General features: G+C 53.0%; 5 protein-coding genes across 6 annotated transcripts; 3 read left to right on the top strand and 2 right to left on the bottom strand.

The window, feature by feature from the left end:
- Window positions 1-1,951: 1,951 nt before the first annotated feature.
- On the top strand, window positions 1,952-8,725 carry PLIN1 (perilipin 1). 2 transcript variants are annotated; one of them, XM_068410687.1, is made up of 9 exons: window positions 1,952-2,008; window positions 2,736-2,794; window positions 4,123-4,321; window positions 4,472-4,554; window positions 4,925-5,177; window positions 5,370-5,578; window positions 6,111-6,257; window positions 6,923-7,156; window positions 7,666-8,725. In XM_068410687.1, exons 2-9 carry the CDS (start codon window positions 2,750-2,752, stop codon window positions 8,035-8,037), a joined length of 1,542 nt encoding a protein of 513 aa, XP_068266788.1. In that variant the 5' UTR covers window positions 1,952-2,008; window positions 2,736-2,749; the 3' UTR covers window positions 8,038-8,725. The 2 variants fall into 2 exon arrangements, with proteins under 2 accessions (XP_068266788.1, XP_068266787.1); XM_068410686.1 differs by having other exon boundaries at window positions 1,954-2,065.
- A 1,159-nt stretch (window positions 8,726-9,884) lies between these two features.
- Window positions 9,885-12,050, bottom strand: LOC137668981 (ras-related and estrogen-regulated growth inhibitor-like protein). The gene is made up of 4 exons (XM_068410809.1): window positions 11,978-12,050; window positions 11,490-11,543; window positions 10,953-11,029; window positions 9,885-10,386 (listed from the first exon to the last, which is right to left on the bottom strand). The coding sequence occupies exons 1-4, from the start codon at window positions 12,048-12,050 to the stop codon at window positions 9,961-9,963; spliced, it is 630 nt and encodes a 209-aa protein (XP_068266910.1). The 3' UTR covers window positions 9,885-9,960.
- A 1,206-nt stretch (window positions 12,051-13,256) lies between these two features.
- Window positions 13,257-24,128, top strand: KIF7 (kinesin family member 7). Its single transcript, XM_068410150.1, has 18 exons — window positions 13,257-13,557; window positions 15,141-15,341; window positions 15,600-16,011; window positions 16,773-17,304; window positions 17,617-17,754; window positions 17,896-18,123; window positions 18,537-18,739; window positions 19,020-19,126; window positions 19,433-19,588; window positions 19,925-20,127; window positions 20,242-20,439; window positions 20,686-20,811; window positions 21,307-21,483; window positions 21,694-21,909; window positions 22,129-22,335; window positions 22,720-22,918; window positions 23,011-23,160; window positions 23,371-24,128. Exons 1-18 carry the CDS (start codon window positions 13,257-13,259, stop codon window positions 23,754-23,756), a joined length of 4,140 nt encoding a protein of 1,379 aa, XP_068266251.1. The 3' UTR covers window positions 23,757-24,128.
- A 1,936-nt stretch (window positions 24,129-26,064) lies between these two features.
- Window positions 26,065-43,694, bottom strand: TICRR (TOPBP1 interacting checkpoint and replication regulator). The gene is made up of 22 exons (XM_068410596.1): window positions 43,038-43,694; window positions 42,311-42,596; window positions 41,490-41,731; window positions 41,008-41,251; window positions 40,340-40,472; window positions 39,453-39,595; window positions 38,500-38,712; window positions 37,770-37,918; window positions 36,912-37,006; window positions 36,460-36,553; window positions 36,224-36,303; window positions 35,660-35,902; window positions 34,964-35,060; window positions 34,637-34,709; window positions 33,781-33,921; window positions 33,184-33,274; window positions 32,612-32,673; window positions 31,628-31,783; window positions 30,747-30,904; window positions 28,249-30,544; window positions 26,744-26,857; window positions 26,065-26,391 (listed from the first exon to the last, which is right to left on the bottom strand). Exons 1-22 carry the CDS (start codon window positions 43,692-43,694, stop codon window positions 26,273-26,275), a joined length of 5,886 nt encoding a protein of 1,961 aa, XP_068266697.1. The 3' UTR covers window positions 26,065-26,272.
- A 6,209-nt stretch (window positions 43,695-49,903) lies between these two features.
- Window positions 49,904-56,804, top strand: RHCG (Rh family C glycoprotein). The gene is made up of 10 exons (XM_068410577.1): window positions 49,904-50,114; window positions 52,158-52,344; window positions 52,460-52,610; window positions 53,362-53,509; window positions 53,901-54,067; window positions 54,769-54,906; window positions 55,263-55,399; window positions 55,943-56,067; window positions 56,438-56,511; window positions 56,739-56,804. The coding sequence occupies exons 1-10, from the start codon at window positions 49,904-49,906 to the stop codon at window positions 56,802-56,804; spliced, it is 1,404 nt and encodes a 467-aa protein (XP_068266678.1).
- Window positions 56,805-67,632: the final 10,828 nt, after the last annotated feature.

Below are 67,632 nucleotides of genomic sequence, written 5' to 3' on the forward strand. Positions count from 1 at the left end.
GGATGAGCAAAGGCGTTAGTAGGGCAGAGGCTGTGTTGTCTGTTGATCCCAACTCCAGACAAGGCAGGGAGAAGGTTGGCATGCCCCCTGCGCTCTTAGCGAGGCCAGCGGGGCTGGAAAATGTCTGGGTGCCAAGAGAGCAAACTTTTGAGCAGGCTCCTGCCCTTTGTCCTGCTGTCTGGAGAGCAGTGACCCTGGCGCCGAGCTGGAGCCAGCCCAGCACACCCATGTGCCTCTGTGCCCAGCTGGCAAGGCAGGCCTGTGAGCTTTGCAGAGCCCCGGGCTGGAAGCGATCTCCAGGCTCTTTGGGAGGAAAGGGGGTATTTTCCTCCTGTGCGTGGTTTTCCCACGTCCCTGGGAAGTCTCCCACCCCCACGTACAAGCAGCGCAGCCAGGAGCAGGGAGCTGTGGAGCCGTGTTGGGTGCACACCTCCGTGTCCTGCACGGGGATGCTGGGCAGCCGCACGGCAAGGGTCTCCCTGCCTTGTGCCGGGTGGTCCAGGATGCACAGCAGCCTTGTGTCAGCAGGCTGCCTGGATCTCCCATCTGCACTGATCCCCTTGGGCTATTGCTTTGTCCTCTGGCATTTGTACTCTTTCCACCATGCTGTCCTCATCTCTTCAGTGTGGCTCGTCCTTGAACTCCATAATCAATAACAAAACCTATCAAAGCTTCATACAGGTGGTGTCTTCTTTCTTTTCCATCAATACCGCAAATGGATTTGTTAATTATGATGTGAGTTGGCAGAGTGCCTCCCACGTGGCAAGGCAGGCTGGCCACAAAAGAGCAGCGGTAGCAAGAGCATCACTGGTGGGTCAAGGGGAGCAGTTGTTCCTCTCCATGCAATACTTGTGAGGCTACATTTGGGGAACTGTGTCCTGTTTTGGCCCCACCAGCACAGGAGAGATCTTGACGATCTGTAGAGAGTCTAGCAGAGGATCATTAGGAGGGTAAGATGTTCAGGGGCATGGAGCACATGCCGTACCAGCACAGACTGGAGCACGAACTCTGCTCAGAGGTGCACAGAGCAAGGATAAGAGGTGGCAGGCAGAAATTGCAACAGAGGAAATCCCAGTTGGACGTAAGGAAAAAATGGTTTATCGTGAGCATGGTTAGCACTGGAGCTGGGCCCCAGAGAGATGGGAGTCTTATCCTTGGAGATTTTTGAGGCTTGGCTGGATGAGACCTTGAGCAGCCTGATCTAGCTTTGAGGGCAGCCCTGCTTTGAGCAAGAGCTGGATGAGGTGACTTCCAGAGATCACTTCCAACCTGATTTTTTCCTCCATTTCTGTCTACTCCAAATACCTAGAGCTTTCCTAATGCAATGTCTGCCCTGGCCCTCAGCTAAAAGCCTCCTCACCAAAATCCTCAGTGGATTCTTTTAGAAACTGCAGTCCTGGCGAAACTAGATTGTTTTGTGCAGGATGTGTCCCCCATGTCTGTCTTCTGCTCCTTGTGCTTGGTAAACTCTCGTGGGGAGAAACAATGTTCTTGGTCTGTGTTGTGTTTCCCAACAGGGTAGGATCCTGGTCCACCACAGGGGACAACAGGGGCTACAGAAATACAGGAAGGTTTTAATCTCTTCTGCACTCATCATCCCCCCATTGTCTGTAACAAACCCTGCCTGACTCTTCCCCTTCTCCCTGGCTGCTCATCATCTGTTGCTTTTGAGGTGGTGAGGTCCAAGGGTGACTTCTTTTCATCTTCTCTTGGTGGAGTGGCATTAAACCCTGGTGCATCCCAGCTTGTGCTGCAGCTTCTGGGCTCTGCAGGGAAGAGGACGAAGGGGCTTTTCTGCCATCATCTGTTCCCAGTTACAGTGGCTTCAGGGAGCTCTTTGGCCAGTTTCCACCACAACCCGCCAGCTCCCAAGCCCACGCAACTGGGAGGTGGGGCCTCGTGGTGGTAGTGGCCGGGGCACCGTGCATCACTCTCAGAGGACCTGGGTGAAGGGACGGCGCAGCCACCACCCTCTGCTCCTGCTGTGCCGGGGACGGGCTGCCCCTCCGTGAGTAGCCTGTCCTCACCGGGTGCTCCGGGGACAGCGTCAGCGGGACCGGGAGGGGTAAGAGCAGGGACCACCCACACGCCCTAAATCTCCTGAATTTCATCTGCTGCTTGAGAAAAGGGGGTCAGTGCCGGGAGGGAGCTGGGGGTGTGCTGCCGGGTGTCACCCACCCAGGAGCAGTGGAGATGGGTGTTTTGTGGTGCTTTTGCCCCCTGCGTTGAGCTGGGGCTGCGCAGGGCTGGGCGCTGGGGGGGGCACACGTGTGGGAGGGGAACACTGATCACAGCTCGGCCACATCCCTGCCCGTAGCTCCTCTCTCTGCTCCTCTCCTGCCTTCTTACCCCTTCTCAGCCGGCATCGCTCACCCTGGCCCTCGTGCACATCTGTTACTATCCTGGTTACTCCGAGTTTGCTTTACAGCTCTGACAGTGCCCTTTAGCCTGCCTTGCACTGCAGCTCCTCCTAACTAGATGCCTCTCAACTAATTCTTTGCATCTTTGGGTATTAAGACACACTAGCGGGGGAGGGCTGTGTGGAGTCATTGGTGGAGCTTAACTAGTAACAAGTCAAGCATTAGGCAATGGCACATCCATCGCACCCGTGGGAGGTGCGTGTCTCAGCCCAGCTCCTGGCCCCGCCACCCTCGGGTGGTTCAGGAGTGAGGGGGGAGCCCAAGCCCAGCCCTGCCTTCACAGCGGGGTCTGCAGCTCCCAATTTGGCTTTGCAGGTGGACAAGTCGCGATGACGGCGAAGACGAATCAGGCTCTGGAGAATGGAAGTGCCAAGGTGGGTGCGGGAAGAGGGAGGGAGGGGAGGGCAGAGGGGTGCTGAGGGCACCAGGTAGTGTGTACCGGCTCTGCCAGGTGTCCCACATGTCCCCTGTTATCTTTATATGGACCTTTACCTGCAATAATGTAGAGCATCATCAAAGGGAAAGGGGATAACCTTTCGCTTGCTTGAAATGAAATAGTTCAGAATCAAGAAAGTTAACCCTGACGTGATGGGAGCCCTCAGTGATACCTGCCATCAGGGCCTGTCCTTCACCCGTGTCCCCACTGGGGACCCCAGACAGCCATGCTGCTGTGGGTGCAGCACTGCTCTGACCAGCTAGAGCCCCCGGGACTGCTGAACTGCAGGATTTGTGAGAGGGCTGGCTCCGCGTCAAGCCAAAATTAGCACAACAGAGCACAGAACAATATAGTTTTTATCAAACATGCGGATTCACAGTCCAGTCGCGGTCACAAGTGGGACATGAAGCCAAACTCGGGGGAAAGCTCAATTCTTTCTTCTGCTCTGACCCAAAGAGCGCTTGCCTCATGGCTGCTGTGATGAGCCGACGTTCGCCCCGGTCCTCCCTTGGGGCTGCAATGTCTCTCGGTTGTCTCACCTCACCAGGTGGGCGCTGGGCAAGAGCAGGAGCAGAGGGTTGGAGCTGCAGGTTTATCCTGCTCACCCAGCTTTGAGGGACCCACCTCCAGTCGTGCTCTGGCACTAGCAGCACACACAGGTGTTGGCTCTGCTGGTATATACTGGCATCCCACGTCACCCATGCTGGCAGGGTGTGGAGACGCGGTGCCTTGCTGCCTCAGAGAACTCTGGTGCCCTGTTCTTCAACGGCTCCTACCAAAGCCCTTTGTGCCATCAAGGATGGACCCACTCCTCTGCCCCTCTCCTTTTTGAGGTCCGTATCCTTTACTTGTCACAGTGGTGACAGGACAGAGGTGTCACATAGGCAAAATGGACTTTGCTGGTCCAAGGACAGGAGCAAGGGCTGGGTCAGATGGAAGAAGCATCAGGACAGGGTGGAAAGCCAGAGAGAACACCTGGACAGTCGGGCTTGAGAGGTGAGGGGAGTGGGGACCGTCACCCCTCTGACACTGCCTGTGGTGTTCCTGCTCCTTCGGTGGCAGCAGCCAGCCTGGCTGTCCGTGGCTGTGCTGTATGCAACATAGCTCGGAGACCCTCACAGGGGTTTGAGAAATGTCCTCCTGCTCCAGTGTGAGCTGAGGTCCTCTGCAGTCACTGCAGCACACCAAATGCTACCAGCATGCAGACAATCAGGCATTCCTTGGGGAAGGGCTGTTGGCTAACCAATGCCCATCTGCCATGCACAGGAGAACGTGCTGCAGAGGGTCCTACAGCTGCCGGTGGTGAGCTCGACCTGCGAAAGCCTCCAGCGGACCTATGCCAGCACCAAGGAGGCCCACCCGCTCATGGCCTCCGTGTGCGAGGTCTATGAGCGGGGCGTGCAGGGCGCCAGCGCCTTGGCCTTGTGGAGCATGGAGCCTGTGGTGCGCAGGCTGGAGCCTCAGTGTGAGTCCAACCACCGGGGGGGACACGGCAGGGGGGACCCCACCACAGCCTCCTGTGGTGGGACAGCGCTGGCACTAGCATGTGAGACCCCCTAGCACAACCCGTGAGCTTTTCTTACCACCCTACCCCCATGCTTTTTGCCCAAGGCAGTCGCTGTGGCTAACGACCTGGCCTGCCGGGGCTTGGACCACCTGGAGGAGAAGATCCCTGCCCTCCAGTACCCCGTCGACAAGGTAAGTCACAGGTGGGACAGTCTGGGACCCCCCAGCCCCTCTGCAGACCCCACAGCACGTCTCCTCTGGTCTTGTTTCTGGATGGTGATGGGCTGCTGGCGGGGGGGAAACAAGGCAGCACCTCCAAGCAAGGACTCCTCCAGGGGCTCCTGCAGCCCAGGGGATGGTTGGGGCGCTCCCAAATATAGGTCAACAGTGTCCTATGTCCCATCCCTGCCAGGTACCTTCAGCCCAGGCTGGAGAGATCTCTTATGCCCCTCTTGGGGCTGTCTGCTAGCATGGCCATGGCTGGGGTCCCCATGGTCCCTCCAGATGCTCCATGCCACCCCAAGCACACTGGCAGGGCTGTTCACTATCTCTCCACCCGTAGCTTGCGTCCGAATTGAAGGGCACCATCTCCTCCCCCCTCCAAAGTGCCAAAAGCACCATTGGCAACTCCGTGGATAAGATCATGGAGCTGGCAGCAGAAGGCTACGAGGCCACCAAGAACACCGTGGAAACAACGGCAAGGTACACGAGGAGGAACTCAGTGAGCCAGATGGCAGCCGCGGGGGTCGACACGGCCCTGGGAGGGCTGGAGAAGCTGATGGAGTACCTGCTGCCAGAGGAGGACGAAGAAGCAGGTAGTCCTGATGCCCAAATCCCATCTGAAGGTGTCTGGGGAGGGCTGGCAGCGTGTGGGGTGGCACCTCACTCACGGGGTGCATGTGGCAGGAGGCAGCCCCTGGATTTTGGTGTAGGGCTGCCTAGGAGGGCTGTCCCACAGGGATGTAACCCCTCCCACTGATCTTCTGCCTCTGCTCTTCTGCCTTTAGATCAGAAGCCCAAACAGACACGTGGGTCAGCAGTGAAGGTCTCCCAGCAGCAGCCCAGCACTCCCAGCACTCCCAATGCTCCCAGCACCCTGGGCCGGATCGGTGCCTTGGTTAGCACCGCCTCCCACCGCGCTTACCAGCAAACCACCCAAAGCCTCCAGCATGCCAAAGCCAAGGGGCAGGAGCTGGCCATCTGGATCCCCATCGTGGTGAGTGCCAAAACCCACCCGTTGGGTTCCTGCTCCCCCACACCTTCTTTTGGGCTGATTTTGCTTTCAGATGAGATACTTCAGGCTCCTTGGAGCATGTCCAAGAGCAGAGTGGTGGGCACTGCTGGTTCCCCCACCCCCCAGAGAGATGAGCCAGGGCCAGCATGGCATGTTCACACATAATCTTGTACCGTGTTAGCAGGATGAGTTATTTTTAGCCGGCTCCCAATGTATATTGTTGATTTATGGCCTTGCCATAACATCCTTCCTAAAGTAAAAAGCCTCCGGAGAGGATGGGGAGAAGCAGGCACCTCTCCTCTCCCACCCAGTGCTGCAGTGGGAACCCCTTCCCTGGCCTGCGCCAAAATCCCAGAGCTCCTGGCTGCCCTCAGGATTTCTTCCCACGTGCATCACACAACCCCTCTGCTCCCTGCGCACCCCAGGGCCCCCCTGAAATCCTCAGGCTAAGCAGGATGGGGTGGATGGGACCTGCCAGCTTCCCCCAAGCGGTGGCTTTTTGCTCCCCTTCCAGGGCAGCCTGGCCAAGCCGAGCACACCCGAGGCACCACAAGTCCATGGTGATGGGCAGAGCAGCGGCTGGCTGAGCCGGCGGCAGAGCAAGGTGCCGGAGCAGAAGCAGGAGAAGGCAGGGAAGAAAGACACCAACCACATCAAGGAGGTATGGAGAAAAGGAGGGCAGTGAGCCAGGGGTTCCCCAAAGCATCCTCCTGCCCATGGACCATGACAGCATGGGGGATGTCCCCCCCATACCCTTCAGGACCAGGCCCCCCCATCCCTGCTGAGCCCCGGTTGGAACTGTGGCTTGGAGGAGGTGAGGAAGGGTTGGGAGGGGACCCTGTCCCCCCAAATCTGGGGGCTGGGGGCAGCCTCTGCGCCTGGCAGGGTCACCACGGCTTGTATATCAAGGCTCCTTTGCTGCTGTGGGCTGTCAGCACCGAGCACCCCACCGAGCCCCTGAACACCCCCAAAAAACACCCCCCCATGGTCCCAGCAGCGAGGGGCGGTGTGAGCCGGCGAGGCTGGGAATGGTGCCCAGCGTTGGCCCCGCTGGGACAGGGGACGGGAAGCGGCAGGTCGGGGTCGCTGCCCTTCGCCTCTGCCTGCAGCGGAAACGCGGGCCAGGACAGGGGGTCCCTGGGGGCCTGGGAGCAGGGGACAGGCAGCAACCCTGCTGCACAGGGCTGCGGTGGCTTCTGCACGCAGTGAGCAGAACGTGCTCGGGCTTTGAGGTGCGGAGGGGATGGGGAGCCCAGGGCCACCCCTGTCCTGCTCGGGGGGGCTGGCGGGGACGGGGCCAGTGGCTGAGCTGGTTTCTCTCGGCAGGCGGGGGACAGCCCCGGGCTGGTGGGCAGCGTGGCACACAACCTTCAGACCGCCTGCGCCTCCGGCATCTCCAGCGTGAAGAAGGTCCCAGCCGTGGCCTGGGACGCGGCGGAGGGGTTGATCCTCTTCACCCCACGCAGGCTGTCCAAGGCCTTGGAGACGGTGGATGCTCTTGGGGGGACCCTCGTCAGTGCCCCCAAGCATCTGCTGGGCACCCTGTACAGCTATGTGCCGGTGAGTTTGTCCCCAGCCAGGTCCCGTCCATCTCCAGCAAACCCCAGTTTGCCCAACCTCCTCCCATGAGCACCCCATAGTGCCAGGCAGTGCCAGGAGGTACCAGAGCGAGGAGATGGGGTGCTTTTGGGACACCTCAGTCTCACCCTTCTCCTGAGCATCCTCCAAGCCTTGCCAGTGAGTCCCCCCACAGAGCTGGCAAGTCACCTATGGTGGCACCTTCACATGGTTCATGGTCGAGCCAGGGTGTGACCACAAATTCCTGGGAAGGTGAAAGTTCAGGCTGAGACTGTGTCCCCTCTCCTTGCCCCATCCCACTGCCCCCCTGGACCATTTCTCCACCGCAGCTGCTTGGGGGCTGCAGTCGCCCAATCCCCTCTGCTGGGGCTCTCTCTGGGGCAAACTGGCCTATCCTGAGGTCCCCCTAGTTTTGGGGGGGCTGTGTAGCACAGGGAGAGCAGGGCTGGCAGGCGGGTACAGCCTGGCTGGGTGCTCACCCCATCTCTCAGCTCCGCAGGCAGTCGGTGAAGGAAGAGGAGGCAGCCGGGGGCAGCAAGCCCAGCCCGGAGACGGAGCAGAAGGAGGAGGACGCCAAGCCTGCCGCCCCCTCCGCCGAGGAGAAATCCCAGCTGAGGGGCGACTGGCGGCTGTACCGTGGCCATCACCCCCTCTCCTTCCTGGGGCTTGAGGACCCGCTGTTCCTGCGGCACAACCTCTACCGCAGCCCTGCCTTCGAGCCCGAGTGCCCCCTCCCGCGGAAATCCGCCTTCGCCCCCTACAACAGGCGGGTGAGCGAGGGCTCCTACCGCTTTGGCCCCGAGGCCACGTACAGCCGGGCTTACTACGCCAACCTCTACAGCCCTACCTTCAAGAAGGACTGAGACAGGGGGGAGGACAAGCATGTCCCGGCCCCCCTCTGATCTCCCCCTAGCATGCTTTGCTCAGGGTCCTGCCAGCCACCCACACGCACCCCTGTACTGGGACAGGAGCTCAAAGTGGTAGACATGCCATGGGATGTCATCTTCTGGAGCGCATCAGGGCCAGGATGGGGGAATAAAGGCACCCAAAAGCCCTGTTGGTGGAAGGAGAAGGTAGAGGGGGGTGGGACCAGAGAGGCAAAGGAGATGCAGAAAAAGCATTGAGACCAGAAAAGAGAGAAAGGGGCCAGCCAGGCCTGGCACTGGGCTACCCTGGTCCCTGTTGAGCAGATAGTGTGGACTTAGATGGGCTACACATTGAGAACAGTGCTGAGACAGAGCAGGGAGGACAGCAAAGCCATCAAACATCACCCTTGCAAGCCTGGTTCCCCATCCTTCCTCCCTCCGTCCCACCTCGCAGGGCCCATCCCTGGCCACAGATTGCTTCTCCACGGAGGAGCTGAAGGTCCTCACTGACCAGCAGGACTCATGAGTTGGAAAGCCCTGGGCACCCACCCCCAGCTGATAGTGGGACGGATGGTGGGGTCAGGAAGAAGACCGGTGAGAACAGGTGGAGCTCCTGGAGCCCCTCTCTCCCGCAGGACCACCTGGCTTCCCGCAACACCTTGTTGTATCCACTGCAATAATAAACCTTCCCGACCTGCTGCTCGCCCCATTTCCTTGGCTGCTTTACGAGAACGAGCCATGAAAATGCGGGAGCAGAGTGGGGCGAGACACCCAACCCAGGGCTGAGGGAGCAGGTATGGGAAACATCCTCGGCTCACTGCTGCAGGGACAGTGGGGACTCCTGCCCAGCACAGTACGTGTCTCTTCCCATGCCCCGAGTACAAATCCACAGCTGCGAGGAGCCGGGGGCCTCCTGCCAAACATGATTTATTGCATTTCCAGAAGAGAGCAGAGCAATCCCTGTCCGTACTGCGCACACACACCCTCTCCCAACACGCTGCTTTCCCAGGCACACCGGGGAAGGGGCTGGGGAGAGGCAGGGGAAAAAAATACCCAGCGGCGGAAGGGTTCGTCGATGAGCCCAGCGACCCCTCTCCTCACCTCCCTTCCTCCCCGGGGACAGGCAGCCTCACAGAAGGGGTGGCTTGGGAAGGCGCACGGCGCGATTCCCCACCCTGGGAACGAGCCCGCGCCTGGTTTTCCCAGGCACAGCCCGTACGGTGCTTGCACGAGGGAAACGGCTACAGTCGCTGAAAGGCTGTGGGAGAGAGGACCAGGAGCAGGATGGCAGGTGGGATGGGGACCTCACCAAGGTCCTCAAGGGCCAGCTGGTGCCGCAGGCTCTCGGGCACAGTGATGTGCACATGGGAACTGACAGTGGCTCCTCAGTGGAGAAACCCCCACATTGCCAGCTCACGGGCGCTCCAGGGTTACCAGAAGGGACCCAGATGAGCATTAACAGGACTAAGGATCCCAGGGTAGGAGGGGGTGACATTGAGCTGGGTGGCCATGAAGAAGCAGCGTGTCCTCCCTGCTCACTGACAGTCCAGGCAGCTCCCGCTGAAGGAGCTGGGGATGATGCTGCCTGGAGCGGCAGCAAGATCACCTGGTGGTTTCCAGCATTGGAGGATGGAAGGAGAAAGCGTGAGGCACCCAAAAATCTGGTACAGCAAAGAGCAGAGACTTTGCCCCACCACCTGTCCCACCACAGAGCCAAGAGCTCTACAGGAGGGAGTAGAGGAAGGCACTACAGTCCTCAGCTGCACTGGCCATGTATGGCAGGAGACCCAGCCCCTGAGGTTAGGAAGGCAGCAAGGAACCCACCATACTTATGGAAGCACACAACATCTCCGTGGGCACGCAGGGAGGAGGCTCAGTCCAGCTGGGCAGTGTGGAGAGAAGCAACACCCAGGCTGTATCTCAGAGGGAGTCCGTTCGCTTACGGGCAAACACAGCCGACATGGTCTTGACAATGCCACGGATCCTTGTACCCTTTTTCAGTGCCAGTTTGCTGTCAGGGATGCGCTCGGCCAGTCCATGGAAGACCATGAGGGCCCCATGATAAGCTTCAGCTGCAGAGACCTCATAGAAACCACAGTCTAAAGAGAGGGCCAGGAGCCGTCCCTCCTCGCTGGACACGACCCGTTGGTGGTGCAGGTCACGTTTGTTGCCCACAATGACGATGGGCACCTTCTCCTGGCTCTGCCCCTCCTTGGCCGCCTTGATGAACTGGATTTTGAGGGGCAGGATGTTGAAGCTGGCGCGGTCACAGATGCTGTAGACCAGGACAAAGCTGTCTGCCCACTGGATTCGCTTCTCCTCTGAGGAGCCCTCCTCTGCCTGCTCCTGGGGAAACAGAAAACAAAGGTTTCTTTACCCGTCTCCCTCCCTCCACGCCTGCTTGCTAGCACAGGGCACAGTGATCCTGAGCCCATCAGGACCGGGGCAGCTCGTGAACAGCAGCAGAAGGGCAGAGAGAAAGAGGATTACTGAGGAAGACAGAGCAGGACCTGGCAGACCTCACCAAGAGGATATGATTTGGGCTTCAGCATCGCTGTTCTCACTCCATCACCCAGCTGCCAAACACCACAAGCCGTAGGTAATAACAGTGTGGGGACCTCAGAGCAGCACTTCCACTCTGTCAGCACAGTCCTGTGCTCAGTCTGGGCTGGTAACACTAGTGCTTCAGCCCCAACGTCCTCCATCAGAGGACCACGGGCTATGGTGACTACTGCTACCCTGCCAGCAATGCTGCTGCCCTGTGCTCTGCAGGCAAGAAGGGTTTAGTTGCCTACAAACCATCTGACACAAGAGTTTTGCCTATGCCTATGGTTCCCCTCATGTAACTTCTAGTAGAGGGGTTTTTTTCTCCCCTGGGGTAAAAAGAGGCGATGGGAGAGGAGCCCTCTCACCTGGGAATTGGGGACATCCCAGATGTGGAAGAGAATCTCTCGGCCGTCCACAGTCAGGTTGTGGCTGTAGATGAATTCTGCCAAAAAATGAGAATGAAAATTGTCATCTTCACAGACCCAACAGATAGCTCCCTCAGCTCAGGTCTTTTCCTCCTGGGGACAAACCTGTCACGTCCACCCTGGGAGACAGTGCTCTACAAGGCAAGGTCCAGGGGCTCTTTTCACAGAGCAACCACCCCGCAGGGCATGGTGGCCTCCAGGGCTGTGACCACCCCAGCCTGCCTCCGCCCCAGCGTGCAGTCCAGGCACACTGGTGCCACCAGCTGCTACCCAGAACCGTTTGCACACAGAGAAGCAGTTCTGGAGCGAGGAGATGGGTCACTGAACAAATACAACCATCGAGCCCCCGGGAGCAGGCAAAGGCTCTGGAGAAAGGCAGGAGAGGGTGGGAAGCAACAAAATCCCGCGGGCAGAAGCAGGCTCACCTCCTGACCCCAGTCCCTAACGGAACCAGCCTGGCCCTGGCCTGGCACTCACCCATGTCTCCGTACTCCCCGATAAAGCGGCGGGTGAGGAAACGCACAGTCAGAGCTGCAGAGGGGAGAAATGAGGATCATGAGAACAACCCTAAACCTGAAGGATTTTCCTTTTTAACTCTGAGCAGAGTCAGGCACCATCCGCCTGTAAACTCCCACCAGGAACAACCTCCGGTTTTCTCCCAGCGCTCAGCCGGTCTGCGAGCAGAGCAGAGGCACAGCACAAAGCGGAGCATCAGCAAACCACAGCTCAGCGGAAAATACCTTCCCTCGTCGCTCACCTGCTGCCTACAAGGTTGTGCTCAGCTTCCCAACCACGAATCACCACCACACCTGAATGCTCAGCCCCATCTCACCAGCTTGCTCCACAGGGTTCCTCTCTGCAGCTTGTTCTCCAAACGCTGCTGCAGTTTTCAGCCTTTTTTTGGGAGGAGAAACGGGTCTCCCTGCCTGGGAACCCCCTGCTCGCAGCTCGTGGTCGGTTCTTACCCGATTTCCCGACATTATCCGCTCCCATAATGAGGACGTTTGCTTCCACCTTCAGGGCGGTGGGGCCAGGCATCTCCATGAGGGCGGGGTGGTCGGGGCTGAAGCTGGCGCTCCGGCGCAGCGGCAGCCGGAGCCCCATGCCGAGCACAGCCCTGCCTCGTCGGTGGTCCCAGCAGCGTCTGCGACTCCTCTCCGCGCAGCCGAGGAGCCAGAGCTTCCCACGGCACCCAGGGGACCCGCGGGGGCCATACCCCTCCCCGCGGCCGCAGGGGCGGTGCAGCGGGAGCTGCAGGCGGCCACATGAAGAACTTTATTATCGCTCGGATCGTCCCGAACGTACATCAGTGCCCAGAGCCGGCCCTGCCAGCCCTCAGCGCGGCAGGCGGCCGGGAAGCACTGGCTGTCCGCACCGGCTGCTCCACAAACTGCGTCCCAGGAGGCTGCCCACGCCTGCACCTCAAGCATTGTCCCTTCACAGGGCCACGTAGACCCTGGTCCCTTCCCCACAGTGATCGTGGGAATGCCTGTGAGGAGTGGTGGAGTGTCTCATGAGCGATGGAGTTTCTCATGAGCAATGGAGTGTCTCATGAGTGATGGAGCACCTCACGAGTGATGGAATGTCTCATGAGTGATGGAGCGTTGTCTCACAAGCGATGGAACATCTCACAAGTGATAGAGCATCATCTCACAAGTGATAGAGCATCATCTCACAAGTGATGAAGCATTTCACGAAAGATGGAATCTCTTGTGAGTGATGGAGCATCGCCCGAGCAGTGGAGCATCTCCCGAGTGGTGGAGCATTGTCTCACAAGTGAGGGAGCATCTCATGAGTGACAGAGCGTCACAAGTAGTGGAGCATTGTTTCACAAATTATGGATCATCTCACGAGTGACGGAGTGTTGTTTCACCAGTACTGAAGCATCTCAGAAGCGGTGGAGCATTGTCTGACGAGCAATGGAGCATCCCACGAGCGCTGGAGTCTCTTGTGAGCGATGGAGCCCGAGCCCCCCCGAGTCACGGAGCCCCCCCGGAGCCTCCCACCCGCACGGCTGCCGCAGCCCACCCGTGTCCCTGCCCACGCCACCCCGGCCCCGCCGCCCGCTCCCCGCGGGCTGTTGCCCTCCCTCCGCCCGGCCGCGCCCCCAACCCCAGCCCGGGCCCGGCGGGGCCGCTCCCCCTGCGCGGCGCCGGGCGGAGCCGCCTGACGCCATCGCGCCGCGCCGTGCTGTGCCGTGCTGTGCCGTACCGGGCCGGGCCGGGCCCAGCGCGCTGCCCCGCCATGGCGGCGGAGGGGGCGGCGGTGCGGGTGGCGGTGCGGGTGCGGCCGCTGCTGCCCCGGGAGGCGCTGCGGGGACACCGGCCGTGCCTGCGGGCCGACGCGGCCGCCGGGGAGGTGGCGCTGGGCCGCCGCCGGTTCCGCTTCGCCGCCGTGCTGCCCGAGGCGGCGGGGCAGGCCGCCGTGTACCGGGCCTGCGTCCAGCCGCTGCTCCGGGCCTTCTTCCGCGGCTTCAACGCCACCGTCTTCGCCTACGGGCAGACCGGCTCCGGCAAGACCTACACCATCGGGGAGGCCAGCGTCGGTGAGTCCGCCGTGCCTGCCGCCACCGCCGTCCCACCAGCATCACCGCCATCCTCCGCTCTGCCCACCAGCCCTGCCGGTGCCGCACCGGCACCTCCCTCCGTCCCAAGCCAAGCCACCAACGCCACCGTCCCAGCCACCCCTCCCACCCCACCAACCTCACCGATGATGCCATCCCCGCCATCCCCACCCGTCTTGTCAGCTTCACTTTCTCCACCCAAACCCACCATCACCATCTTTATCACTTCCAGCATCACCATCCCAATCACTTCCAGCATCACCATCCCAACCAGTCCTTCCACTCTTGACCCTGCCAGGCCCCCCAAGCCCATCCCCACCAACCCAACCACCACCCATCCCCATCAGGTAACAAGCAACAGGAGGAGAGGAAACGGCCTCAAATTGTGCCAGGGGAGGTTTAGATTGGGTATCAGGAAAAAATTTCTTCACTGAAAGGGTTGTCAAGCATTGGAAGAGGCAGCCCAGGGAAGTGGTGGAGTCACGGTCCCTGGAGGGATTTAAAAGACGAGTAGATGTGGTGCTTAGGGGTATGGTTTAGTGGTTGGCTTGGTAGTGTTAGGTTAATGGTTGGGCTTGATCTTAAAGGTCCTTTCCAACCAAAACGACTCTATGATTCTATGATCCTGCCCACCCCAACAGCCTTTCCTCCCCACCACCCACACTGCTGTCACCACCCCCCCCATGGACAACACCCCCCTTGAGCTAACAGCACATAGGTTTTCTCCTCTAGCAATGCCGGACAAGCAAGAGGACCATGTCTGGTCCAGAGGTGGTGGTGATCTTCCTAGGGCACCACTACCTTCAGCTGGCTTGAATCTATCAGCTTTGTCCTGAAATAAGCACTAAGGAGAGGGAGGTTTGCGGGGGTTAATCCTGTTAGTTTATGTGAAGGAGATGGGGAAAGAGGAAACCTTTCTGTCCTGTAAGTGCTGGCTTAATGGCATTGTGATATCTGACAGAGGATGTTTCAGTCAGCTTTAGTTAATTTCATTGTTTGTAAACACTACATTGTTTCCATACTTTCAGTCTATTTCTATGTTCAGTTTGCCAGTTCAGGCTATCATTGCACTGAATCTGGGGATCGCCCTTTTACACAGCTGCTGGAGACAAAAACAAAACCATTTAAAATTCAGACAGCAGAGTGCTGTGGCCAGGTACAAGCAGGCTGCAAGCACAAAGAAGAAAAAACTTCTCGGAGCTGGGAAAGGTTGTGGAGTCGTGCTGGCTTCAAAGGACAGCACGCTGTAGCTGCAGGCATGGTGTTTGCTAGCTGCTGAAAAGCTAACATGCCTTTTCCTTCTTGAACAAGGACAAGGAAACAAGCAGCATTGCTGGAATCCAGCACAGCAGTGGGATAGGGTTTGCCCCAAGGTCCTGCGGCTTAGAAACACTCAGGGGTGTTTAATCTGGGCTGCGAGGGCTGAGCTGTGGGAGGGTTGTGAGGCTGCTCCTTTCCAGCTGACGTGTGCTGCAGGCAGGCTCCTGCCCACAGCTTTGTCCCCGGCCAGCGTGGGCTCCCTGGGCATTCGCTGCTCCCCATGACTGCGTGCGTCTCTCTGCCAGCTTCCATCAATGAAGACGAGCAGGGCATCATCCCACGAGCCATGGCCGAGACTTTCAGGCTCATCGATGAGAATGACTTGATCGACTACACGGTCCGAGTGTCCTACCTGGAGGTGTACAAGGAGGAGTTTCGGGACTTGCTGCAGGTGGATACAGCCAGCAAAGACATCCAGATCCGGGAGGATGACAAGGGGAACGTTGGTATGTGTGGCTGCACACGGGCTCCCTTTTCTCCCCATGCCCAAAGCCAGGGTTGGGTTATCTATCCCTGAAGGCAGAGCCAGGTCTTCTCCCTCCATCCCTGTCCTGCAGCAGATTGCTGTGCTTAGTCCTGTTTGGTGTGGAAAGCTGGTCTGTGTGTGGCATGGTACAGGCATTGCAACGGCACCAGGCTGTGCGGAGGACCTGCGTCCTTGGGCAGCCCACCCCTCCCAGCCATGGCTCCATTTGCCCTTGCAGTGCTCTGCGGTGTGAAGGAGTCAGAAGTGGAAGGGCTGGACGAAGTGCTGAGCCTGCTGGAGATGGGGAACACAGCCAAGCACACGGGAGCTACCCACGTCAACAAGCAGTCGAGCCGCTCGCACACCATCTTCACGGTGACCATGGAACAGCGGCGCGGGGCTGGCCGCCTTTCCCTGCACCACCCGCCCCCCTCCGTCCCTGCCTCGGGCCAGGTCCTGGTTTCCAAGTTTCACTTTGTGGACCTGGCAGGCTCGGAGCGAATTGTGAAGACGGGAAACATGGGGGAGAGGCTGAAGGAGAGTATCCAGATCAACAGTGGCCTCCTGGCCTTGGGTAACGTCATCAGTGCCTTGGGAGACCCTCGGAGGAAGAGCAGCTACATCCCCTACAGGGACTCCAAAATCACCAGGTACAGCTGGGATGAGGACCCCCGTGCTCCGCACATCTCACAGGCTCTTGTCCCAGCAGGAGGGAGGTGATGCTTTGCCCTGCCCTTCCCATGCCCAGCCTGCCAGGTTGGGTGGCAGAGTCCCCACACTAGCCAAGAGGAGCTTGCAGGGCCAGTTGTCCCTTCTGCTCTCACGCTGGGGCTCTCAGACTGACTGATGGGACAGGGCCACTTGACCCACTGTGCCCCATGGCAGTTTAATAGGTCTACCCTCTGGGGGGGTTTTCACGTAGGGAAGCTTGAGGAGCAATGAGGCCAGGATAGAAATGATGGACTAACTTGTCGCAGTGCTGCCGAACACAAGCCTTGCTTAAGTCATGGTGACGAAGCAGAGATGGGGTGTCAGCATGGATTATCCTGCCCCTCCCTGCCTGGCAGTGCATAAAAAACACTTCCAGTAAGCTTGTTTAATGGTCTGCAGTTAGTTTTTAGCTCAAGCGAGTGGCCTTTGCAGTCTCCAACAGGTTCCCGTGCAGCCTGCACATAGCAGTGATCGCGGAGTCAGGATGCTCCCAGCACTGGAAATTATTCAGCTAGAAACTTGCCACGGTGCAAACTGTTGTTGCTCTGCTTAATGATTCTGCTCACTTCACTAGTGCCGAACTGGCCACAGAGCAAGAGTATCGTTTTCCTTGGGCTTAACCTCTGAAAAGGGTTGGAAACCTCCTGGATCTTGCATTATTTTGAATTTCAGCTATTTTAATTGCTGTGCTCTTCCCTAGGATCCTCAAAGACTCTCTGGGGGGGAATGCCCAGACCGTGATGATAGCCTGTGTCAGCCCGTCCTCCTCTGACTTTGATGAGAGCCTCAATACACTGAACTACGCCAGCCGGGCTCAAAACATCCAGAACAAGGCCGTGGTGAACTGCCGCAAGGAGACGGAGCACATCGAAGAGCTTCACCTGCAGATAAAGAACCTGCAGAAGGCCCTGGAACAGCGGCAGCGCTCTGAGACCCGTATCATCAACCGCGCGGCCACCGCCAAGCCATGTGCGCCGGACCCCACGGCTCGGCTGCTGGCCGAGTGCGCCCATTACCGGACCTGCACCGACGCCGCGTACTGGCTGCTGATGGAGCTGCAGGAGGACAGTAACCTGACGGTGGAGCAGATCCTGCGGGTTAAGGAGTGGTTGTGTGCAGTGGAGGCCGAGAGGAGCGAGCTGACCTCGGCTGGGCTGGATAGCGGCATCGAGAGCACCTCGGCAGAAGACCAGAGCTCTGAGGCACAAGGCTCAAAGCTGGCAAAAGCCCAGGTAACGGTTGGGGTGGTTTAACTCCGAGGTGGGGTTCGTCTGATGGCCTCTGAATGCAGCAGCCTCAGCACAGCACAGTGGAAGGGTCAGGTGAGGGAGAGGAGAAGCTACGCGGCCAAGAGGCTGTAGGGAGACAGAGTGATGTCCTCAGAACAGGCAGGGAAGGGTTGGATTCAGCTGCAGCTGAGAGGTGTATTTCACAGGAAAAATCTGGGTCTGCAGCGCTGCTGTGCCCTTGCACAGTCCAGCGTGGGAAGGGGAGGACAAAGGTGGATGCTGATGCTGCCTCTCTTGTATTTCGGGGGGGGGCAGGTGAACACCGAGAAGGGGTGTGGGTCCGTCAAAGACGAGCAGCTGGCCAAACTGCAGAGGCAAGTGGAGCGCCTGGAGGAGGAGAACCGTGATTTCCTGGCTGCCCTGGAAGATGCCATGGAGCAGTATAAGCTTCAGGTAGTTCTGGTCTCTGCTCTTTGTAGGGACCTGCCCATTGTCCCCTTCCTTCCCAGGAGAGTACAGCCCAGCTTTTGGGTTCCTCTGCAGCAGGTCTGGGATCCACATGTACAAAACCACATTTTTCTCGTTGCCTCCTAGAGCGACAAGCTGCAGGAGCAGCAGGACAAGATCTCAGAGCTGCACGTGCACTTGGAGATGGCAATGCCGAACCTGTGCATGCCAGAACTGCTGGAAAACCTTCACCTGGTGACTGCTGGCCGGAGACCTCACACAGCCCCACTGGATGCTGCCCCATCCCACAGCCTCAGCAGGGTTCCCTTGGGGCTCCTTCCCGCTGAGCAGAGTGGAAGAGCCCCTTCCAGGAAGGTGAGGGTGCAAGTCTGTGCCACTGAGGAGCTGCTGCCTTTTCACTTGGGTGCTCTCCACTGCGTGAACTGCTTTTTTCCCCCACCATTGAATGTGAACCTTGTCAGAGGTGTAGTCCAGAGGACTGCGCTCAGCATTCACATCCAAAGAGATTCACAACTCTGGCAAAACCAGCACAGATTCAAAGCTGAGGCTTTTACTTCCATGTTATGGGCAGGTCCCAGATTTGCTCAGCTCTGAGCAGCAGGAGGGCAGGCAGCTGGTTCTAGTAACACGGCAGTTCTCCTGAAAACATGCTCAACTCCATTTTGTTGCTTTTCTTTGTGTCTAGCAGTGATGTCCAGCTCAGAGCCAGCTGCTTTTCTAACACCAGCTCTCATGCAGCATGTTTCTTCTCTTTCTGATGGTGCCAGGAGCTCAACAGCAACCCCTCCTTCCAGGAGGAGGACCCAGCAGGCTGGCACCCAAACCACGCACAGTGCCCACCTGGCAGTCCAGAGATCAAAGATGCAGTGCTGAGGAGGGAGCGCAGCCAGGACTTGGAGAAGCCAGCAGAGCTGTCCTCGGGAGAGGAGGAGGAGGAGTGGGAACAGAAACGGTCCCTGTCCCAGCACCGGTGAGTTGAGGCTGTCCCAGCACTGTGCAGTGCACTGGCAGTTGTGTGACCTGGCTGTCCCACCTCTGCATCCCAGCTCTCATGGAGGATGTAGAAGCAAAACGCTGCCTCTGGGGCCAGTGATTCTGCTGAGACAGCTGCCTGCTCACTGGGGAGCTAATTACCATCTTTCCTGACAGCAGCTACTGTTTCTGTCTTTTTCTGAAACCTGGATCTTGAGGGTCCTTACTGGGAACAGCTCTGGCAGTACCCAGACCCAACTGATTGCTGCTCCTTCTAGAAACGGAATCCAAAGCTGGAGCAAGAAAGAGATTTGCAAGTTGAGCAAGGAGCCAAGTGGAGGCAATGCCCCGTCGATTCGGGAGGAGCAGCTGGAGCTGTCAAAAGGCAAGTGGCAGGTTGTTGGACAGTCTTCCTAGGGCTGGTGGTACTTCACGGGTGCCGTTGATAGGCAGCGTGTCCCACCTGGATGAGCCCAGAGGACAAAAATGGAGCAGATGACAGTCGAGCTGCTTTTGTTACGGAGAAACTTGAACTGCTGGGGTCTGGCAAGAGCTGCATGTTTTGGTGGAAGCTGCGGGTGGCTCTGGGAGATGCTGTGCCAGTTCTTGGCTACAGAGCTGAGGTTGGATTGTCCTTCTGTCACCCGGCTGCTAAGACAGGACCTTCCTTACCCGGGAATCTGTGTTGCAGAGGTCTGCAGGAGGCGGGAGCCACTGCTCAGTCCCTGGGAGCGCCTGCCAGGGAAGGACTCTGAGTGGAGGCTGGCGCAAGCACAGCAGAAGATCCGAGAGCTGGCGATCAACATCCGAATGAAGGAGGAGCTGATCACAGAGCTCATTAAGACAGGTACAGAGCTGCTGGTGGGAACATGCATCCATTTCCTATGAAACCTCCTTCTAGTTGGGATGCTTGGTCTCTACTCCATCCTCACCTTCCCTCCCTGTGTTGTCTGTGCCCAGTCCCTTCCCTTGTAGGCACTGTTTCTCCATCCCTCTGGCTAACTGAGACCCTTCCCATTGGTTTCTCCTCAAATCCTTTCCCCAGAGTAGCTGAGGGCAAGGGAACATTCAGTCTCTGTAGCCAAAATACCTGAGGAGAGAGAGGAAGGATCTGTCCCTTGGAAGGATCCTGTCTGTGAGGGAAGGGGGCCTGGAGGTCACGGCAGAAAGGGGTGTGTTGCAGGCAAGGACGCCCAGGCTCTGAACAGGCAGTACTGCCAGAAGATCAGTGAGCTGGAGCAGGAGGCAGAGCAGGTGCGGGCAGAGCTGAGCGACAGCCAGAAGCAGCTCCAGGAGTTGGAGGGCAAAGAGCCACGGGACCCTGGGGAGAAGCGCAAGCTGCAGGAGTACCGCACGCGTGTGGCAGCTGCACAGAGCAAGGCACGGGTGAGTGGGAAGGGCTCTGCCCGCCAGGTCGGTGAGCAGGGGAAGAGCTGGGGGCATCTCTGCAAAGGGCAGGGGGAGATGCCACGTTCAAGGACAGCTTTCACACTCCGGCAGGTTCTGTGCAAGAAGAAGCAGGCAACGGAGAGGCTGGTGTCCCTCTCGGCCCAGAGCGAGAAGCGAGTGCAGGAGCTGGAGAGGAACATTCAGCTGATGCGGCGGCAGCAAGGCCAGCTGCAGCGCCGGCTGCGGGAGGAGAGCGAGCAGAAACGGCGTCTGGAGACGGAGGTGAATAAGCAGCAGCACCAAGTCAAGGTAGGAATGGGCGGGAGCAGTTGTGCTGCTGCGGTGTTTGTGAGGATGGAGATGGGTGGGCTCTGCAAGGTGCAGGGCAGGCAAGGGTGGCTCTGATGGGACCTGTGATTGTCTTGGAGAGCATGGGGATGGAGAGAGGATTTTTTTTTTAAGAGTATCCGAAGAGCCAGCAGAGAACATAACCTGTCCCTCAGCACTAGGGCAAACAGCTTTTTGAGGCTCACAGCTGCTCCTTCCCCCATACAGGAACTGGAACTGAAGCATGAGCAGCACCAGAAAATCCTGCGCATCAAAACAGAGGAAATAGCAGCTTTCCAGAGGAAGCGGCGGAGCGGCAGCAACGGCTCCGTGATCAGCCTGGAGCAGCAGCAGGTAGAGGCAGAGCGAGGCTGCCGCCTCCTTCCAGTTCTAGGGGATTGCTGTGGGAGACTGCTGGTTGACCAGGGAGGCCTGGAAGCAGGGGCTGCAACTTGAGGTGGGACATAGCCCATCCTGCCCTTGAGGAGGACAGTCTGTAACATCACTTGTATCTAGTAGCAGAGGACTTAGATCTTGTCTTACCCCTAGGACCAGGATTCTCTTCTAAATCCTAGCATTGGTAAAGAAGCTGTGAAACCTTGTCTGTTAGCAGAAGGGTGGTGGGAGATGTGGTCCCCCAAGGACTCATTGACAGCTGTGGATTTAGCTCAGCTCTGCCTCTCAGAGCAGCTGGAAGGATAAAACCAGTGAAGTCTGGGCTATAGGGGTTAGCAGAGATGGACTTGAGACTCTCTGATCTCAACCCCATTGCTCTTTAGTCTAACAGTCCTGGGCATTGCTGCTGCTGTCTGCACGCATGCACATGCCCTTTGCCTTTCCTTCCATCAGAAAATTGAGGAACAGAAGAAGTGGCTGGATATGGAGATGGATAAAGTTCTCGAGCAGCGCCGGGCCCTGAATGAGCTGGAAGATGAGCTGCGGAAGCGAGAAGCTATCGTGGCCAAAAAGGAAGCCCTAATGCAGGAGAAGAACGGCTTGGAGAGCAAACGACTGCGCTCCAGCCAGGTAGGACAAGAGTGTGACACCTCAGGCCCTGGCTCGATTTGCAGCAGAGGCTGGAAGACCTGGGTGCCATCCTAGGTCTGGCAGAGGGCTGCAGATCAGGGTGAGGGGGTGTTGGGAACTGGGTAGCGAATCTGCCTCTACAGGAGAGCCTGCTTGTGCTGTGCCTCTGAGCTAGTTGGTTTGATGGCCCTTGGCTATGTTCTGCTGCAGGCCCTGACAGATGACTTAGTGCGTGTGTCCAGCCGCCTGGAGCACCTGGAAAAGGAGCTGACGGAGAAGAACGGGCAGCTGCGTCACGGCAGCGCCCATGACCAGCAGCAGATCCGCCAGGAGATCAACAACCTGCGCCAGGAGAAGGACCAGCTGCTCAAACAGAGGTTGGAGCTCGACAACAAGCTGCGTCAGGGCACCCTGCTGTCTCCAGAGGTACCTCTTCATGGGCTGGGCTGGCCTGCTTGCAAGAGCGTGAGGTAATAAGAGAGAAGTAAAGACCTGAGCATGGGGTCATTAGCAGGTGCTCCCTCACATCCCCAAACTGCATATTCCAATTTCTTGCCAGCACAACTGAGGTGACAAGGGAGGTCGGGGCTGTGTGAGACAGAGCAAACCCTTTGCTCCCTAGTAACTGCAGCTCTGCCCTGGCAGGAAGAACGGATCTTGTTCCAGCTGGATGAGGCAATCGAGGCTCTGGATGCAGCCATCGAGTACAAGAACGAGTCCATCACGTGCAGGCAACGGGTCCTGCGGGCCTCAGCCAGCCTGCTGTCTCAGTGTGAGATGAACCTCATGGCCAAGCTCAGCTACCTCTCCTCCTCCGAGACCCGAGCTCTGCTCTGCAAGTACTTTGACAAGGTGGGAGACAACTATCCTCTGTGCTGGTGGGAACTGTAGTATCTGACCAAACTCTTTGTTTTCCTCAGCCTCAAGCCTTCTGCCTGCCTCCTACTGTACTTTTGCCCTGTAAAGTCAGGCCACAAAGCCACAGCACCATGATTCCCACCTGTCCCAACACCTGGGAGACAGGCTTAAGTAGTCATAGGATGCATAGATCCCTGCAGTGGCTCTGCCACATCAGTGCAGCCACACATTGCTCTTCCCTCTCCGAGGCAGCTGTAACATCCCAGAACTATTAACCTTCCTACACTGTACCAAAAAACTTGATCAGGCTCAGCGGTGCAGGAAAGCTTCCAGGCTTTGAAGGAGCTGAGATGTTTCTTGCTTTTGGGCCCTGGCCAGGTGGTGACACTGCGAGAGGATCAGCACAGGCAGCACATTGCCTTCTCAGAGCTGGAGATGCAGCTGGAGGAGCAGCAGCAGCTGGTACACTGGCTGGAGGCAGCCGTGGAGCGCCAGCGCCTGGAGATGGACCGCCAGCTCACCCTGCAGCAGAAGGAGCACGAGCAGAACATGCAGCTACTGCTCCAGCAGAGCCGCGGTAACCATCCAGCTCCTCAAACGGGCAGCAGTGGCACAGCTTTTGTCTTTCACAGGGCATGCAGCTTGAAATGACCTTGTTTTTCCTTGCAGAGCACATGGATGAGGGGCTGGCCAGCAGCAAGCTGCAGTATGAGGCAAGGATTCAGGTGCTGGAAAAGGAGCTGAGCCGTTATATGTGGGCAAACCAGGAGCTGAACCAGAGGCTGAGTAACATGAACCTCCATCCTGGACAGACCAAAGGTGAGAGGAAGCCCAGGCTGGGTCTTTGCCTGGGAGTTTAAGGAAGGGAGTTTAAATTCCTTTCCTTGGCAGCAAGAGCTTGGAGCAGAGTCAGGAGCAGTGCAAGTGCACGTCATTGCTGGCCTTGAGCAAGCGCTCTACAGGCACGGATTTTGATGAGAAAAGTAGAGATCCTGATACTCATCTCACTGTACCCCCAATCTTTCCCAGCAGGGGTGGAGAGAAGCATTCACGGAGCTGGGGACAGAGCTCCTCCTGTGCTTGGGACCTGCGAGGAATCCAGCCTGGGGGAAGGGCCTGTGCCTCTGGCCACTACTGAAGGAAGCCACCAGATCAGGGGTGAGAGCAGGGACCTGGTGCATGCCCCTTTGCCATCGACATGGAGGCGTTCCTCCCTGCCCAACGACAGCCCCGGGGACCTTCGGCAGAGGGATGCCGAGCACTTGCCGAGAGCAGGGCAGTCCCACGAGGTGCACCCACCACGGTGCCTCGCTCCTGCCTCCAAGCCCCGCCGGGAGCTGCTCAGAGCCAGCCTGAACATGACCCCAGTGCCTCACCACCCAGCAATGATAGATGTGAGGAAAAACCCACTCTAGACACAGCCTTAACACTTACCTGGCCCAGGGCAGGGAGGAGCAGATATTGCTGATGTGAGCTTAAGAGCCTGTTGGCCCCACAAGCAAGCCCGGCAGCAAACCTGTTACATTTCAGAGGCTTGAGGAAGAAAAAAGACATGACTTCTCGTCATAAGAGAAATAAGCCTCAGCCTACATTCCCCCTATGGCTGCCAGTCTAGACAGCATTGATGGGACACCTTTCCTCCTGCACCCTCAGCAGCTTAAATACTGGGAAGTGGGAGATACCTCCCACCCTGGCCTCTAACACCAAAAACTTGTTTGGAAACCTCTGCTGCAGGGCTTGCTCAGGCCTGGCAGCCTCAGAGGAGGTTTCTCTGCAGTCCTGCAGAACTTGTACATAGATTTTTGTAGTAACTTTGTTTTTTTTACATTTCTACTGTAACTTTTCTAATAAAGCACAGTGAGTTTTATGAAGCAGTCACTTGTCAGAGGCGCCAGTCATCACTTACTTACTCTGAGTACATAGGAAAGGAGTTCTATTTAAACCTCACTGCATGGGAACTCGGCTGCTGTCAGAGTGTTGCCTTAATGTTTAAGTAACTCCTTTGTAAGTGCTCACAGCCAGGGCTGGTTGGTAGGCTTCCTACATTGAGTTGCTGCAGGAAAAGCATCTCCAGACAGCAGCAGAATTGTCTGAAGCATCCAGGATAAAAGCAACCCTGGATCAGTTCCGTTTTCTGCTCTGAGCAGCATTTTCTTACTCTTGGGAAAACTTCCAGTCTGGATATAAGGGAGATTAAATACAGTCTTGCAGCTTAACACTGACACCATCCACCTTGGGGAGGGGACAGAAGTTTAACTCTGGCAGAGCATGAAATGAAAGGCCAGGTATCTGCTTTAAGAAGGGCAAGGGAGGAAAATGGCAGCTTGGCTGCCCCATCCCATAAAGCAAGCCCCTGCTTCAGCCTGAAATCACAAGGAGCACAGCTACCACCACTACCATTTGAGGAGTAACATACACCAAGCTGAAATCCAGCATCTGAAGTAGGAGCCACCTGATGATCTTCCTCCTACATACTTGGGTCTTGCCTGTAGGGGTGTGGCTTTGAGGGGGGGACATTCCTGAGGGCTGTAGGTGTGGCTGAGCTGCACAAGATCTAAGTTCAGAGCCTTTATGTGCTGCTGTTGAAAACAAACATCTTCAGCAGAGAAAAGAAGAATCCATCCTACTCAGAAGTAGTAGTCTTGAAGCCCCATGCTTGTGTATCAATCCACATCCTCAAAGCAGGTGCATCTCTCCCACAAGCAAAACAATCACTGGTAAGCACACCATTCCTCCTCTCTTAGCAGAGGGAAACAGTCAGCTTTCCTGCAACAAACAGTGCTTCCAGGAAACAACTTCCATTCAATACCATCTAGCCCCTCAAAGCCATGCAACAAACTTCGGCATTACCATGCCTGGTTTCAGGATGACCTCACGCTCTCTCCATAGCTCTGCTTCCTGTGCATTCACTAGACACAGGGGGGAGACTTCCCTGATAGTCTGCCATGCACAAACAGATTGCTGTCCTAAAGGGAAAACGCAGCCCTTCCAAGGTAACGCACAGCTTCAGCCCCTTGTAGGCTATGTCTCAGGCACTGACTCACAGCTCCTGCTGTCTTCATGGGGTGCAAATGCAAGCACATGTTTCACAGGCAACTAAGTCACTAATCAGTGACTCAGTTTGGTAAAGAGTAGTCTTTGAACTGTCATCTCCAGTTATTCCATCAAGTTTTACCTCTCAAGGAGGTTTCCCCAGCCAGTTCCCTCTAGTTCACTGCAAGTTTGCAGAAAAGGACAAGGAAGTTACTCCATCAGCACCTGCTTACCAAGCAGTGGCCAGGAGCAGATACACCCAACCATTCGTGATCTACAAAGAGGGAGAATCAAACTCCTCGCCTTCCCTGGTCCCAGCTAAGTTATCTTCCCCCTTCCCTGTACTCTGTTGGCATTTGTATTCCTGAGTAATTTACTCAAACTAGAGTTAATCTGCTCGTTATTTTCCCCACTAAGCTGTGGCAAACTGGATGCAGCTAACAGAGGGATCCAGTTAGTGTCAGGACAAGACACACAGCAGGAGTATGCAGCTTTTTCCTGCAGCCCCAACCCCTCACCCATCACTTGGGCCCAAGACAGATTTCTGATTAAGTGACACAATGAAAATTCACATTAGTTTATTTTACAAGAAAGCTGTAGAGAAGTGACAGTTCTCCCTCTGTGCCTGGCAGAATCAAACCACTGCAGAACTCTGCTACCACACGCAGAAGGGCCAGAAAGACCGAGCTAGGCTTTAAATGGATGGAGAGATGCTGTAACTGAGGTTAAAAAACCCCAAACTTCTAGAGTGGTCCTTATTTCCACTGTAATATGCTTGCATCCAGTCTCTTATCAAGAGAGCGCTGCTTCAGCGCCAAATATAAGGTCCTTGTTAAAAACCACGTTGTACAGCCGGGATAATGCATAATTTCCCATATTGTTCTGGCTCCAAGCTTCTTCAGCTGAGCAGCTTTTTCCGTGAGTAAGTCCTGCTAAGGGGACGCTTCCTGGAAGCCATGATGTGGAACGGAGACAGCTCCTGGTTGGCAGTATTTTGGAAGGCATCAGATTCCTCTTCTACAAAAGAGAAAGAATAAATTAAAGCCACAGTTTGGCAAAGTTTACTGGTGACTCCAAGAAGCCAAATACCAACTGGAAACAACAAGAACAGTAAGCTGCATTTCCTACTAAGCTACTCTTTCTCCATTGCTACCTCCTCTCCATTCCAAGCTTCCCAGTTCATGCCAAGTTTCTTGGAAGCATGTGAGATGGAGACACTGAATTCAGAAGTGGCAGATACAGCCCCAGGCTTTCTGCACAAAGACCAATCCCTAGCACGGTGTGCTTTTGTTCTCGTTTAGTTGCAGGCAAGCAGAGAGCACGCCTAATCTGCTCGAGCCCAGCCTTTCCTTACAGCACGGGTGGTTACCTTGAACATGCTTTCTCCGAGAAGGCGGTGTCTGTCCCTGGCACAGCAGCGGAGACTGGGTCAGTGCTAGAAGGCTGCTAGCAGAGAGCGCACTCTTCAGTGGTGGAGTTGAGCCTGGAGAAGCACAGTGAGATGCTGCAAAGTGACAACGCAAAAGCGCTTTCTGTTAAGTCTCATACAGAGCCTTTATTCTACCTCAAAACCTCCATCAGTACAAGTGATACTTTATCTGAGACAAAATCTAGGCTGGCACAGCGGGTTTCTGGCATCAAGAAAGGTAACCAGCAATCTGGAATTCGCTCTTAGCACATTTGATTTTCTTAAGTGGTTTAGTAGAAAAGCACTTCACTTGTATTAAACATAGTTACTCTTCAGTTAACTCACATGTCCTGGAAGAAAACTGTTATAACCATGATGGTCTGTAAACACAAAAACAAGGTCTGTAGGTATAGAAAGTCTCTTACAGGACCAGCTTAAGGCTAAATACTGCTATTATTTCATGTCCTGAATACGGACTAATGTTGCTTTAAAGTTTGTCCATTTTTCTCAGAGGTACCTGTTAAATGAATAAGACACTACCTCTGTATACAAACCTTTCCTTGCAAGAGGAAACGGACACTGAAGCTTAATGCTTCAGGGCATGCAGTGACTGTAGAACAACACCTCCCATAGTCCCCTGTAACATGTAATTTCTGGCACAATACCTGATTAAGTATTTGAAATTCACAAGGCCTTGCTTACAGAGCTGAGACACCTTGTTTCACCAAGGTCAGTCGAATCATCTGTACCCACAGCAAAAGCAAAGAGGTAGTTTAAGCTTAAATACCTACCGATACAATGTGACTGCTAGCCAGGCAATCGTTTCTGATACTCACTTTCAATGGGCCCACCACCACAGGCAGACAGAACTGGGGCTTCAATAAATACCAACATCCACAGGACTAACCTCCTCAAGGCTCCAGTCTATACTAAAGCAGCCAAGCTTTAGACTTAAGACCGTTAACTTCAGTGCTGGATGCTGGGCAGAAATAGCTAGTGGTGTCAACACAGACTCACATAAATCACCGGGTCTAATTTCAACATGTATTGCAACAGAATAGCTATCACTTCCCTCAAGTCACAGTCTGCATTCCACTCTGTGCAGTGTAGTTACCTTACACCACCTTTATTCACTCTTGAGTTCTCATTATTTACAAGATAGCAGTTGGAAGTAATTGTGATCCTCCCTCCCCAAGCTCTCAAACTTTCCTTTTAATTCCTTTAGCCTCCTGCTCTTTCACGTTTCTCTGATCTCTGCCATCATTAATACTCCATGGATTAACTCCTCACATCTAACCTGCCTCTCCACATAATTAACTTCCATGTCATTTACTACCCATTCCCCCCCACACCTCACTCTCCCTCAGATAGTCAGAGAGAAAACAGTTTTGTTCTTGTTTTTGTCTACCCCACATTTTTAACCATCTCTGAATTTCAATGGAGTGTCACTCGTGCCACTTAATTACCTGACAAAAGGAAGACATCATCATCCCCTGCACAGCTGTGCCGCTCAGGAGTTATGAGCGCACACGGTCCTGGTTTCTCCAGAAGTACAGGGCCCATCCTTGATTTGCTTCTGTTGCCCTCATCTGTGGAAAAGCCAGTAACATCCGAGTTGTACCTATCAGTGCAAGATCTCTTGGGATCATGATTCTCCTCCTTTTCTGGCGACAGATAGGTAAAGACCCGCTTCCGAGATTTCAAGCCAAAAGTTCCCACGGCAGAGTCCTCATCAGCCCTGGGTTCAGAGTCACTAGGAGATGCCTGATCCTGGAGCCTGTAAATACCTTCCAGTTCAAATTCCCCAAGAATATTTGTTACTTTGCTGCTGTAATGCTCCGAGATCTTCATCTCTCCTCTGCCTGTTGACATTCTCTTCTGTTCATCAGCATTCTTCTCACTTTGACCCCAGCAAGCATTAGCAGTGCTGCCTGCTGCTCTCTTTCTCCGAGGCCAGTCATTGATAGCATCAGGGGTAGTTTTCCCCTTCTGCTTTGGAGAAGGCGTCCGGGGTACTCCTGCTTCTAAGGGGGATGGAGAGGTGGCATTAGAGGCACAGCTTGTTGGGGTGTATGACTGGCATATGTAGGTCTGTCCTCCGCTTTTCCCAGGTGTACTGTGGAAAGAGCGAAAGCAGGACGGTGAAACACAGGCAGCTGCTAGTTTTCCCGGGTGCTTGCTACACCAGGTCATAGCAAGATCGCCAAAGGGGCTTTCTCCTCCCTTGGGTTTGCTGGCACTTGCTTCAGGTTGAACTTCCAATGATGAGCAAGAGCCAATTTTCTTAATGCGAAGTTTGGGCAGGCCTGAAGCTTGCATTTCAAGTTCAACTTCGTAAGTCGGTGGGCTAGCAGAAGACAGTTTGCAACGACTTTTAGGAGTAGAGAACTTGGCTAGAAGTTGAGGATTTCCCATCCGTGCTGCAGCCTCTCGCTGTCTCCTGTCTGCAGTGCAGCGTAAAGAATAGGCAGGAGCAGACTTTGGCATAGGAGGTGAAGTATTCGGGGCAAATCTGGAGTCTCTCTTAAGACTTGGAACCTTCAGCCCTGTATATTCTTCTCTCAGCAGAGTTCTTGGTTCCAAGCATTCACTAACTGTTTGAGAACCACTTAGGAAGGACTCACAGGTGTTTGCACTGGAGCTCCCCTCCTTAACCAATTGCTCACACTCCATCTCAGCATTCTGTATATGTACCTGCCCTCCAGCAGAAGGCTTTGGAGAAAAATGCTTTTCCAAGTTTTCTGAGTCCTCTCTTGGATGTAGTGTCTCAAAAGTCTTCTCCATCTGTTTATTTTTCTCCAATACAGGGGTATTTTCAGTACCTTGGGACTGACAAAAATGGAGGCTTTCTACAGAAGAGTTACCACCACTATCATGATGATTGTCCTTATTTTTAGAAGGTGTTGCATGTGCAAGTGTGAGGTTCTCTCCTCCAGAATTTGGTTCACATTTGACCTGCTTGGATGTGTGAAGCAGGGACCTCAGTGAAGTGCCAGTAATACCTGGAGATTTTTGAAAAGATGATTTAGATGCAGCAAGTTCCCAGTCAGACTCCCTAGCCTGCATATGGGAAGGAGAGCAGATTGCCACAGCGTTCATGGAACTTTCACAGGGAGAAGAACCGAAGGGAGGCTCTAGCCTCACAGCGAGCTGCAATATTTCTGCACTCTGTGGGCTGGTACATACTTTTGAACCTGGATCTTCAGGTTTCCTGGGAGTACTTTCAGTTGCTCGAGATAACAGATCCGACTGCACCTGGATTTCCTTTGTGAGGATTCGCCTCCGAGTACTAACTGGAGATGCTAATTTTGAAAGGTATCTCGAGGAACGTCTTAGAGTTTGCAGTTCTGTAAAACATCTTTCCTGGATGGCAGAGGGGGGAAAAGCAGCTGGATTTGAATCTGTCAGAGATAATAATGAGGCATTGAGCACTGCAAACCCTTCATGTTCTGGTATTTGTAAGCCAGCCTCTTTGCAAGGAGGAGGGAGTCTTTCTGCTGGAGAACAATCCTTAGAAGTTTCTTGCAGTAAGTGAACCCTCTTACTTTCAGTTAACGCAGATGGTGACTTGACCCTTTGTACGGGATGTGAAAAGTACTTTCCCAAACACTTAGCTACAGTCTGCTTAGCAGCCGGACTTTTGCCAGGAGTCCTCTCCAGCTTCTGTGGTGTCCTGTGGAGAAGGCGAGGTGATCTCCTTGGTAGCTTACTGGCAGAATTCAGTGGCTTCTGAGCAAATTTACGAGGTGTTTTTCTAGGAGTCTGCAGGGGGAAAAGATAAAGAATCATGCTTGTTCTGTTCCAGCAGTATTATCTACTCCTCTTGATATTTACTTCTCAATATTTAACACACAAAACTCATTTGATTAGACTTAACAGAAACACTAAATTTAAGATGTGTAGGTCTCACTAAACATGAAAAGAAAAAGAGGATGGGAAGAAAGAGAGAGGTAAGTGTTTCTACCTGACAGGCAGGCAGCTCCTCTAAGTGTGAGGAATCTTTTCTTGTTCTCCTCCTTCCAGGTGAAGGCTTCACTGCAGAGCTACACGTGTCAATGACTGCACCAAAGAAAAACCTCTTGGGAGTCTGGACAGTGGGGCTCTCTGAATGCTGCTTAATGCCTATAAAGTGGAACAGTACAATTCAACTAACACCAAGTAACCTGCCACGAACAATAGTCTCAATCACTTCAGATGTACGGACAAGTAGCATACAAAGCCTATAGCCCTAGCATGTTCTTTTCTAGCCAAATGTTAAAGCTTCACAAGAATTACTGTTATTTCCCTATATGAAACCAATATCCATCTGTAGAAAGTGCTCTAGTGGAAAAGTACAAAATAGTTCAGCCTCTTATTCTATTTATAGCTTGTAGCTTAAGAAAGTTCTCATTCATGACTAGTAAGTATAATACAAAGAACTAAATGTCAACATTTATATCTGATAATCCTACTGAAAAAGCCAGCAAAGATCCCATCAGCCACTGCTTTATGCTGCCACAGAGCAGACTGAAAGTAGCTTTAGGATTTCTGTCCTATATTTTACAGGGATTTCACTGCATTTAAGGAATGCAGACTGGCAATCAGTGGTATTCTGTTAGATGGGCCTGCCTGGTTTCTTAAGTTGGCAGCGTGTTCATCATAGAAATAGCTGCCTTACCATCCTCCAAATGCAGATTCCCAATTCAAAAATAATTACTGGGGATGAATTTCTGTCTACAGAAGATACACCACAATAGCTCTTAGCTTCTTACAGTCTCTTGTAGAGCCAAATCAAACCAAACTTAGAGCCATCCATGCCAGCTTTTCAGATCAGGAGTATCAGCTTGCTCAAATACCATTCAGTACCTTCTACATCCTGCAGCATACAGCTCTCCTCCTCTTGTCTCTGATGAACTTGCTGTGAATTTTGTGAGCTGGGCTGTGTAGTGGAATAGAAAACACCAGAGCAGGTCCTATTCAGAGACAGCTGTTTGATGCGTGGGCTTCTTCTCAAACCTGCTTCTGAAAAGGTAAGGATATTGGAGATTGAGCCTTCTTTCTCCCTCAACAATGGGGACATATTCAGGAATAGTTCATAACTGAAAAGAACACACTCTAAGAAGAAACTGCCATACAGCTATCTCATGTAGGGAGGCAAGTGTGCGAAGAAGAAAGCTTCAACTTTCTTGGGGATTTGGAATATTAATGCATACAAATCTCCTTCCAAATCATGATGCCCCCCTCTACATCACGATTACTGTCATCCCTCTCTAACAACTATACAGAAAGAAATGCTAGAAAAGCCATGTTCAATTCAAGTTACATCCAGGTTACATGATTAGTTAATTCCCCTGTCTCTTTTTACTAGTGATTTCATCTTCCTGCTTGCCCAGCCATGCTGTTTTCTTCTTCCTTCCTGGGGGTAAGAAACAGCAGTAGCCAACATAACAGAGACACTCCACAGAGCCAGGTGGCTATCTGTTACAGTAGAAATCAGAGCAATGTTAGGGTCACAGCACAACATGTTTAAGTTACATTAAAAAAACCCTGCATGTGCTGGTTCGACAGTAATTAGAGCAGCTCAGAATCTTGTTCACCCTCAAAGTCCTTCATGTATTTTCATTTAAAAGAGTTACTGTCTACCTTCCTTCCTTAACTTCTACTATACAGTGCTGTCAGAGCAGTGAGCAGCAAGTGGTTCTGTCAGAGGAGGCTGAACTCCACCAAGAAAAGAGCACAATACTTTTGTACTGACTATTAATGAATTACCTAAATTGAGGCATACTCATCTTGTGAGCTATGACACAGCAAAAACAAACACCTTCAATTAAAAAAAAAATTAGTGCTTACCATTCGTAGCCTTCTCTGGAGACTCTTCTACAACACCAGTGTCACAACCTGGATCAGAAGACCTTGAGAAACAGCAAACACTTTGGACTTAGCATACTGTTCACATTCACAAAAATAGAACTTACCATAAAGACTGAAAAGCAATACTCTATTCTACAACAATATAGTGCTTTGTTGGCTACTCTAAGTGAGGTATTAGTAAGCGCTTTGCCTCCTATTAACATTTGATTGAGTATGGGTAACTTTCTAGCTGTGGTACAGGTAACAGTTCTACATGGAGATAAATGCTAAATTTCAGCCTGGACTCCACAAATTACAGCACAGGCCTTTTCTTCAGAAGCCCTTGAAGCAGCAACTAAACCTTAACAGCAGTTTGCTGCAGGAATTAAAGTACCCTGACTTACACAATGAAACAAACAGCATCTTTCCCCATTCTTAGCCACCACTGGTTCTCTTGCTGCCATAGGTGAAGGTGACACTTTGACCACAAAGAAGGTATCTGGTTCTTGTGCTCACAGCCGCTAATTAAGTATCCAGTACTTACTGAAGAAATTTGGGAATAACTTACTCACCGGCCTTTGATCTGTTTGTGTAGTAGTCTCCTGGAGACCTGTTTATGTATTGGTGTTTCTGCAACTCTCTTGGTCAGTAACTTCCGATGATCTAAAAATCAAGCAAGAGCTATAATGCTGCACAGTTATAAAGCAGTTAGGACAAATAAATAAATAGTTTTGTACAGGCTTCAGTTTAAGAATGACAGCCAATATGGTATCATTGTGCACTCATAAGCTATCATCATATATTTCAGAGGCCAGTATCTACACCCCCTTCCTACTCCTTCAATATTATTTATTAGTAGTACTGTCTGTTTCAGACAATGAACCTACTGAGATAGTTTTATACTTCACCTTTCATTCACAGATCCTTTTTTAACCAAACATTTTTAACACTTGTTTTCTTTATGAGGCATAGAGAGTTCAGTAAAAAATAGGTTCCTGTTTCAATAACGTCCTATTCACTATCCAAACACTGCAGCACCGATCTAAAATATTTTCTCCTTCATTAAAAACATAGCATTATTAGTTGTTTCACAGAACTGAGGACACACAAATAGGAATTTTAGCAAAAGCTCTTCTGCATCAATCCTACATGTGCAAGTCATATCCTACCTTTAGTGCCTTCATCAGTGCATTTGTATCTTAGACCTTCCACAGCAGATACTGACTGGCTTCTAGGCATCTTCTTCATAGACCTCTTTGACGGTGAAAGTATCTCTTCATTGAAGAGGTTCCTCCTTACCTTTGTAACCTCTGTGATGCAAGACAAAGCAAGAAACGATCAGATTAAAAGGAAGAAAAGGGGGGGAAAAAAGAAAAATATTACAGAAAGATAATTTTGTCAGGCCACTGCAGATGGGATCATCACAGACCAGTGTAAAAAAACAACTTTTTAAAGGGCAAAAAGCATTGAAAAATTGTTTTTCTGCTATGGGAACATGTCCTCCTCTAAATTCATCCTGGACTTCTTACAAATTTGCATTATTTGCATTATTCCAGCAATGAGCTACAAGCAGATGCCATAGCAGAAAAAGCAGCCAGTCAGTGTCCCAGTTGGAGTAACAATAAGTGAGATATAAAATCTCAACTGAAGCACATGTAGGCTCAGAGAATGCAGGTGGGATCGAGTTTTAAGTATTTTGCAGAGAGACATCCTGTTTCCAGATATAAGAGGTCATTCCTGTCCTCACTTTTTTTTTTTTCAGGACAGAAAAGATGGAAATAATTGCAAGATTCAAGGAAGAATTGAAAGATTTTCTTTGCAGGATAAATGATCCAGGTTTTTTGCATGTGAGCACATACAGAATATAGAGATTATTTTTTCCTCAGAGTTTTTGCAGAATTCAGCAAAACTTCCCTCAGGTTTCCAGCATACTTCAGCATAATTTCATCACAGCTCACTAAAATTTACAGGGAGAACATGTGCTGAAGATGCACCTTTCCATGGAAAAGCTAGAAGTCAATATACCTTGCACTGCTGCTTTTTGCAACAAGGGCATTTGTTGGGACTTCTCAGAGGCAGGGTAAGAACGTGAGTTCTCCTGAAACAAAAAAGAAATTAGCCTCACCAGTAGTTTAATGTTATGTTTAACTATTATGGATATTAAGTGTAAGCTCTGAACCCCACATTATTTCAATTTCTCCTTCAGAACGATTTTGATCTCTGTACAACTGATACAGGGCATACTTACCAAGTGAATACAGAGCAAGAGTTTTTGCACTCAAGTGTCACTTCACAACGTTGCTGCACCCCTGCAGAAGCAACCCACGCACAATCCTTTTGTAAGATTTTTACCTTTCTGATGGGATTCTTGGCTATCTTGGGAATCTCAATTTGCCGCAAGTTCTGTGGTGCTTCTGTCATGCTCCTGTGTCTGGCTAACACATTATTCCTTTAGAAAGTATACAAAGACTAAGTTAAAATAAGATCAGAAGTGTAGATATCAACCTAATGACAACTCAACTTGTGTTTGACTCTAGAGATAGGACGTCTTTACCTAAATTCAGATTGCAAATTCTTTGCATTGGTACCTCACCTAGGTTACAACATTGAAAGATGATTTGCAATATAAATAGCTATACCTCACTTTAAGGTTGGTATTAAAACTCATTTCACAATTTGGTAAAACATACACAGGATCCCCAACACAGAGGTCTACATTAAATTGCAGTTTTAACTTTAACAATATAGGGTCACCTACTGCACAGCAGAACATCCTCTTCCCTTCATGGGAGATGCTCATGAACTCTACTTGTGCATAAGTCACACATACAGAATCAAGATTACACTTTCATATAGTCAACAGTGGTAAGTTAAAATGAACAATGGGGGCCCTTAATATTTCTGAGGCTTGCAGAGCTATCAGCAGGTGTCAGCTTGCCCCAAAGTAGCTATCCAGCAACAGAAACAAAGATGACTGAGCTGTAGTTTAAATAACGCCTCAGCCAGAGCCCAGGCTGCAACAAGCTGCCTCCTATTTGGAATTATTACCTTCTCTTTCTGGCAGATCTGGTGCGCAGCTCCTCCAGATGATCACTCTCAGTGCGTATGCGAACAGTGCTGGGAGTTAAGGCAGATGATAAAGACGGTGGAAGGCCTGGAGATTTGCTGTCCAGAGTCACAGAGTCATCACTGAAGAAGTCTGAAGGCAGAACAGATGCCAGCTTCGAGGGTATTTGTGTACCAAGACCATAGTAAATATCTCCAAGGGTCTTTGGTATAGAATTCATATACCTAGAGCATCAGAGAGAATGCACATTAAATACAATGCCACACAAAAATGTCAACATTTCAGTCCCAAGGTTTGAACTAAATTTTTGTTCTTAAGTGTCAACTGAAAAAATCCAACTGAAAAATCAACTGGGTTTTCATTAGTTTACTTGTTACCAGCTACTTTTTCTTTACTCAAGATACAAGTGTAACAAGCAGAACATACCTAAACTAAAAGTTACAAAGATGCAGTAAGTGAAAGCTGTAGATTGCAGTTTACTCATAGAAGATATCCAACCAAAACCACAGGCCCCAGTAATGCTTAAATCATTCCAAAGAACTTACAATTCTAATATTTCCTCTAGAAATTTTGTAAGATACCCTGGGTCTTCAGTCAGACATAAAATGCGCAGCATATCTGTCATCTGGAAGAGAAAGTCAAGTGGGAAAGCTGATTAAGCTGGTGACAGTTCCAACACTAGACTTTTTTAGCAAGGAATATAAAATGGTTACAGTAAAATCATGGGAAAACGACAGGTTCCAGGTCTGCATTTCCAGTATGTGGTCTATAATTTACTTGCCTCTTCTAACAGCTGCTCCATTTTGTCAGTGTTGCTTTGCAGTGAAGGGCACTGAAGACATAACTCAAGGCGCAAAAATACCTGAAGTCGGCACCTAAGAAGACAACCAGTCATTCACTGCCTTTTTTCTGTTTGAAACACCATATTTACTGCAAAAGTTATGCTCAAAAAAGCAATGGGAGGGGAAGTGGCTCCTTTTGACAGCCATAATTTCATTAGCATTTCATTTTGGTGGCAGGGGAGATGCCTCTTTTCAGATATAGGCTGCAATGCTTATCACACAGCATATGTATATTTGCATTTAATGAAATGTTTTTAATTTGACCATATATTGTCCTTGAAATATTTACCCCATGTAAATACTTATCCACTTGTACAAAAAAAGCCACCATTAAAAACTGCTAACCAACCCCACAGTATCTCAGAAGTTAAGTAAACAGAGTGTCTCATACTCTCTGACTTTGGTCTCCTTCTGTGAGCCATGCTGTTGTCTGAGCATTTTGCTGGTCTTCAGGAGATGGTTTCTGACTCTTTCCACACAGGCCACCTGCAGAGATGCATAATTACAGCAAAAACTTCAAGTCTCTTCCCTGTCCGCAGAAAAGGTTTTGCCTCCCCCCCTCCTCTCCTGACCCATTCTTTTGGGAATGGCTCAATTTTTTTCCTCTCTTTCAAGGAAAGGAATTCTCTTTTTCTTTCAGTAGCAAAGTCACAACGATATGAGACACAGAACAACTTGTAACTTGAAATCAGAGAACATCACTTGCAGCTTCAAGCCTTCTTCAGTAACTCTAGATTTGTCTTTCGCAGTATTTTTTCCAATTATTCACAAGTTTACCAATTTTGGTTTCAGTGAGTTACAATCTTTAACACTATAGACTTAGTAAGAAATACCTTGAACTATTTCTCTTTCCTGAAGAAGCTGTAGGCCTAGTTTTGCCTTGTAAAGCACAAACAGAAAATGCACCTTTTTTAAAATAGTTTGCAAGAATTTATTTTTTAAAAAACTATGTTTGGATAAGTGAAACTAGAATTCAGAATAAGGTCAATATAAAGGAAAAAGCTATCTGTTGCAATCTTTAGCAGAGATGTAAACTGATAACTGAAGTGGGTTTTGCTACATTCTCTACAACCACCTACAGTTCTTCACTATTGAGTTGGCACAGACAGAAGTTAGTTAGTGGTTGTGGTTTTGACTACGTGCAACTGCGCATAAAAACTTCAGGCAAGATGAAGGAAAAGGTAACCTGAAATAGCAAAAACTTTCATTTCCAGATCAGTAACAACCCTGCCCACATGCTCTTACCTACCTCTTTCTCTTTGGCATCTTGTACTTTCAAGAACCTTTTAATGGCCATGATCATATTCTGGGCACACACAGACGAAAGAACTCCCTCAGCAATAACCTTCTGGTAGCTTGCAACTAAATGAGACTGCAGTTCCTCCTCAGTTTTGAAGTCTGCAAGGGAAATGGTCTAAGTTCACTAAATGCCTGTTCACCACACCTTACTGATAAAACACTCATTCCAGCTGAAGAGGGGAACAGAGGAGGTCATCAAAAAGATACTTTCACCAGCAAAGGCACATCCAGACCACAGAACACTAACAGAAGTAGTCCTCAGTCCAGACCCATGACAAATGATAAGCTTAGTTCCAAGTAGATTAGCAAGCTTTCAGGCTACTGGAGCAGTCAAGAAATGCTCTTTATTTCTGCATAATTAGTAAATAGGACTAAATTTCCAGTTACACCTGGATGGGTGCTTCCCTCTACTTTTCGAAAGAAAAAAGTTCCTTATTGCTTTTTTCATATGGGCACAGGGCAGGAAACTAACCCCAGAAGTATCTGTAACACTAGGTTGTAAACATTTATAGAAACTGGGAGAAGGGTGGAAAAAAATAACAACCAAGTTGAACATACAGAAACCCAAACACTGATCTGCTCCCCAGCACCTAATACTCCATTATTATCCTTCCCTCTCCCTTCCATAAAAATCCCATATGACCTCCTACAAATATCAGGACTGATAACTGAACACACACCTATTGATATTTTAAGTGCCTTTTCTTTTTCTTCCACCTTTTCATCCAATCTTTTTGCTGAAAGCTTTTGTGGAACCTTCTCATTCACTGTTGGTGGCGCACCATCAGGTTGAAACTTCTGAGCTTTTACATTCAGTCTTGCTACGTTCAGCATCTGCAGGGATCTGGACATGGTCTTCATCTTCTGCCTAACTGGAGTTCGGGGAACCCCACCTGTAACACCACAAAAAGGGAGTTCTACCATCAGACACACTGGGGCAGGAACTCCACCCAAGGTAGAGCGTAATACTGAATTCTGTGTTACTGTCAAGTGAGATTAGCAACCTTCCAGTGGAAAAAAAAAAATGGTCCAAAATGTTTGTATTTCTCCATCAAATAAATGTACAGGCAGCATAGCAGGCAGCTGCTTCTCTAAGTAAAAAGCATGTGAAAACTCTTGCTCTGCATAAGAACTTATATAAGCATAATGAGAACTTACATATATAGTAAGCAATCTTGTGTCACAGAAATAGAAATAGCTGACAGAGCAAGACTTAGGGATACACCAGGTCAGGATATATGCCACTGTGGCTAATGTACAGAAATGCAATGATTAAACTCTTCTAGAAAGTGTTTTATTTCTCCAAATTAGAACAAAGTTGAGAGGCTGCAATATTTACTAGTAGTTGGAGCGATCCCTTTTTCAACAAGTAGTGAAACTGCAGAGGTCTGCATGCTGCTTTTTAACAGTTGTCAGTCACTGCGTAGCCTTGAATTAAAGACTTATTTGGGTTGTACTAAAGGACAATCCTAATATTAATGTGTAAATGATGCTGTCTTTAAATAAAAAAAAAACCACTAAAGCATACGACTACTCAGGAGAGTACAAAACTCTAGGGTTCATGCACTAAAAAGGCCTGCTGAGAAATCTTTATCAGCTTTAACATGCACATATAACCCCAAACTATACATACGTCTTTTTTTGTTATTTCCTGGTCCAGCTGCAGCAGATGCTTCACTGAATTTTCTCTGATACAGCTCAGATAGACTTTCTGAGAGTTCTGCTTCAGATTGGTCTGCATCATCCTTCCCGCTAGCACAAGGAACCTGCAGCAGCCTATACAAAAGAGCCATTCAATACAGTTATCAAAAAAGATGGGAGTGGGAGGCATATCCCTTGTTCCCAGTGGACAGGAACCAGGTTTTTCTAGGTGCCAGTCAGTAGCAATATAGTGCAAGTAACGCATGCTAGTACTCTTCCAATGCCTGCTCCCCACAACTCTTACTTAAAAGATACAGAAAACCCAAACCACCCTCTTAAAAGGGTCACACCAAGTCGGAAACAAGCGTAACAAGAGTTGCCTGATGTACAACGGATGTGCCACTGACCCACGCCACCGAACTATATGAGCAGCTTTGTGCTATCTAAGCTACCCTGCATTAGGCATTTTTATGTTTCACTCAGCAAGCTCTTTGAAGAAAGCAGACTTCTTCATTCCTACTAAATACCGACTGTGATAACACAACCACTATCTTCAGTATTTTGCAGTGGATCTTATCGTACCATAAGAAGTCTGACATTTCCCCAAGTAGCTTAAGTCATTTTAAGTCACCCATATCACTCCTGAAACTGTCAAGATCTTAATCCCCGCAAACTGCTACCCAAACATCCTGTTCCCAGTTCCTTTTGTCTATACACCAAGACATAATGAAGCAAAAGCACACTGTAAACTGAGAGTATAAATAAAAGCACTAAGAGGAGCATTTAATTCTAGAACTCTGAGCAACGCTACAGCCATACTCCCTTAAGAGGAAGCAGAAATCCTTGACTATTACTCAGAGATGTGTTTCAGAAAAATACCTGAAGGACTCCATCAGATCTGAGCTTGCTCCACAAGCATTCGATGAAGCATACCATGCTTCAAGCACTGAAGGATGCCAGCCTCCTGTATGGGACAGTTCCCGTTGGACCCACTCTGGCATAGGAGTTTCTTCTCCTGTGAGCAGACACACAAAAAAAAATTAGAAGGAAACTAAATGAAGTGGCAGAAGGTCCCAGCCTTCACAGAGGCTCTAAAGCAGAGGTTTCCAAACCTTTGCTCCTGGAGGGGCAATTTAATAGTAAATACATCAGGTAGGGAGACTTATAAGAAGATTCATTATAACACAAAGCAGGTGAGCTAAAAGCAGCCTCCTTGCAGCCACACCCAAAGGCTTTACTGGCCAGGGATGGCCTATGTGACACATTTTAGGAAACCTCATTCTAAAAATCTTGTCCCCAGGCACAAGTAGCTGCATTTTATCTACAAGCTAATGGAAACTAATGCTCTGTCAATAAAACAGAAAGGTACACCAGTGCAGATTTCTGCATCACATCACAAGGCCTGAGCCACAGAAGGCAAGACAAAATTAACAAGTCACAAAAATGAGACTCCTTGCTGAGAAAATCATTAGTTTTAGATTTTTTCACTCCAAATCAGATCTAGAGATGACCAAAAGACGGTAAGTTTTGCATTTCCTGACACCTACCCATCATGGCCAGAGAATCTTCCACCGATGTGTTAATTTTACTCAACACACTATTCACAACATCTGGGAGGTAAAGAGCATGGTCTTGGGAAGAGTCCTCCACTACAGCTCCTTCAAGGTTGCATCGCTGAACTTCAGAAGTCTTCTCAGCACTGAGTATAGTCAGAACTGCAGCGCTCTCAGAAAGCGGTGATAAAATAGCAGTGCAGGGGCACCAAGTTTTAGATAGAGATACCTCAGCAACCTACATTTAAAAAAAGAGAGAAGTTCACGTTATCTAGAAATACAGACCTAAGGAGGACAGATAGTTTACAAACTGTTTATAGATTTACATAATCTTCTAAAGAATGTTCTGAATTTAGCTCCAAATGAGTAATTTGCAGTGCAAATAGCACTATTATTGTCTTTGCAACACACTGTCACCTCTTTTGTCACCGCTCATTTCAGGATACATATTAGTTTAAGGCAAAGAAAAGATTTACCATGTGCAGTTCTTCAGTCACTAGACTCCTTAACAGCTGATGAAACAGTGACCTGTTATGCTCTGCCTGCTCAGCCCGTGAGCTCTGCAGTATCCAGCTCTCTGTGAGAAAGTGGCCAGCCTGCATCAAGTTCCAACCAGTCAGGCTACCTTTCAGGAAGATATTGACTGGACAATGCAGTTGTCTTTGGCTCATGGCTAGGGGTTCCAGGGTCACGGCACAGCTTTCCTGCTTCTTCCCTCCTGTGCAAGGATAAGATAAAGCAAAAGTCCTAAAGCTTGTAAAACTGGTTTTTCATCTAGATGAAGAGACAACTTCAATGCAAGAAAAATAAATTCAGAGATTAAACTGGGAATAGTTCTACCATTAAGAGTATGGCAGAACTGATCTTCCTAAACTCTCGTGAAGGAATCACTAAAGAGACAATGCACACTTCATGTTGCTTTAAAGCTATTCCGCTTTTGTTTGAAGGGACTTTTTATTTGTGTTCTTAGTTTAGCCAAACTGAAGCTGAGACAAAGCATGTATAAGAAAATAGCGTACACTTATACAAGGTGGAACCAGCAAAGAGCTCTTCAGGCATCCAAACTTCTGGAAGCATGGAAAACTAAAGAGACTAAATCAGAAATATGGGCTAATAGCTCTCACATCAGAGGAACTAGACCACATAAAAGACTTTTCTTTTAATAAACTCAGGCTCTTAAATATCAAAAATTATTTCTACACATACTGTTCACAAGGAAAACTCATCAAGGACCCTGCATGAGAGATCACAATTACTATGCACACCTATTTCTTTTTTTTTTTTTTTTTTTAATTACCAGGCATACTGAGAAACATCGTTCCTTCTTGCTGGGGGAATACTGCTCGAAATATAGAGGGCTTCGAGAACAAGCAGTTCAAAGTCGCATCCAATGGTATTAGTGTGGTCCAAGGCACAGTCTGTGGCACTGGGGAACTTGAGTCTCCAAGAAAACCACAAGCAAGATCTGCCCTGTGGTGACTCAAACATTGCACTAAGGTTTCAGATGGCAAAATGGTGCCTCCCGTCTGTCGGATCAGTTCAAACATTGTCCAGTATCCAACATGATCTGGGGATTCAATCAGCTGAAATAAAGTAACAGAGAGGGCTCAAATTAATGTTGGCAGTGAGATAACCTCCATCCGAACAAATAGTGATTGCATGCTTTTAGAAAAGCTGGCATCATAAACACATACAGGGCATCTTAACACGGTACTTTCCAAGTGTTTTTAAGGAGTTTATTAACCTTATCAGGAACCCAATAAAAAAAATACTATTCCCAGTATTTTCCCATCAATAAACTCATCAATAAACACTGGTATAGTTACTCAATTGCTGATATATCTCTGTCTCCACGGGGAGAACTGCTATTTTAGTTTTCAGTCTCTGGCTGAACAAGATTACTTGGCAGTACCTGAGGACCTTTCCCTACCACTCAAAGACTACAACATAAAACTGCACTCCCTTCTTATGCGAGGGGGTAGCGTTGAAGACGGCCTCCTAGTACTGTGGTACAATCTCATTACCTGAGACCACTCGGCAGTGTCCACCCAGAACAGCGTGATTTTCTGGTCCGCAATCAACTCCTGGACGCTCTTGGGCAGGAGCTTCTCCGCCAGCTCCTGAGCCGTGGGCGGCTCAAGAGGGGAAGAAGGGGCGTCGCTCCCAGACACGAACTGCCGCAGCTCCCTCCGCGAGTGGGGGCAAGGGGAGAAGAGGAAGACGGCGTTCACAAAGCCCTCGGGGGGTGCCTGGCTCTCCGGGGGCTCGCCGGCGGCTAGCCCCGTTCTCCGGCTTCTGCGGAGCGGCTTGGCGGGGGACGCGATCTCCGGGCGATCCCACTGGAAGTCGAGGAGCGTCTCCTTGAGGCCGTTGTGGGTGAGGGCGGCGCGGGGCGCCGGCCCAGGCAGGACGGCGGCGGGTCCGCGCGCCCCGAACCGCTCCGCCAGCTCCTCCTCGAAGCGAGCCCAGGCGCAGGGGCCCGGCGGGCGGAAGCCGCCGCCCCGCGAGGCCCCGCCGCGCCCCCCGAGCGAGTCGAAGAACCTGAAGGCCCAGCGGAGGCAGGACAGGCCGAAGCGGCAGCCCAGGTGGTTGAGGAGCCGCAGGGCGCCGCGCTGGAGCCGCGCCCGCCGCCCCGGGCTGGCCGTGTCCAGCAGGAACACCACACTGTGGGAGCACGCCATGGCGCCCGCCTTCCCGCCGCCTCACGACGGCCGAACAGCCGCCCCGCGCGCCCGGGTCCCCTCAGGCCGCACGCGCCGCCATCACCCGGTACAAGCGCTGGCGCCTTCGCTTCGCGCGCCCTCATTGGCTGCCGCCGAGCGCCCGCCCCTCCCAGTCCTCGCTCCCCATTGGACCGCGGTGTGGTGCGCCTGCGCAGTGCGGCGCCCGCGCTGGCAGCGGGCGGGGGACGGAAGGGAGGGGCGGTGCCGGCGGTTCGAGCGCCGCTCTCCACTGATTGGTCGGGCGCGGCGCGCGTGCGGGGGCAGCGCGGCACCCCATTGGCGAGGGTCCGTGACGAACACAGAAGGCGAGGTCGGCCCCCGGAGCGCGCCGATTGGCCGCCGCCGCCAATTTAAAATTTAAAGCCGGCAGGGCGCGCGTAGCGGTGACGTCATTTCCTTCATCTCTTTTCAATGGGCGTAAAGGTGGTGACGCCGCGATGATGTCAGCGCCGTGACGTCACCGAGGAGGGCTGGGGGAGCCCGGGGCGGGAGAGGCAGAGGCAGGAGCCCCGCCGGCGGCCCAGCAGGCCCTGCAGACGCGGGGGAGGGATCACCCCATGGCCTGGCCTCCTCCCTGAGCCTCCCCGGAGGGCGGCAAGGCCAACCCAGGGCCCCTGTGGGTGAGGAGGTGCAGGGCTGGGGCGCCTGGCCGGGGGCTGGCGGCTGGCAAGGTGGAAGAGGAAGAGCCTGCGTTGTCATCAACCACCTTGCCCCTGGGCATCGTCTCCCTGCAGGTCTCAGAGCACATCTTACCCCGCAGTCGGGGTGCGATCCACGTGTGCATGGATCACACGGGGTAACGGAAGAGCAAGCCCCGCAGACCAGAGCTGCCCAATGTCCGCGCCACCCTTCTCTCCAGAGCTTGAATGCCCCAGCCTAAACCAGTGTCACCAGCAGCCAGTTGTATTTATAAAGCAACAAAGACAAGTGGGCAATAAACCACCCGTTGGTGACTTATGAACGCAAGCGGGTTTAATGAGCTGGAACGAGGGGCTGATCCACTCGGGTGTGCAGGAGAAAGGGAAGGACACCAGGTCTCCCTGGCTGGAAGGGCGGCGGGCAGCCTGTGGCCTTGGGGATGTGGGCTCCCCAGGGAGCTGTGGGTCCCTCCTGGCTGGGGATTGCTCTTGGCCCCGTGAGACATCTCATGCTGCTTGTAAATAAATCACTCACCTGTAGAAGCCCTGAAGAAGAGCCAACCCCACCATGCTCCCACTGCCATTGCCCAGCCACTGGCATCTCTCCCAGCAGCCCGCTGAGGACACTTAGCAGAGTGTGACCAAAACCTGCCTTATCACGGTCCACCTGGGACCAGAAACAAACTGTGGAGTTTCCCAGCAAAGCCTGGCAGCTCCCGACGCAGGAATTGCTGCCAGCTGCTTGAGCCCCTGCTCCTTTCCTGCCCACTCCAGCATATTTGCTCTTGAAGCCCATCCAGCTCTTGGGAAAGCCATCAGAGATGCTGGGTGAGCCCCAGTGACCTGCGTGTTTCCCAGCGTGACAGCAGCAGTCACTCACGCCTCTGCTTCTTGCGCTGTCCTGTGCTTGTGCTGCTCGCAGAGACGTTTGCCCTCTCTGCCTGCTCCCCAAGGACACTGACTACTTCTCTCTCTAACAGAGCCCTTGGGTTCTCTCTGGACAATCATTTACTTGCCAGTAAATGCAGTTTCTTGGGAGGAAGGAGAGGGCACAAGAAAAATCATTTGTAAATTGGCCTCATGTTTGGTTGGCATTTTGATCCAGATAATTTGGGGGTTCTTTAACTTAAAAAAGTCTTGCTTTATTTTGACCTTTTTCCAATATTTCTCTCTGAGTGATACTTAATGGTGAGGGCTGAAAAAGGAGCTGAGAAAATCCAGACCTAAATGACCTGTTTGATCTCCCACCGTACCACCACTCTGTCCCACCCCAGTGGCAAGTCTGTTTGCCATTCTGCTGAGCCAGACAAAAAAAGGTTTTGTTTTGGATTGACTCAGATGCTTGGGTTTCAGGACACTCCCCAAGGACCTGCATGAGCAACGAGTCACCTTTGATGCTGAGCAATGCCCAGAGACTCACTTGTGCTGCGTGAAGGCTTCTGAGCACCCCCATATCATCACCCTCCAGCGCCCTCTCCACCCCATGTGCCCAAAGGCTGCTGGTAGTGGCTGCTGCTGCTTTGCCCACTACTTCTGGAGACAAGTCAAGCTGGGCAAAGGGCTTCGTGGTGGATCTTCAGGCAGTCGTGTGAGAAGGGAGGGAGCTGCAGGAAGGGAAGGGGGCAGGCTATGAGGGCTGGCTGTGCTGCTTGGGCATTAAAGTCCTCAGAGGTGGCTTTGGCCTGGGTGTAGCGTGACATGGGATGTCACTGGTTCCTCCTGCCTCGGTTCTCTGTCTTAATGGAAGAAAATTTGATCTGCCTCCCTTCCCCTCACCAGCGAGCTAGGCTAGCCCGCATGAGCTCCAGGGTAAATCCAGCCAGGAGCAAGGATTGCTGCCCATTGCATGTGGGCTAGCGCAGCCTCACATCCCTCCCCTGGAGGTATTGCTTATATATAATATATATTGATATATATCCCTCCCTTCTGGTATTGCTTGGTTTTACCCAGTTGCCCTCACTCCAGTGAATTCTTGGAGCTGCCAGGAGATAAAGGAGGGAAAAGCAAGGGTAGGCAGGCAGGGACTGTCAAGCCAGCGCCCGCAACGCTGCAGATGGTGGAGATGGTGCTTCCAGCTCTGCCCTCCCCTGGGCGCCTCCAGACCCCCGGGGTGCTTGGCTTTTTGGTCACCTCTCAGAGCCGGCACAGCATCTTGGCCCAGCGTTGGCTGAGATAAGATCTGCCAAGACAGTTCGCAGTGACCCAGGGAGCCCCCATTCCCTCCTCTCCAGAGTGAAGCTGTCTCGAGGCCTCCAGGCAAGAGGGAGGGATTTCTGTGCACTTCAGATTTTGTTTTTACATCTCTCAAGTATTTTTAGTGCTCGTAAAAGTGAGAAACTGGGAGAGACCCAGCTGGGACCAGTACTGTACAACCCTCACCCAGAGCCTTCCCAGGGCAACTGAGTCCTCACATGCTGCCAGCCTGGTCCCACATCTCCAGTGCAGAAGGGCAAATGCACCTGCCCCTCTTCCCCCAGCGTCATCCTGATGATTTTCTGGGGAAACCTTGCCACTTTTATGGGCGCTGGACGTGAGGTACCAAATTCAGTGGTGGAGCAGGCAGGTGTTGCTTCCAGCCCATATAGTGCTGGCTCACACTGGCGTGGAGTTTCCAACTGGGCTTTTAAGTAGGTTGACATTTGTGACTGGGGCATGGTGAAATCTGCCCCATGCGTCCTACCACGCAGTTAGGTACCTTGTAGGATGGACGCAAAGGATTTGGTCTAACCCACCGTAGGAAGAGCTCTGCCCGCATCGCTGCAGGCAGCTGTGCTGACATGGCCCCATCAGCCTTTCCAGTGTTACCCTGGTTCTACAAAGGAGCCTGGAGAGAAGCTGGTCCTTTAACGGGCTCTCGCGGCGTGGGCAGCCAGCGGAGCATGCCGGCCCCGTGGGACTGTAGTGGCAAAGTTCTGATCTGCAGGTGGATAAGGAGGGGCAGCACAAGGCAGTGCAGCAAGGTGAGACTACAGGGCCAGCGGAAAAGCTACTAGCCTTTGTCCTCAGCCTCCAGACACAGGGGAGAAGGGCTGGGGACAGCGGGTGGGACAGAGCTGCTGCCTCCTGGGCTGTGCGAGGTCTTCACAAGCTGCTTTTCTAGGGACGCTGCTGTTTCAGTGAGACCCTGGATTGGAAAGCTCTGCAGTTTGGTTTCTTCTGCTAAAGGGTAATCACAGAGCGTAATTGCTGGTGGCTACACTACCAGGCCTTAGCCAGTTCCCTTGTGTTACAAAATGCTCCTCTGTGCCCCTGTGTTGCCTTTCTCAAGGTGTCTAAGAGCTGCTGTAGGGTAGGGCTGAAGACTGGCCCTACCACGTAGCTGGCAGGAGATCATGCAACTATCAACAGTGCTTCCAGCAATTAGGGCTCAGGTATTGTTTAGGGATTTCAGCTTCTTTCTAGCTGGAGATCTCTTCCTTCCTGGTGCTTACAGCTGAGGCCGCCCTGCAGAAACCGTGTGTAATGGGAGACACAAAAACATCGTGGGTGGGCCCTGAGCGCATTGCTCAAGGGAGTGCCCATCCTCAGGACAAGAACAGCATCCACTTACTTTAGGTGTCCCCAACAAGTGACCCCAGGGTAAGGGCTAGGCAGATGGACAGAAGGGGAGGGGTGCTCGTCTGGACCCTTGCTGAGACAAGCACAGCACTGGTTTGCGGCCCTGACCTCCCAGTGCTCCCCTGGGGCTGAGGGAAGGAGCCTGCACACCGATGCTCTCCCATGGTCCAACATTCACGTGCTGCCTGGGTTCATTGCTGTCTTACTCCCAGCTGACTTTCTGTGGTGTGTCTGGATTGCTAGCTGCTTCCTCTGCCATACAGAAATGCTCCTGAGCTGCATGTCCCTGGCTCTTTCCAAAGCTGCCTCTGCCCTGCTGCCTGCATGGGGCCCCAATGAGGTTGGAGAATGATTTTATGTGGCCGTCAGTCTTCAAGACCATCCACAGAGCATTTTCCTTCCATCTGTCATTTTGAGAAGAAAGCAAAGAAGAAAAAATAATAAACTCAAATTATTGCCTAATAAACACAGAAATCAGTGCTGCTTGCTCAGCCTGCGGGCCACAATTAGATGCCATCAGCAAATTTGGGCAGCTTGCCTGGGCTGCAGTCTTTCATCTCTTGAAGACTGACAGGCATCTCGGGGATCTGCAGGCAGAGGAAGGAGCTGGGATACGTTTGAAGGACTTACCCAGCTCTTTGGGGAAAGAGTACATGGTTCCAAACCATGGGGAAGAAAGGAGTATTGTGTTTATGTTTATTAATTAAAGGAAGCCCCATACCAGAGGAAGGGATGTTTAGGCTGCAGTGCTACGGTCTCCAGCCCCATCTCCAGCCCCATCTCAGAGTACTGCCCTGGTTCGTGCAGCCCCAGCCCAGCTTGTCTTGCCGGGAGGATGCGCTGGGTAAATCCTTCCGGGAAGTGATGGGACTTGTCATTTGAACATCCTCATAGATATATGGCAGCCTTGGCAGGGCCATTGCATGTCTGTGCATGCATGCAGGAACTTGGCATTTGGTTTGAAGCATGTACCTTCCTCTTCCTCCTGGGACTGCCCCACAGACTGCTTTTCCCAAAGCAAACAGTGAGACCCGCGCCCAGCCCAGTGACTCAGGATGCCTTGGCAGGGATGCGGGGAGGCCCTACAACTCATCTTCTCCAGGTCATAGGAAGGGAGTGTGGCCCCTGGGCTCAGCCCCATTTGTTCCTGATCAAAGAGAGCCAGCTATGCTGGTTAGGGGGTGGGCAGTCCCCCCGGGCAGCCCACCACTGCAGCAGGGCTGTGTCCCCCCATCTCCTCACCCAGGACAGAGGCTTGTACAAGGAAACAGACCCTGGTGACAGTTTGGTGTTGCCCAAGAGGCTCTGGGAGTTGCCCTGCATGGGGTGGCAAGCCTGTCCTCGCTCACCTCCACGCTGGCTTGCACGGTGCGGTTGACTGTCTGGATGCACGCTGCAAAGTGAGGAGCAGGATGGTCTCACCCTGGGGCAAAGGGCCTCCTGGGGCTGCTGCTGTGCCCTGCGAGACAGGGGGGACAGCTGAGAGCTGGAGCGAGAGGCACCCTGCCTTCACCCTTGGTGCCGGCTGGGGAAGGGTGCTTGCAGAGCCAGGGAGGGTGGCAAGGGGAGCACCCAGGGCAGGGAAGGAGGGCGCTCAGGGCGGCAGGGGCCAGGGTGCTCCTGCAAGGGGAAGGGAAGGAGTGTGGGGCCGGGCAGAGCAGGGGGCAGGACACCCGGGCTCCACTCCCCGCTCACACTGGCCTCCACATCTACTCGTCCCCGGGGAGGCAGGGCTCAGAGGTGCTCGGAGCAGCTCGGAGAAAAGGTGCTGAGACCTGTCCCTCCTCCCAGGGAGGAAGGAGGGCGAGAGGAGCAAGCCTGCCGAAGCTCCTTGCTCTGAAACGTGATCCTGTTGCAGGCACCTCCCTGGGCTCCACCTCACCCTCTCCAACCTATATATGTCGCCGGCCTTGGCTGGGCACGGGGGACACTGGCTCACGCGGTCTGCCGGGCCCCGGGGGATCCCTGCGGATGGAGCGGCCAAGGCACCAGGGGATGGCGAAGAACACGTACATGCGCTGGCGGCTCCCGCTCATATGCCTCCTCTGGGAGGTGGCCATGATCGTCCTCTTTGGGGTCTTCGTGCGCTTCGGCCCCGAAGCCGATGCGCACTGGGAGGAAGAGAAGAAAGAGATGAACCTGACCAGCGACATAGAGAATGATTTCTACTTCCGATACCCATGTGAGTATTCGGGAAGCCTAGTCCTGGTGCTGGCTGGTGCCTATCCCATCCATCCCATCCCATCCCAACCCATCCCATCCTATGGCAGAGCCTGTCAGAGGCAACATCTCCACCGATTGCTGGAAAGTCAGGCTCTTGCCTTGAGGCTGGTTTGGGGTACACGAAAGAGCAAAAGAAAAGGCTCGTGGCCCTCCAGTGCTCTTGGGGCTCTGTCAGCAGGGTACCGTGACACCAGTACGTGACATCTTTTTTCCAGAAATAGGGCTGACGTGTTCCCAGCACCCTGCAAGTTTCGGCTTGCTGCCCCCTCCCTCAGCTCTGGATCGGAGTGAGCGTTTCTGTGCATACGGAGGAACGGCTGTTGAGATCCTGTGACATCTTCCTCCCCTTCCTACGTCCTCCCCCTCACTAGTAAATTACCCTTTAGCTACTGGCATTTCGATGCCGGAATCCTCCTAACCTGCCAGGTTCCCAGGGCTCTTGGGTCGCTGCATCATATTGCCACGGGGATTATTCAGGTGGTTAAAGCCCTTCTGGCCAGGCGGTGTCCTTGGCTGGCTTTGATCTCCAGGGCTGGTCATCTTTGTAAGCCGTTCAGAACAGGCTGCTGCTGTAGGCAATTGTTTCCAAGGAAGCAACAGGCCTGAGTCATGCATCTATTTAGAACATTTCCATTAAAAACACCTGCTAAATCAAAGGAGCTATAGAAACCTGTAGCTGCTGAGGATTAGCTAGTTCAGAAAAGGATTTGCTTACAGAAACCCGCTGCTCAGCCAGCCTCCGGGTTAGTCTACGGCCGTGGCTGCCCTGGGCTCTCCCTCAAGATCCGCCCTTGGGACTAACCCCACGCGGGTTGGCATGAAGCAGCAGCAGTGCCTGAGGGCTGCTTTTGTCACTGATGTGCTGGGAGGACATCAGGAGTCCAAGAAAGAGCTTGCAGGAGCTAAGGATGTGACATCTCTTCTGTCCTCGTATCCCATCCCTGCTCTGCAGCGCCAAATATTCCCCCTCAAATGGCTGCATGGATTCACACAACTAAATCAACCTAAGAGCAACTGCTTAGCTTCATTTAGCTTTGAATTACATCTTGGTTTCAGACCTGGCTATAATGATTTGTGCACTGCATAATGCAGAACTGGCTGGTGTAGCTCCGCCGATGCTGTGGTTACCTGTTCTACAGCGTGGGTTTGCTGGTGGGAGTCTCCCGGCGGGGGAACCCAGCCTTGGGTCTCCTGCTCTTTTCATGGGCAGAGTGGCCTCCAGTGTGAGGGTTTGCATGGTTCAATTTGTAAGTATGCAGCATTTCAGCTCACTTAATTGCAAAGCGATGCTTATCTGATAGAAATGTGAAGCATTAAAAAGTACAGCAGGTTTACTGCACCGAGTTCTTTCAAGAGGCTCATGCAGGTTTGGTTTCCCCCGGGGAAGGGCATCTGAGGGGCTCAAGTCAGCAGGACTGAGCATTTGTGGGAAGAACTGGGTCTTTCTGGTTTAAGCACTCAAAATCTCACAAGATGGGATCCTGGTCTCAAGGGTATTTTGCCACCGATTTCAGCAGCATTTAAAAATGTATTTGTAAATTTCCCTTGTTCTCGTACTCTTCTTGCTCTGAGCCATCACCAGGACCCTGGTGGGGTGGATGCATTGGATGGACCTACCCAAAATGACCATTCATGTGTTTTTAACAAAACTTCACTGTTCATTTTACATGACATTTTCTGAGTTTTATATAAAAGGGAAAAAAACAATCTGAATAGAAAAATGTTTTCCTTTGTACACTCCATTAGCCTCTGGTCTTCTCTTGCCCACAGCTTTTAATAAACATTTTTTACTTTCAAGGCTGAGCCTTTTAACCCAAAGTCAGTTTCTGAAAGCTAAGCCATTTTCAGACTTAGAAATGTGGGAACATGGGACAAACACACAATTTCTCTTGAATTTCCCCCCTACTGCCACTGATGTGGTTAGTTTTCTTTCACCACTGACTTGAAATGGCACTCACAGCCCTGCCTTCCCCAGAGCTGATGGTCCCTTCCCTCTGCACAGCTTTCCAGGATGTCCACGTGATGATCTTTGTGGGCTTTGGCTTCCTCATGACGTTCCTCAAGCGTTATGGATTTGGAGCCGTGGGTTTCAATTTCCTCCTTGCTGCCTTTGGGATCCAGTGGGCTCTCCTGATGCAAGGCTGGTTCCACTCTTTCAAGAGCGGGAAGATCCTCATTGGAGTGGAGAAGTAAGGAGGAGATGGGCTGTGGGATGCCACCTCTTGACTGGGCAGTGGAAGAGGTGGGATGAGTTACGGAAAAGTGTTTCCTCATTAAACCACAATTATCCTTCCCCTTTTCCAGCCTGATCAATGCTGATTTCTGTGTGGGCTCTGTGTGCATTGCCTTTGGGGCCATCCTGGGCAAAACCAGCCCCATACAGCTCCTCGTCATGACTTTGTTTCAAGTCACGCTCTTCGCAGTGAACGAGTACATCCTCCTCAACCTGCTTCACGTAAGGCTTTAGGCAGCACCCGCTTGGTTCTGCTTCTTCTCCACATCTCTCCAAATTGTCTCCCTTTGCTATGGCTCCACCAAGCACTGCCTTCTTAAGCATTTGAAATGCAAGAATTCAGGCAGGAAAAGTAGAGAGATTAGAAAAGAGGGCATCAGTGAGGGGTACTTCCCTGGGAAGGGAGATGTCCCGGAGTTTTACACACAAGCCTGGCAATTCAAGAGCACTGGGTCCCTTCACCGCAGCTCCCGAGGCAGACAGCGATTCTTAGCACAAAGGGTCGGTGATTCTCTTTGTGCCTGAGATTTCCCTCTCATCTGTTTTCCCTGCTGGAATATGGGCATTGTAGAAGGAAATCAAGTGACAAAGAGGACGAGATGTCTGCTGACAGAGGCAGGGTTTCTGCCCTCTGAGAGAGGGCTTGGAGGGCTGGGAAGCAAATGAGCTCCCAGAAGACCTGAGTGCACAGGGGAGCCAACCTGGCTATCACTGCAACCTGCTTGCCATTGGGAAACTCCCTTCTGCTTTGATGCCTTCCAAGGGGAAGCTAAGAGGAATGCCATGGCCATGCATTGGACCGAGTGAGTGGGATAGATAGAAAGACCAGAGCATTTTTGTCCCCATTTTCCCATAACTGAGTGCAGGCTGGATGGATGGGTGGGCAGACAAGCTGGGCATGATGCAAACCAGACCTCAGCTCCAAGACAAGTGGTGATTGCAGAAGCAAACCTCTGTTTTCCAATGGCTGCAGGTTAAGGATGCGGGTGGCTCCATGACCATTCACACCTTTGGAGCCTACTTTGGCCTCACAGTGACACGCATCCTGTACAGACCCGACCTGGAGCAGAGTAAGGACAAGCAGGGCTCCGTGTACCACTCCGACCTCTTCGCTATGATCGGTGAGTCCGCCCCCCCTCATGGGTGCTGGTACATGCAGACCACTCGGCTGCAGAGGGCTGGTCCCTCCTGCATCTCTGGGAAAACCAAACTGAAACCAGGATCTGGGGCTGAGAAGCTCTGTATCCCGGTCCTCCACCTCTCAGAGCTACTCAGCTCCCTTCATCAGTGGCTGGGCTGAGATGGTGCCTGGGAAAACAAGGTCACATTTTGGATCCCCCTCTCTGCCAGCCCCTCCTGATGCTGGTCCATCACGGGGGCCAGCTCCAGGGCAGCAGGACTAGGGGATTTAAGTTCCCCCTGTGCAGAAATATCTTCTTTAGAGGTTTTTTCAATCCCTATATTCTTTCTTTTCCCTTTCTCTTCTTTGTCCCCTCCTCCCCATCGCACCAGGTACCCTGTATCTATGGATGTACTGGCCCAGTTTTAACTCGGCGATTTCTGATCATGGGGATGCCCAGCACCGGGCTGCCATTAACACCTACTGCTCCCTGGCCGCTTGTGTACTCACCACAATGGCCTTCTCCAGCATGCTGCAGAAGAAGGGCAAGCTTGACATGGTAAGCTGGGAGCAGAGAGCCCTGCACTGCCCAGAGGACTTATAATGAGGTTGATCAAGGGTCTAGGAAGCGATTGGCACTTGTCCTTTGCTGGGCAGATACTGGGTTTCAAGGTGTGGTGGTACAACAAGCACTCAGGCAGAAACCCAGAGGTTTTATTGAATAAGCAGATGGGAAGTGAGTTCTGCAGTGCCTGAGGTGCAGAGTGATGCCCTGCACATGGTGGACTTAAGTCACAGCAGAGGCTGGACTTGCTCTGCCCAGAAAGCTACTGACAGGCATGTTGCAGAGCCATGTTTGGCAGCACTCTCCAGCAAGCTGAGCAGGGCCTGCGCGGCAGCTCGTGAGCAATCGGGGGGCTGACTTGTATGTGTTATGTGTGTGGGTGACATGTCTCAGTGACAGCAAAGCTTGCATGACACACGGGTGAGACAATTTCCATCTCATCACAACTCCCCAGCCCAGATTTGTGGATGCAAAGAATGTGTGTGGTACGGGGAGTGGGAGTCTATGTGTGCCTGTGCTACAGACAGAGGCTGCCTTTTCTTCTCTTCTTGTTTTTCACCAACAAGCAGGAAAATGGGCCCTGATATTTCCTCTGGAAGCATTTTCAGAGCTGATTCTCCCGCTTTACCATTTGCACTATCCCTGAGCAATTGCGATCTCCCCAAGATGCCAAGACAGGGTGGTTACTTCTGCAGGTCCACATCCAGAACGCAACACTGGCGGGCGGCGTGGCCGTGGGCACCAGCGCAGAGATGATGCTAACTCCATACGGCTCCCTCATTGTTGGGTTCATCTGTGGCATCGTGTCCACGGTGGGGTATGTCTACCTCACGGTGAGTGCTGCTCTGGGGGTCTGCAGCCCTGGTCCTGCTAAGGAGGCCAGGAATGGATTCACTTCCCTTTGAGAATTCCTGCTTTCCACCATCGCTTACGGACATGCATTTCTGACTCCATTTACTGCCCCAAAATGCTCAGGAAGGTTCAGTCTCCCAACAGGAGAGTGTTTGGAGCATATGTTGTTATTTTATCTTGAGCTTGGCTCACATTTTTGCTTACAAGTCCTTAGCTCTTTAATGGGACACAATATCACTCTTCCTTCTTAGCTTATCCCAGTCCTCCATGGAAGGAACTAATCCTTTCCAGGGCTGTGCTTATATCCCTGATCTCTCTCTACCTCCCTTCTCCTCAGCCTTTTTTGGAGTCCAGGTTGCACATCCAGGACACATGTGGCATCCACAACCTCCATGCCATGCCAGGCCTTATTGGAGGCATTGTGGGGGCCATCACTGCAGCTGCAGCCACAGAGGATGTATATGGAAAAGAAGGGTAAGACAGCTTGAAACTCTTCCATGAGAATAGATTTTACCTGGGGCTCTTTGGGCTGGGAGTGAGGACCAGTTAACAGCCCTTGTTAATTGTCCAGAATTGCCCCTTTCCCCCTCAGAAACATGGGGTGCACTGACTGTGTTGAGCTTACTGAAGTGTAAAAGACTCATCCCTTGCAGCTGACTTCTGGTGGCCTCAAAAAGTGAGCCATAACCCCACTCACTGGCATTATTCTGGGGCATGGTGGGTGGGGAAGTGCTCCTCCCTCCATCCCTGCATTGTTTTGGGGGGTCAGGTAAGGCTGAAGATCTGAAATACAAAAGAAATGTTTATATTTTGGGCTTCTCCTAGGTAAAGCTTTGCCAGGGGCCAGAGGAAAAGGAAGTGAGCGATGTTTTGTGTCATTGCAACACTCTCCTGGTCCATTGCAGAAGAGGGATGGGGCTGGGGAGGAGTCCCCGAGGGAGCAGGGAAACATGGGTCCTCCAGAGCCAGGGAAGATCTGCTGCTAGGAGCAATCCTTGCCATTTCTGCTCTCGGCAGGTTCATCAAGGCGTTTGACTTCACTGGTGCGTACCAGACGCGGACACCCAGTGTCCAAGGAGGGTTCCAGGCGGCCGGCATTGTGGTGTCCATGCTGATGGCTTTTGCCGGCGGGGCCCTTGTAGGTAAGCAGGAGGGGAACATGGAGAGGGGAGGGTTTTATCCAGCCTGTGGGTGACACGGAGGCATCCACGTACTCCTGCTGCGGCTGGATACATCCTTCCTGCTCGCCTTGCGAGGGCTGCAGCCCCTGGCCTGCTCACATGCCCTGGGACGCCCTGCAGCGGGAGCACCCCAGAGCCCACAGGAGCCGGGGATGCCAGGCAGCCATGGGGCGGGAGCCAGCTCGAATGGGAATGGAGAAAAGGGGGATCAGCACGGAGCACCGTGCCAGGGCTGCGCTTGGCCCCTTTGCTGCGGGGACGGGTGGGCTCCGGCCATCCGCACCCTGCCTGCATGCCACACGGCCCCTTGCCCACCGCCCTGCCCTTCCAGGGGCCATCCTGAAGCTGCCCGTCTGGGGCGACGCTGCCTCCGAGAACTGCTTTGAGGACGACATTTACTGGGAGGTGAGGCGGGGAGAGCTGAGGCGGGGGGAGCCGAGGCCGGGGGAGCTGAGGCGGAGGGCGGGCGGGCCGGCGGGGCTCGGGGCCGAGGCCGGCGGCGGGAGCGGGGGCGGAGCGAGGGGGGGCGGAGCGAGGGGGGGGGGTGGGCGGGAGGCACAAGATGGCGCTGTCGCCCCGCGGGCGGAAGGGCTGCGGCGGCCCGGCGCTGAGCGGGCGCTGCCGCGCTGCAGGTGCCGGAGGAGGAGGAGAGCGACGCGTACCACATGCACAACCCCGACAAGGCCGCCTCGCCCTGAGCCGCCCCCGGCCTCCGCCGGCCCCCGGCCCTCCGCGGGCTCTACCCCCTCGGCCGGGCTGCCGGGCTGCCCGCCATCTTCCCGCCCGCGGGGCTGTGCCCACCGCCTCTTCCCCCATCGCAGCACCCCGGGCCCCCTGCCTCGGAGGCGAAGGCTCGCTTTCACCCCGTGAGGACGAGGCACACGGCTCTGCCCTTCTCTCCCGCTTTTGTAACGAGCTGTTGTGAATAAAATAAAAACGTGTTCTTCTTTCCAGGCCTTGTGTGGGTAGCGGAGCAGGATGGCATGTCGCCCAGGCCCCGGCAGCACAGAGCGGCTACTGGGAGAGCCCTGGGCTGCTGGGGGTAAAGCGGAGGCACTGGGACACTCCCGGTGCCCGGGGGGCAAAGTGGATCCATGAGCGATGGCAACGCAGGGATAATCTCTCTGGAGCATCTCTCCTGCGAGGGGAGGCTGAGGGAGCTGGGTCTGTTCAGCCTGGAGAAGAGGAGACTGAGGGGGGATCTTATCAACACTTACAAGTACCTTAGGGGTGGGTGTCAAGAGGATGGGGCCAGACTCTTCTCAGTGGTGCCCAGTGACAGGACAAGGGGCAACGGGCACAAACTGAAACATGGGAAGTTCCAAGGCAAGACCCTTTCCTCTTCTTTGGTTTCAGCCATTTCTTCCAGTGTCATCACACCACTCCTTCCACTTAGGTGCTCTCCTGATGGGAAGAGCCCAAAGCCAGAGCACAGGCCCTGGCTCTTAACCAGACCATCAGCCTTCAGCCAGAGTTGGAGGAGACAGGAATGATAATCAGGCCTAAAAACCTGCATGCTTTCCAGGATGATGTGATACAAGAAACAGAAGAGAAAGAGGGGGGGGGAAAGGAGGTAGGAGGGCTGATAGGTCTTTTCACCGCTTCTAGCTGTAATTCTCACACCTGAGGGGGGGAGTCAAAAGTAGCTATTCACATCCCCTTGGGATATGACACCCTCATTTTCCATGCTGGGTAAAGACAAAAACCCTTTACAACATGTTTCTGGAATTTGTCAGCGGCTGCCAGCAGCAGCATGTTAATTAAATGTCGGCAAAGATGGAAGCAAGAGGCTCTGCTCTAATTGGACACTTTGCTTGGTGGAGCTGAAAAACATTGTGACAGAGGAGGAGGCGCCGAAACACTATGTTCCCCTGCTATGGCGTGGGGATGGGGACAGCCAGGCGCAGGAGATGCTCTCTTCTGAACAGGCATTGCCTCTGTTTGGCCTGAGACAAGCTCGCTGTTGAAAAAAGAAGAGTAACAAAATAGGAAAAGGCCTAAAATCCTCCATAGGCAAGGTCTTGAGCACGGCAGCAGTGTGGGATGCAGGGAAAGGGGTGGTTGGCTACGGGGAAATTCAGAAATACCGTACCAGGGCTGTCAGCAGCTCTAGCCCTCTTGCCATCTGGCGGTATATTCTGTATTCTTTAATGATGGCAAAGGAGATGTCTGACAGGGGCTAGAAATGGTCTCCAGAGAATGATCCCTGCAGAGGCTGAGTGTACATTGAGCTGCACCCTTTGCCCAGGGCAGGGATGGGAAAATGGGGGGGCAATTCCTGATTTCCCTGTGCTGGGATTGGATGAGGGAAGATCTCCTCCCAGCCTCTTTGCACTGGGGAAAGGATGTAACAGCCATTTTCTGTTCACAGCATCATCCACAGAGCCTGTCAGAAACCATCATGGGGACATTTACTGACAGGCGCTGTAGACAATCTCATTTCAAAAGTGGAGTCCTAAACTTTTTGCCCCAAGTCTTCAAAACCACTTGAAAGCAGAAGCAGACCTCTTGGGCACTGCATTTCCTACTGCCTCACTGGACCAGTGCCCTTCTGTCCCACCATATTTGAGCCTCTGGCCACGTCCCGGACAAGGCAGCACCCAGTTGTGCCAGCCCCTGGGGAGACAGTGTCCCACCGTGTGGATACTGTGTCCAGCCCCCGTGGCCTCTGGTCTTTTCTCCCAGCACCTTGCAAGAGGTCTTGAGGATCAGTAACTGCAAAGACTGAGCAACCCTGGTTGATTTAGCAAGGTGGCCAGCCCTCATCTCTGGTGGGGCAGGTCTGTGAGTGCAGGGAGATGGTCCTACCCTGTATGCACGTGCCAGCAGAAGGAACCCCAGCCCTGCTCCCCGTCCCTCCAGGCTCTGCCTCCTCCTCGTGGGAAGACACCTAAATTGCCCAGGCTGCTGGGCAGTGAAGCATTTTATTGCCCATGCTCTTGCAGGGCTCAGTCTGGTCTCAGTACCTAAATCACTCGCTGGGGCTGGCCTCGCACTTTTAATTCCCTGGCAAACAATGCCGGGGTCGGGCTGGCACGTTTGAAGTGCGGTCACGGCCCCAGCAGCGGACAGAGGGCTTCTCAACGGGGGAGCACGGAGAGCAGAGGATTGGGCTGCTCCAGCGGGCGGGAGGATGTGTGAGAAAGGGGCTGTCGATACCCGCGGGGATTAGGTGGTACAAATTGGCTGGGAAGCACCGGAGGCATTGACCAAAGTTGTCCTGGGGCAGGTTCCCATGGGGGGGCTGGCTGAAAGAACCTGCCTTCAAGGAGGCTGGAAGGCCCAGGAATCTAAGGAAGGCTGCTAATCCTCTGGGTTCTATGGGGCATGGAGCAGAAAGAGGTAAAAAAAAAAAAAAAAGGAAAATCTCGTGTAAAGGTGGTGGTTTCCCCAAGGGGATGATGTTAGAGAGAGCGGGAGGGGGGACGGGGGGGAACAGCGTCGTTTAATCCCACTTTTAATAGGCAGGTGGTGGGCTTTGCTCACACTCCCGCTCCCATAAGCTGCTACAGAGATCCTGGGGGAAGGCCTTTGCTCACCTCTGCTGTCCCCCACTCCTGGTGGGGACCCCCATGCCTCCACACTGGATCCCCAACTGCAGGCCTGCCCGGGAGAAGGGGAGTCGTGTGCTTACATCTGTGCCCATGTGTGTGTGGCTGCAGGCACATGGTACAAGCCCCAGATTTGGCCTGAGACAGTCTCGTTGCACGCCCAAGGCGCCGGCCACGGCAGATCTCCCACTGGCAGTGTGCCCATGCGTACAAAGCCCTCTGTCCCCACGCACATGCCTTCAGCCTTCTTGACCATGCGCAACGGCACGCTGAAAACCACATTGTCCACGTTGCCGGTGGTGTCGGCACACCCTGACACACGTCTGCCAGTCTGCCGACCACTGCGTCACTCTGCACGTCCATCTAGCTTTGCATCGGTGCGAGCACGTGCGTGTCAGACCCGGCATGTCCACACCTGCATGTTGGACCCGGTGTGTCCCAGGCCTGCATGTCTGACCCAGTGTGTCCACACCTACATGTCAGACCTGGCGTGTCCCACTCCAGTGTGCCAGACCTGGCGTGTCCCACTCCTGCATGTCAGACCTGGCATGTCCCACTCCTGCGTGTCGGACATGGCGTGTCCACACCTGCGTGTCAGACCTGGCGTGTCCCACTCCTGTGTGCCAGACCCGGCGTGTCCCACACCTGCGTGTCAGACCTGGTGTGTCCCACTCCTGCGTGTCAGACCCTGTGTGTCCACGCAGTCATGAGCACTGCTCCAGCCCCTTCTGAAGGAGCGCTGTAAATTGTAATCAGATTAGGGCAGCCGGTCGCTTAGGGCCCTTGAAAAGGGCATACGTCCCCTCATCAGTACCTAGCATTGAGTTGCACAAAGGGTCTAAAAGGGTCTAAGTAACTCGGCGGGGGTCGGGCCCTCTGGAGCGCAGGGGAGGGGGCTCGTCTTTCTTTTCTCTCTGTCCCTTGTAATTATGTCAATTTGCTAGCCAAATTGTTTGCTTGAGTGGACAGTGGGGGCTTGCCCCCCTTCCCACCTCCCCCCCACCCCTAACCCCATTCATGTGCTAATGTGGGAAGGAGCATGGCCTCCTGACTCCGGGAGGTGGCCCTCGAGGAGCAAAGCACAGGGGGGCACGGGCCAGGAGCCCTCTCCCATTTACATGCCCATGGATGCCTTGGCCTTGCAGCCCAGGTGAACTGGGCACTCCTGTTTGCTTTAGCCCATGGCGGGGTGTGCAACGCCCAGCCAGCCCCAGCCAGCCCTGTTTTTCTGCGGCCATCCCTCACCTGCACCGTGTCCCCGCTTGGGCCAACGCATCCCCAGGGCCGGCAGCCGTGCCCTGCTGTGCAGCGGCTTTCTCAGCACACCTCCCCACCCGCGCACCTCCCAGCATTTGCATATATTCTGCCCGCAAATCCTTGTCAAGGGGAGCTCTTTATTGCCTGTATAGATCACAGGGTGTTAGTTAAGGGGCTGCTTTGTATTGCCTCAGACAGCTGGGGTCATCAAAAGTCCTGCGGTGGGAAGGAGAGACAGGAGGAGGGGGGAAGCTCTGACAATACGGACTGAAGGATTAAAGGAGCATATAAAGTTCCTATTGAGTGAGACAAGAGGCTGTTCACTCCCAAGATTGACAGCGACCAGGAGGCGATTCCCAACACAATGTCCAATTAATTCTCTACCCTCTTCGCTGCCGTCTCCTCCCTCCCTCCTCTCCTGGGCTGGAGCATGAGCAGGGAAGGGCTGAAACTAAGATCCTCGAGAAGGTAATTAATTATTCCTGACTAAGAGGAGCCTGCTGGGGTGTGGGCCAGTCCCCAGGCTCGCTGGGCATCCATCTCCCTCCCACGGGCTCCCATCAGCTTGGGCCACTTCGGGGTAGTTTTCCTTTCCGTCACAGGCAGAGCTGTCCCACCAAGGGTCCATCTCCATGGCAGGTCCTGCACCATAACCATGGTTGGTACTGAGCCCAGAAGAGGTAGATTTAGGGCTAAAGCCGTGCTGGCAGAGGTATGCAGCAGGGCAAGGCAGTGGCAGCAAGAGAGCTAGGGAGCAGGGCGAGGTGCATGGGCGAGATGCACTGGCATGCGTTTGGGGAGAGGCAGAACAACATGTGCTGGGCCTGGGGATCAGATCTTACCCGTGTGTGCAGTGGCAATGGGTAAAGCAGCTCCATCTACCCTGGTTTTATAGGGAGAAGTGGGCTCCTGGCCATAAGGGTGCATTGCCATCATCCACTGGGCTGGTGCCCATGCTGGCCCTGGGCATAGCAGGGCTTGTAGGGGTATTTGTGAGTGTGCTCCTACCTCTCCTGCTAACGGCATCTCTTTGACATACCCTCATGTACAGGAGAGCAGAATCTGGGCCACCACGTGAAATCCCTGCAAACCACTGAGTATGAATTGTCTGGTCTATTTTTTCCCTTGCAAACGTCTCAGCCCAGAGGGAGGGAGTAACCAGGAAAGCACCTTTCTCCAAGCTGGCCGTCTTTTCATTGGTACTCTCTGCAGCACCGAGGCTCCCAGACACAGGTGACGAACATCTTTCCACAGTGACAAACATTTCCAGACCGCCTGGTTTAGGAGAAAAAGCCATGCAACCAGGAGGGCACAGTTCTCACCACAGGGGACGCTTTGGCCAGCCCATCTCCTCTGTTCCCACCGCTCAGCACCAACCCCTTCCCCTCCACCACTCCTGCCTGTGGCACACAGGATGCCACCAGCCCACGCTGGCAGGGGATGGGGGACCGCTGCTGTCCACCCCATGAGCAGGAGATGCCCTGGGGATGCCGGTGCGGGGCTGCCTGTTGCTCGGTGTGTCCTGCCCGCTCCGTCCCGCCGCACACGCTCTCAGTGAAGTTGTTTGAAAGTCTTCCGGCAGTTTTCGCGGCCAGGAATAACAGATTAGCCATGATCTGATCAGCCCAGTATCTAAGCTGTATTCTCCCCGCTGACAAGTATTTGAAAGAGGGGAGGGGCCACTTTCAGCCCAACGATGAATCTTTCACCGACAAGAAAAGACCCTTTTTTCTCCCGCCAGCCGCAGGCTGCTCCGTGCCCTGTTGCTAAGCGAGACCCGGGGCCACCGCTTGCACGCGGCCGGTTCCAGCGGAGCCCTCGGGTTACCAGGATCAGGAGATTCACACCAGACATCTTGTTTTTTAGGGGGGGTGTTTCTTTCCTCACCAGCCTTTGACTGGCAGATAACAGCCCAGGGATGCCCCTGCTGAGGCGGCTCGTCCTGGGAGGAAAGGAAAGATGCAGAAGCCTTTGGAGCAGGGGTTGGGACATTGGGGTCAAGGGCTTAGCCCTAAATATCTGGGGTTTGATGCTACGCACAAGGGTGTCCCCAGCCGGGCTGCAGAATGGCAGACCCCCCCATACCCACAGCCCCGTGTCCCAGTGCGTTGGGGTGCAGTGGGACCTTAGGGACATGGCGTTGGAGGATGCTTGGCGCTGGTAGCTAAAGAAAAGCCTGGCCTGGCTTCATGCAGGGGTGGCTCTGGGCTTGGGCTTGCGGGAGGACATGTGGCAGAGGAAACAGGAGGATGATCTCCAGGCTTGGTCCCCGCAGCCTCACACTGCTGCAGAGCACCCTCTCCCCCGCCAGCCCCAGCCGGTGCCAACCGACCCGAGAGAAAGAAGGGAAATCACTAAAACAAAGGCTTTCCAGGCTATTTCTGGAGCTGCCAGCATGAGGTGCCCTCGCCTAAGACATGGTGTTCACATCTCCCTCCTCTCCTGCAAGGCAGCGGTGCAGGCAGGGCTGCAGGCTGCCAGGCGCTGGGCTGGCACCTTCCCAGCCCTGCCTGCCCTGCCTGCCCTCCCTTGCGGGCAGGGAGCTGCCGGGGGAGGACGGAGGCTCTCCTTGGTGCGTGTACCCCTCCAGTGACTCCCTAGTGCCGCTGCCGAACCTCCCTCGCTGGCCCCGAGCGAAGGCACCCCTGGGTATTACTGATGCACGGCAGCTCAGGCTCTTTGTGCTCAGCCCTGTGCAGGAAATCCTCCCTCTCTGCTGCTGTAGAAAGCCTGGAGAAAACCCCTCATCCCTACCTCAGCCCGGGGAAGACTTTCTTGACCTCAGACTCCTGCAAGCCCTTGACCTCGCGATAGACAGAGGTGACCAGGGCTTGTTGCACTGACATGCAGGAGGGCTGTGGAAGAGACCCGCGGGGAGGCTCTTTCCCTTCACATGGGAAGGGGGAACCACTCCAGCACGGCACCTCAAGCTGCTCCCTCCCCACGGCCATGCCCTGCACCCAGTTGGTGCAAAAAGCCCCAGGGAAAGATGCCAGAGGGGCTGTAAATGTTGCTGCTGCTTTGAGCAGCACAAAAAGGAAAGAAACACCAAGCTTTGGGGTTAGAAACACAAAAGGCCGGATCCACGGCTGTGATATAGCCCCTTTCTGTAGCTTTAGCAGCACAAAGCAGCTGAAAAACTGGCTTCTCTGGCGAGCTGAGCTCTACTCTGGTTTGGGGGGATCCCTCGGTGGCTGAAGGGGCAATGCCAGTGCCGATGCCATGGCCACCTCCAGTGCTATGGGCAGCAGGACATGATTCCCAGTGCCCCAAGGTTGTCCTGAGTCGCACTGGAGGCACGATGACTTTCCCCAGTCTTCCCGGGAATAGGCATAGCTACGATTGGTGTTCTGGGGGAAGGTGGTGTTACGGTGTGGGTGCTCTATCAGTTTGTGCTCGCCGTGGATAGCAGCAGCTGGGTGGGCTGCTTGCCGTGCTTGGCAGTGGGCACCCACCCCAAATAAATTCCTCCCAGCCATCAGCTTCTCAAGGTCATGTGCAAGTCTCTCTAGGCTTGAGCCAGCAAAACACAGGCAAGGTCTGCTGACCTCTGAGACATCTCTTGCAGTCCCACCCATACAACTAACTCTCCATCACCCTTTTTTCGCAGCTGTTTGCCATCCTGGCAGGGGCAAGCTCCTGGCTTTAGGACCTTACCACTCCTCTGGTACTTCAGGTCAGATTTCTCACTCTTTTTGGGCGGCTCTGCTAGCCATGAGACACATCCTCCACTGCACAGACAGATCTCCTGCCTTGCTCTGCAGCCGAGAATGGCCTGTGCAGAGGAGCAGTGGGAGAGCTGGGGGGCTGAAGCACACCCTTCATCCTCTCCTGGGGAGGCTGAAGGACTTCTGACATACATCTTAAAGCTTCCTAGCCCACTGCTTGGTTAAACCTGCAAATGGCCTCTGTGCCTCTTCAATAAACTGCCCTACTCATTCACTTTATCATCTGCAATACAATGACCCAATGCTCACGCCATGGACAGGAAGACCCACGTTTGACTGTCCCCAGCCTTCACATCATCATGGCACTGACCAGGTTTCTCGGAGCTCCATGTGCTACAAACAGCAAGTCCTCAGCATCAAAACAAATTGCTCCTGACTTTATTCCTCTTGCCTCAGCTGTTTCTCCTGGCTTTGCCTCCAAGCCTTGGCTTTGCCTTGGTTTGTGCTTGGCAGGTGCTGGAAGGTGCTTTGTGGGTGAGAGCAGCAGCTCCCCGTTCAACTTCACTTTTCTCTGGAGAATCCTGAACCACTAAAACCAATTTACTCTTTAACTCTGGCTAGTCTCTACGTTGAAAATGCTCTGTAAAACCTTCCTCTGGGAAGGATGTGGTCCACGGAGAGAGACTGGGCTGTCGTCCTGATGGTCTGATCATCTGCAGGAGAGCACAGGGGCTCTTCCCTGACCAGGGGCTGGGTGGCACCATGTCTTCTCGAGGAAGAAAGGAAAATTTGCCTTCAAGGACTAGTCGGTAAAACCTGATCTGAGAATTCATGTCCCAGTGCTGAAATAAACCATTGTGCAGCAAAGAATAGTGCACAATGTAAGCACTCAGGAAAGAAGAAAATAATTTTATCCTGATTTCTAGTGTCTTCCTGACTTGTGAGCACCCTCCCATACTCACACATGTCAGCAGAACACAGCGGAGATATATTTATATGAAAATCTGGCTGTCTCCACAGCTATCTATAGCATTTCTTTCTATGCCCTTAGCTCCATCCTATGGCTATGGGTTTGGTTTGCTTCGGTTTGGTTCCAGCGCCTGGAACATCCCTGTGCGAAGGGACAGTATCAACACCCTGTGTCCGAAAGGGACTGAAATAAAGAGCCACCGTGTGATCCAACCGGCAGCTTGGACGGGTTGGGGGGCACATGGGGAGCCTCGAGCATTGCGACATCCTTTTCCGGGGTGCCACCGGCCCTCCCTGCAGACGAGGGCCCCCGCTCAGAAAGAAGTGGCGGCACATCAGTATGCAGAAGTGGTCGCCGCTCACCAATAAATTAGCATAAACCACTCTAGGAGGTAAATAGACATACAAGGCGCCAGTGTGTGCAGCGTGGGCTGCGGCTTTGTCTCAGCCCCACTATTGTCACGGCCCCTGCTGCACACTGACCGAGTCGGGCCGGTGTGGTGGGCTCTTACACTTTTGACTGCTGGATAAAAGGGGGGAACATAAAGAGACGGGGGAACTTTTTTTTGGGTTTTTTTTATAAGTCCAGACGAAGTTACAGATGTCTGTTAAACGTCAATTACAGCTGAATAAAGACGTCTGCTTGAGGCTTAGTTATGGCTCTTTTCAGCCACTGAGATTTTTCCAGGGCTGGCCCGGGATGCCTTCGGCAACCTAATTTGGAGATTGTGACTCTATAAACAGGCTCTGGCATTAATCAAGGCTGGTGAAAATGCAAATGACGGCATGGAGGGGGCTCGGGGATGGGCTGGGGTCCTGCGCCTTGCAACTCAGGGCAAGGAGTAGAAAGAGGGAAGCAAAGAAGAAGAAGAAAGGGGCCATGCAGAGGAGTGGGAATCCATAAATAGAGAGCTTGGTGGAGTTTGCTGACTTTCCTCCTGGTGCTCTGGGAGTCTGGTCCCATCAGGACTCCTCTGTACTCACCTCTGCTTCCCACTGGTTAACCCTTGCAGTGCTCCTGGCCGTGTGAACCAAGAACATGGCCTTTCCACGCCTGGTTGCTTAGGTTTTCCCAACAAGACCAAGGCCAAAACACCAACAAACTGGCCATTAAATGCTTTAAAATCCTGGAGGATCACTGGGTGTTTTGGAGAATCCAGACTATATATAGAGAGGGTGTCAGTGCAGCGTGGAGACTGCAAGGAGTCGCTCCTTTGCTAGGGCAGCTCATGCTCTGCGTGGTCCCTCATCACTTGTTATGTGGCTTGTCGATATCATCATCTCCACGGAAAAAAGGCCTCTGAGCTCTAGCTGAGGCGGGGAGTGAAGTCCCAGGGCACTGTTGTCCACACCATTAAAAGCCATCCTGGTGACCACAAAGACCAAAGCACTCTTCAGCAGGGACAAGGTACCTAGGGACCTTCTTCCTTCTCGGATATGTCCACGTCAAGAGGACGAGGGTGGAGGGCTGAAACTCCCCTTGGCCTCATAGACAGTATCCCGGGACACTCTGTCAGGCTGAGGTCAGTACCTGGTGAGGAGAACCTTGTCCTATCCTACAGCCATGTTCTAGCTAGACATTGCATCCCAGAATGTAGGAATAAGCCTGAAAATCAGAGTGGGAACAGCAGAAACAGTGCTGATGCTGAGGGCTAAGAGTGTCTTTAATGTACTATGGATGAGGCTCACTCCTCGCTCCCCCAGCCCCTGGGGCACCCTTCCCGTGCTCTGCCCCGATGCTCAGCACTGCGCTGTCCTAATGCACCATGCGGTGACTGTGGGATGGATGATGGTCCAGGGGAGCTCTAATCTCCCTCCCTCCTTCAGTTCTTCTGGGAATCTTCTTTTTTGGAAACATTTGAGAAGACCACTTCAGCATTTTAGAGATAACAGTAACACAGGAGCCTCTTTCCCATTCCCACTTCCTTGAGAAAGGGTTTTCCCCTCTTATTTCCACTCTATGGGGAGCATCCTCTCCTCATACCAGCCTCTCTTTTTTCCTTCTTTGTCATTCCCTTTCCTCCATCTCACATGGTTACACGTTTTCCTGTCTCCTTTCTATTTCCATACCAGAAAAATCA

This window comes from Nyctibius grandis, chromosome 11, assembly GCF_013368605.1.
Source record: "Nyctibius grandis isolate bNycGra1 chromosome 11, bNycGra1.pri, whole genome shotgun sequence".
Lineage (NCBI taxonomy): Eukaryota > Metazoa > Chordata > Aves > Nyctibiiformes > Nyctibiidae > Nyctibius > Nyctibius grandis.

Bases quoted from the DNA above. Each gene is read 5' to 3' on its own strand.
- LOC137668981 (XM_068410809.1), bottom strand. From the start codon at position 12,050: ATGCCTGGCCCCACCGCCCTGAAGGTGGAAGCAAACGTCCTCATTATG. The intron at 11,544-11,977 runs GTAAGAACCGAC...TCCCCTCTGCAG, and splicing joins GGATAATGTCGGGAAATCGG to CTCTGACTGTGCGTTTCCTC. The intron at 11,030-11,489 runs GTGAGTGCCAGG...ATTTTTTGGCAG, and splicing joins CGGGGAGTACGGAGACATGG to AATTCATCTACAGCCACAAC.
- PLIN1 (XM_068410687.1), top strand. From the start codon at position 2,750: ATGACGGCGAAGACGAATCAGGCTCTGGAGAATGGAAGTGCCAAG. The intron at 4,555-4,924 runs GTAAGTCACAGG...CTCCACCCGTAG, and splicing joins TCCAGTACCCCGTCGACAAG to CTTGCGTCCGAATTGAAGGG. The intron at 5,579-6,110 runs GTGAGTGCCAAA...CTCCCCTTCCAG, and splicing joins CCATCTGGATCCCCATCGTG to GGCAGCCTGGCCAAGCCGAG.
- KIF7 (XM_068410150.1), top strand. From the start codon at position 13,257: ATGGCGGCGGAGGGGGCGGCGGTGCGGGTGGCGGTGCGGGTGCGGCCG. The intron at 13,558-15,140 runs GTGAGTCCGCCG...TCTCTCTGCCAG, and splicing joins CATCGGGGAGGCCAGCGTCG to CTTCCATCAATGAAGACGAG. The intron at 20,128-20,241 runs GTGAGTGGGAAG...ACACTCCGGCAG, and splicing joins CTGCACAGAGCAAGGCACGG to GTTCTGTGCAAGAAGAAGCA.
- RHCG (XM_068410577.1), top strand. From the start codon at position 49,904: ATGGAGCGGCCAAGGCACCAGGGGATGGCGAAGAACACGTACATGCGC. The intron at 52,345-52,459 runs GTAAGGAGGAGA...CCCCTTTTCCAG, and splicing joins ATCCTCATTGGAGTGGAGAA to CCTGATCAATGCTGATTTCT. The intron at 52,611-53,361 runs GTAAGGCTTTAG...CAATGGCTGCAG, and splicing joins TCCTCCTCAACCTGCTTCAC to GTTAAGGATGCGGGTGGCTC.
- TICRR (XM_068410596.1), bottom strand. From the start codon at position 43,694: ATGGCGTGCTCCCACAGTGTGGTGTTCCTGCTGGACACGGCCAGCCCG. The intron at 42,597-43,037 runs GTAATGAGATTG...ACTTTATTTCAG, and splicing joins ACACTGCCGAGTGGTCTCAG to CTGATTGAATCCCCAGATCA. The intron at 39,596-40,339 runs GTATTTTTCTGA...TCTTTTGTATAG, and splicing joins GATCTGATGGAGTCCTTCAG to GCTGCTGCAGGTTCCTTGTG.